Below are 72,089 nucleotides of genomic sequence, written 5' to 3' on the forward strand. Positions count from 1 at the left end.
AAAATTCCACCTGAATTGTACATTAATCCCAACAGCATTCAATTCATAGGAAGGGCTTAATACGCTCTTTCATTCGATACCAAATTCGTTATGGTAGTATTTATATTTCTGGAGATATAGCAAATTTTACGATGTTTGGCTAACGAACAATTTTCACTTAACTGTAAATAAATTCTCCATCTTAAAAATGCAGTTATTAACTATATTGCAAATCTGATGAAATGTTTATGGATTTGGACAAGTAATAGAGGTTCAAACTCATAGTGATCTCATGAGGTCTAAAAATGCCAAATTCTTTTGAATGCCCATTTCTTAAGAACATCCATTTGCGTGAACTTTGAAGCTCTATAGCAAAACATCAAGCACATGGACCTATGTCAATTTTGGCATATTTGGAATATTCAGGTGCTAAAGTATCTACAATATGTGCAAAGTTTGGTGAAAATGGCATGCATTTCACTTTAACTGTAAAACGTCCTTAAAAAATGAAAGACAAAGCCCTAAACTCTGCAATCACCCCATTGTGGAAATAATAGCCCCTAAAGAACAACAAGTGGAACGCCTCTGGCAGTCTCGCCTGCATTACGCGATTTAATATAGCAGCAGTGCTAACTTTGAAAACTACTATAAAATAATCATTCACAAAAACACCATTCATATAATGACATAATACCACGTTCATTGACCATAGATGACATTGAACGGTGACTTAAGACTTGTCAACTACACCCATGTCCACATTTCATTCACTCTATCCATAAACTTTCAAAGTTATGATGGCAATTCAACAATTACCCCAACATGGCCTATGTTCATTGACCCTAAATGACCTTTGACCTTGGTCATGTGACCTGAAACTCAGGAAAGATGTTCACTAATACTTGATTAACCTTATGTCCAAGTTTCATGAACTAGATGCATAAATTTTCAAAGTTATGATAGTAATTCAAAAATACCCCCAACTTGACCAAAGTTCATTGACCCTAAATGACCTTTGACCTTGTTCATGTGACCTAGAACTGGTGCAGGATGTTCACTAATACTCGATTAACCTTATGCCCAAGTTTCATGAACTAGGTCCATATACTTTTATTAAGTTATGATGTCATTTCAAAAACTTAACCTTCGGTTAAGATTTTGAAAATAATTCTCCCAACATGGTCTAAGTTCATTGACCCTAAATGACCTTTGACCTTAGTCATGTGACCTGAAACTCAGGCAGGATGTTCAGTAATACTTGATTAACCTTATGTCCAAGTTTCATGAACTAGGTCCATATACTTTCTAAGTTATGATGTCATTTCAAAAACTTAACCTTAGGTTAAGATTTGATGTTGACGCCGCCGCCGTCGGAAAAGCGGCGCCTATAGTCTCGCTCTGCTATGCAGGCGAGACAAAAATCAATCCCTACCCTGAAGATAACATTTGATTTATTTTTTGCTTTTGACCGGAAATTTGCACAAAATATCTTGGACATACTTCCAGGATAGCCGGCTACGCTTCAAATTATCCTGCTAATTTTGCAAGACACCTTCTCCCAATGGACGTTAGGCCCGATTCAATCATACCTTATGGACCATGCCACACATACAGTCACATGGACATAATGCAGAATCATATTACATGTACTGTACATATGCAACAACTTTGGGCTTGAGCTTGAAAAAAAAACTTAACCTTCGTTTAAGATTTGATGTCGACACCGCCGCTGTCGCCGCAGCCGTCGGAAAAGTGGCGCCTATAGTCTCACTTTACTATGCAGGGGTCCGTTGCAGAAAGAGTTGCGTTTAAACGCAAGTCAAAATATCAATCGCAAGTCCCAAATGCGCGCTGTTGATTGGTTGAAAATCAAGTTGCGCATGATTTTTGAAGTTGCGTTTGATTGCAACTCTTTCTACAACGGGCCCCAGGTAAGACAAAAATAATTCAATTAATGCTTTTTTTGTTGGATCCACATGATCAATAAGCACAGAATACACATTATTGAATTAGAATTTATTTTGACTAATGAATTCCCAATAGGCTTTATTAAGGGACCCCTTACTATCAGTAGGCACACATTATTGGATGAAATAAAGTATTTTATATACTTCCACTAGAAATTAACTTGTAGACTTTAAAATATGTAAATTACCATAGGATTTGTACAGGAATCCCCTGGTTTTACTCAGCAACACTAATGATATGATGGGATTCTTTACATAAAATTATTTAAAGAAAGAAACAAAAGGCAATTAAATTCTACAAATCACAAAACCATCAACAATATCACTATTCGAGCAGGGAAGTGGGAGTTAAAAACTCCCACTTCCCTGATCTGAGGAAGCATTTGCTAACCTTAAGAGAAGAAAATAAGTTTGAAAGATAAAGAAAAAAAAAATCATATCACTATACCTCTCCAACTTTGTCATCTTCTGGTGATTGCTTCTGCGTTGACGATGCATTGAATTTGTTGAGGATAGGTTGCACCGAGGGCATAAGATCCATGCTGCTATATCGGGCAGGCAGGGAGGCATCGTCTCTTAAGAACTGTTCAAGGGTCATCTCTTCACTACCGTCCACTTCCAGGACATCATAGTGTCTCGTACCGCGCAACCTGTCAAATTCAAAGCAATGACCATCCACCCAATACATGATTCACTGTACAGAAATGCATGCAATCCCGCAAATAATAAATGAAACCAATATTTTGTGAAACTTAACAGAGTTTCTCACATTTCTCCCAAAAAAATAAAACAAACAAGAGGGCAATGTGAATATTGCAACTATGCATCATCCCTTTTAAATTCATGAGACATTTTTAGGTACACAGGATAATCAAAGAAAATGCAACAAAATATAACCATGAAAGCGCATCAAATAAGGTTCCAAGAAACAAATTTTGATAACAGAAAGCAAAATCCCCCAAACAATATATGATATGAATTTCACAATAATTAGAAAAGCAAATCATTTTCTCCCAAATACCAAGATGTATACCTATTTTTTAATCAAAAAGGATATTAATATTGTATATATAAGCAACACAAAGGCATAACTGTTTACATTTGCTTTATAAATTTGTCATGCATTAAATGATTTCCATAGATGAATAAAATCCCATTCTAAAATAGCAACAGGTATTAAAAATGAAAACATATAACATTTACTATGTATATTTGCATATAATAGTGAATAAATGTGTCATCATATTAATGTGGGTAAAATCACATGTGTACTTCAATAATATAATTTTAATTCATCACATAAATAAAATGATCAACGCTATCAGGGTGATTTAAAAATCATATAATCCCGCATTGTGCATTTTCAATATTTTGCAAGAAGCAAACTAAAATGCAAGAATTGTTGTTTAGCAACATTAACAAAGAGAGAGAATTCTAAACGGATCTAACACTGAAGTGTTTTAGTGACATGTTTCATTATCACACAAAATGTTATGCTATTCAATAAAGTGATTCAATTTGTTTAATTTTTCCCTTCCATGACAAGATATTCTTTCATTTGAGATATAAAAGTCACTTAAAGGCAACTATATGTAATTAACAACTCGCAATAGGCCTACATGTATGTCCTAATTTCCATTGCACTGGGACTTATATACAGCCGTATATGTCATATGCTTTAGCATAATAAAAAGAAAATGAAAGGGAAAAGGTAAAATACATACTAAGAAGAAGAAATGATTGATATAATCTAATTTTACAAAATGACTACGTAATTTCTTATGACATAATGTCTATAAAGAGTTAACTTATTAAAAAAAAAATCATAATCTAAGCTTAACAGAGATCAAAAATAGATGCCAGTTTTGATAATGATTTCAACATGAGTTCACGTGTCTGTATGTATAAGTGCCAAAGGATTCTGAAAGAAATCGTGTAATTTGCTGAGAAAGTAGCAAAACAAGCATTGTGACCATTTGTCAGCTTAGATTTCATCATTTTACAAAGTTCAGATAATGTAACAGTACCAGATCTCAATGATTGAAGAGCAACAACCTTGGTTTTACAGACATTCTCTTGAAATCTGTGTTTACTGCAACTACTTTCATTTATCTTTAAATTGAGTATTTAGGAGGAATACAAAAGAGAGAGGCGAGTAGAAAACAAAACAAAACACTTGAAACATAAAAGGTACATATATATATCAAAAGGGAAGCAAGAAATTAAAGGCCACAAATAATGAAAAATACTAAAATTAAAGATAAGTAGAAAAACAAAACGGCAAAACAAAGCAAATCAATAAATATTAGAAGGTTAAAAGGGAAAGCAGTAAATACACAAAACATCAACCTGTTAAAAGGACCCCTAATAATAAATGCTTGAATACAACCTTAATACATGTATACCATGGTAAAAAATTTGAGAACCTTTGAGATGTCTCAACGAGTCTGTCAAACGATTTTCCAATCAGTAGGAACAAAAAGTCTTAGAATTCATGAGACCAATGCTAAAATCTGACAAAACAGGGAAATTTCCTCTCCAATAATACTTAAATAAAATAACCCCGTTTCCTCCTGACCAAGAGAGTATGTAGATTTGTTTATGCATATATCTTTATTATATTAATCAATTGGGAATAAGAGAAAAGGTTGAAAATTTCAGAATATAATCCTTATTGTAGCTTTCTGATATGAAATCACTAAACGAACAGAAAAACCTACAGAAAGAGAGAAAATTGATATAAAATTTCCTTAAAGATTCCACAAATGAATAAGATTCAGTGATCACTACCATTTTTTTTAAACAAAAATTAAATGATACTCCAGTATTACTTATATTATTGACCCTTTACCAAAAATAATAAGGCTTTAACTACCATGGCAACTGAACATTGTACCACAGAATGAAAGTTTAAATTGAAGTAGGTACTCTAAATAATATATATCCATGGGGGCTGGGGGCAATTTAGCCCCCAAAATGCTAAAAAGTGCCTGGAAACTAAGGGGCTCTGGAAATCGCCATTCATTGCAATGTTTAAGCTTATCTAATGTTGCAGATTAATAGGCAGTAAGTTGTGAAAAGTAGCTCCCGTAAATAAAAAAGAATAATAACTTTTTGCCTGAAAAATATGGATATGGTCCTAGTCAAGATGACATTATTTGAGCTATTGGTTTCATGAGTCACTAGACTTGAATGACCTGACTGATTTGGAACTGACTACAGGATAGTAAAGACTTAGAAAAGCACTTCATAATTGACTTTGATAGATAGAGCAAACTCACCAAAGGGAACTCACCAAAGGGAATATGGAGTTCTGAGAAAAAAATTAAGCTTTAATGCCAACCTAAATAACTTTTTCAATGCGACAGGAAGAGCTTAAAAAAGCCATGCAACATAACATTGCAAAATCTATGGTTTACTAAAAGAAGAGTTTTATTCTGTTTTTTTTCTGAATATATATATTTATTTGAATTAAAGAATATGCATTCTTTCCAGTGCTTGATTACTTTTTTTTTTAAATCAAATAAGAATAAAAGTAAAAGTCAGAAGTTAAGCTCAGACTTTAGTTCAAATGTTTGATTTTGTAGCTGCTCTTGCTCATCATTATCATATTATACCCCAGAACTTCATCAAGCCAAAACCTTCTAGAAATAAACAATTAGTCAAAGGCAAAGAAATAAATCCTGAAGAATACTTACTTGTCCCCGATTCTGTCCTTAGGCTGTGAAGGAAGCATAAAAGTCCGTGGTCGAGAACTCTGATTAGAATATATGAAATAAAAACTGAACATCCACCAAAGGCGCTTTCACACCTCCTGGGGGTGTTTCATAAAGCTGTTCGTAAGATACAAATGACTTTACACACGACTGGTAAAACCACCATTCCATAGAGATCAAGACCGCTGAAAGACCTTTGAAAGACCATGGATTTTGGTTGATCTTTCAGAGGTCTCTCAATGAACCTACAATGGTCTTTGAGGTCTTACACAAGTCCTGACCAATCTTTCAGCGGTCTTCATGGTCTTCATGGGCTCCAAAAAATTTTGAAACGGTTCAAAACAGTCTTACAACGGTCTTACAGGAAAATGGTCTTTCAGTGGTCTTTCAGCAGTCTTTCAATGAACTTTCAAAGGTCTTAATAGTCTTTCAATGATCTTTTGACAGTCTCTCAAGATTTTTGCGGAGATCACTGTAAGACTCATGAGAGATCATTGAAAGAACATTCAAAGATCACTGAAAGACCAGGCAAAGTCCATGGAAAGAATTCTGAAAGATAACTTGTTGCGTGAAAGATCTCTGAAAGACCATTGAAAGATCTCTATAGGACTAGTCTAAGACCAGTAAGACAAGAAATATCCATCAGTCTTTCAGAGTTCTTTGAGGGGTCTTTCTGAGTCATTCCACAGAGATGACAAATTTCAGTGATCTTGAAGACCGCTGTAAGACTTTACAAATTGTAAGTCTTTCAGTGGTCTTTCAACGGTCTCCGTTCTGTAACCCTTTCTCATGCCAAGTGATATATCCCCATGTAATTGAGTAAGGACCTAAGATTATGTTCCAGTCGTGTGTAAAGTTGTGCGTACCTTTACGAACAGCTTTATGAAACACCCACCTGGGTCCAGTAACACAAAGCTTAGCAATGATCGTAGACCCTTTTTCTATGATCGATTACATTGACTTCAATGTACAATCAATCGTTAAAATCAAGCATAGAATTAATCGCTAACCTTTGTATTACGGGCCCCAGGTCAAGAAAAAAAACCTGGGCCCCACACTAAACTTCGCAATTGATCATGGGGCTTAATTTTACACAAAACTCTATGGCCCGTATTCTGAAGTGAGGTTTAACTTAGACCATGGTCTAACTCTGTGCTAAAATTATGGGAAGCCAAATGCGTCAAAATTTTTATTAAGTTGTATGTTTCTTATGTTTACTGTGCTCGTTCCTGATTCATCGATGGTGAAGACAATCATCTACTTATACTTCCTAGACAATTATGAATGATTTGAGATCCAAATGAGATGAAATATGATATCTCTACTGTAATTTATGTAACAATTGGCTATCCATACTTAAACCACAACTTTAAACCTGAGTTTAAGTTATACCTGACTTCAAAATACGGGCCAATGAAATCAATCCTAGAAATCAATACCATAATCAATCACTAAGTTTCATGTTACATGGCCCTGGTGTGTGTTTCATAAAGCTGTTTGTACCTCACGCAATAATCTACACACAACTTGTGACCCTTTCTTGGGCTAAAAATGATTTTCAATAAAAATTGTAATCACATCAGCTAAAATTGAAATTCAGTTTTGTAGATTCAAACTTTCATTGTTAGCAATCATTTAAATGTTATTTGTCAAGCTTTAATCAGGGTTATGGAAATTGGGGTATCTCATTTTATACTGGAAAGGGTCAACAGTCGTGTCCTGTCTACAGTCATGTGTAAAGGCCACCGCACACCTTATGACTGGTCTACGATCTGATTTAAGAACAAATCGCATTCTACTCATTTTCTGAAAATGTGAATGAAAAGTATCCTTTTACTTGAGGTTCAAATTAACTGAAAGAATACTAATATAACAATTTTGAATGATTGCAAGCCTTTATTTTGGAGTAAAGGACAAATTAGTTTCAAATCAGCCAATTGTACGATTGCTATGACGTCATTACAACTAGATATAGTAATTTCGCTTTTATTGTAACAAGGATGATAGCATCGTCACGGATTTCAACATAGGTAATCGTACATTGATGTACCACAAAGATATTCCATGTTTCAATATTAGCATAAAATTCTACTACGTTTTATTCCAAAATCAAATCACAGACCAATCACAAGGCGTGCGGTGGCTTTTACTTACAAAAAGCTTTATGAAACATCCCCGGTTATTTTCATTGGGCATTTCACCCTTATCAGATAATACCAGGTATTTTGCCAATGCGAAGGTGAAATGCACCAGTCCATTAGTAGATACACTGTACTTTTTTAAATTAAGAGAACTTTCATCAAGAACAAAATAATGTACTCTATCAGCATGAATAACATGAATTTTAATATCCTCACACACAATAGTACATGAACACTGCATATTTTTCCCTTCCATAATAGAATCTAAATTTCAAAACAAAAGCTTGGTGACAATGTATAAAATATTGATTTTGGGGGAATACATTTTGGGGTCTGAAAAAAGTTCTTTAAAAATTCACTGATCAGGGAGGTATGATAGCATTTGCACAGCAGAGAGAGAGATACATTTGTGATGATTATTCACATTTACTGTACCTGTGACAAAGTTGGTGATTTAAAAGTTCAGTGTTAACCTTGTTCAGTTCTTATTTTTATAACAGCACAGCACCAATGCACTAATGAGATAGGTCTTATTTTTGGAGTTAGGTGTAAACTGGATCATAAAAATGGAGGGTTCAGTGCAAATGCTACTATTGTGAATGGGAACTCAACTATGGAAGGACCTCAAACATGGAAGATTTGTTGTGAATGAAATAGTGTGAATGAGACCTCTAAAATATGTAGTGTTAGGTGTGAAATATATTTTGTGAACAAGTTTGTTAACATGAATGCTACTGTGTGAATGAGAACATTGGAGGGTTTTGCTTTAAATGATGGTATGAATAGGACATCAAAATGAAGGTTTAGGTGAGAATGTCACTGTATGAATGTTACCTCAAAGGTTTGGTGCAAAAGCTACTGTGTGAGTGGGACCTAAATGATGAAGCTTAGGTGTGAATGCTACTGTGTGAATGTGTTCAAAAGACAGAAGGCAAGGTGTAAGTGACACTATGTGAATAGGACCTCAAAGATGGAGTATCTTGACCAAATCCTTCTTTGAATGGGACACTGGAGGGTGTAAATGACAGTGTGAGTGGAACCTCTAAGATTGACGGCTTATTTCAACTGTGTGGATGAACTTAAACGATAAAGGATAGGTTTAAATGATAATGAGTGAATGTGTTCAACAGAGACAGAAGGCAAAATGTACATGTAGGTGACCCTTAAAGATAGAGGATTGGTATAAATGCAAATGTGAATGGAACCTTGACACTGAAGGCTGTGAATAGAACTCAAAAGGTGAAAGGTCAAGGTGATAATTTCACTGTGTGAATGGGACCTCAAAGATGGAGTTTGAGTGCAAATCCTGCTGGGGGAGTGGGACCTAAATACTGGAGGGTTAGGTGTGAATGATACTGTCTGAATGTGTCATCAGAGACTGAGGATTAGGTGTGAGTGACACTTTATGAAAAGGATCTCAAAGATGGAAAATTAGGTTGCAAGATTAGGTGTGAATGGGACTTGAAAGATGGATGCATAGGTGTGAATGATACCTGAGCGGATGCTGATGTAGGTTTTCTTCTTGATAGTACAGGACTGGAAGATGGTGATGACGGTGTACTCCTAGTAGCAGTGATAGGACGAGATATTTCAGGTTGATCCCTTCGTACTGTTAAGATATCCTCAGTCTCCTAAGCAATGAAATATGAAATAAAACATCGGTGTGAAGGACACTTTCCTTTCCTGCTGTTAAGATATACATGTGACATATAAAATTTAACTTCAGTGTATAGGACACTTTCCATATCCTCAGTCTCCTAATCCATGAAATATAACAAAAGCATTAAGTGTGAAAGACTCTTCCCCCCCCAAAAAAAAAAAATCAGAGCAAATGGTAATAAAATACACAAGAATGAATTATCAATTAAAAAAATCAATTATTCTGATGAAGATGAGTTGCCCCATATTGCTAATCCAAATTTGATGGTTCAGCATCTTAATTGAATCAAATATGAGTCCCAAGAAAGTTTCAATAATAATATGAATATAAAATTCAAAGGAGACCCAGGTGCAGTATCCTAATATAAGCATCATCATTCACAATAACATATTTATAGCAATAGCTTGAATTAGAAAAGATTTAGCTTGTTTCAATTAACCGATTTCTTGCAATGCGAGATCTAGCTTCAGAATTCCTAATTGTTTCTGATAAACACAAATTATTTACCACCATTATAGTGTGTGAATTGAATATTTTCATTTGTATTCATAAATCAAAACAAGAGGCAGCTGGCCATTCTAATTTTTTTTTAATAATCTTTGTTGATTTCTTGTAGAATTTCATCTTAGCCCCTATGGAAATTTAGATGTAGTATTGATATAGTGCATTCTTTAATAATGATAAATCACTGTAAAACTAGATTTAAGACATTTATGTTCTGTAGTTTCTCATGTTTTTAAATTTCATTTACTTAAATTGTCTTACCTTAAATTTGAGCTTATCTTTCATCGTGTTTATCCTCTTTCCTGCTATACTTTTTGTCTATAAGGCAAATGAATTAAGCATCAGATACACATATAAATAGTCAAGAATATAATTTGAAGTGAACCATTTCCCCCAAATAATCATGCACATGAATTTGTATATTACTGATATAAAAACCATTTCTAAAGTAAAAATAGAACGAATATATATAACAAAATGTAATACGTCTAAAAAATGTAATATGTCAGAAGTCAGAGTACATGTACACACCAAAAATATATACCATGTTCTGAAAACATAAGAATAAATTAGATTAAGATAAACACAACTTTATTAAGGAATGTTTAATGTTTTAATCATAACAACAGATATGATAATGTAACAAATCCACCATAAAATAGAATGCCCAAGGCGCAATGAACGAAAGAAGAAAATACAAAAGCAGACAGAAATAACTCAAGGGCATATTTATTATGAAATATGAAGCATAACCATATCCACATATCATAGCAAAATGTAACAGAATCTGAAGTAATATCTACAAGTGGGATACAGTATTTAAAGGAGAATGAAACCCTTGAAACCAGCTGAATCCATATCAAAGAGAAAAATCAAAGAAACATATTGTTGAAAGTTTGAGGAAGATTGAATGAATAATAAGAAAGTTATGAGCATTTGAATATTGAGATCACTAATGCCATGTAGATCTTCCAATTGGCAATGCGACCAAGATCTGTGATGTCACACACGTACAACTCCCTCATTACTTTATTACTTATTTCACTTATATTCTCACTTTTATAGAGTCTATCACAAGGTGATGTCTTCTCTTTATGAGAGGACAAGTACAGAGGTTTCACAACATTATATCATTGATGAATCGTTTGTCATATGATTAGAATGAGCAAAAAGAGATGTTTTGGGGTATATTTTCAGTGTCCAAAAGGGGAGAGTTGTTCATCTGTTACATCATAGATCTTGGTCGCATTGCCAATGGTAGGATCTCCATAGCATTAGTGATCTCGACATTCAAATGTTCATAACTCTTTTATTGCTAGTCCCATTTTACTCAAACTTTTGTTGATCTTATTCTTTGATTTTTCTGCTTTCACAAAAGCTAACTTGCTCCAAGAGTTTCATTCTCGTTTAAGTTCAAAATAACATTTTTAAATATCAAACTTGCTTTTAAAGCCAATGCAGTCTGACCATGTTAGAGAAAACTTAGTCAAACAAGCCACAAAAATACAATAGACAATTGTAAATCTAAGCAAAAAAATAAATTAAACAAAATAACATACATGTTCAGCATATAATTGCTTTGCTTTACATGCATTGTTGAGTATTACGTACAGCAACCTTCTCTTTTTATGGTATAGTGTATGGCAGCATTTATTAGCGTATGATGGTATGGAAAGCAAGAATTGTCATTATTCTACACAATATGAAGAAAATAAATTTTTCAAAAGGAAAAAAAAATTGAGAGACACAGACAGAGAGACAGACAGATTAAATTAGGGCAGTTGATATATAGAAGAAAATGTGCAAAAATTTATGATCATTGTACACAAATATGGAGTTTTGCTGATGAATAACTGTGTATGCTTTGGAATCATTTAGAACATTTAACATAAGCATACACAACAAATGGACAGTCATGAAAAAATTTCAATGAAAAATCTGATGGTTTGAATATTTACCTGTGATAATGTGTCATCAAGAAAATTTGAACTAGGTTTTCAAGATTAAACTTTTATAGAATTTGTGTGCTTCATCAAGAAATTATTATAAAAAACAGTGTCAAAGTGTTTAAGTCCCAGTAAAGTATTCTTTCCTGTCATTCTTATTTTAAAGTGATATGCACCTGGTACTGTAAGTTCTGTAACCTAATAGGTACCTAGTCAAGAAGTCAGATATGCTTTTCACACTGCATTTCCTTAACCCCATACTATCCTTAACCCCGGACTATCCTTAACCCCATACTATCTTTTTTTCGATTCACACTGTCTTTCTTAACCCCGTACTATTTGCTTAGCCGGGTTAACGCCTTAACCCCGGGCAATCACACAGCTCATAAATATTGATGATTTTACCATGCAGAGCGCGATTAACGTGCAATTTCGACTTCTGTGATTGGCTAATGCTTAGCCCCACTTTTGCTTAGCCCTGTTTCGTTTCACACTGCATCTCTTAGCACCGCAATTGTGGTGCTAGCACCACAATAAGCCGGCTAACCCTGCTTTTTTGCAGGGCCAGATAGTACCGTACTATTTACCGTGCTAGCCTACTTTGCTAAAACGTAGTGTGAAAACGAAGTGGGCTAAGCTTAACCCCGGGAAATTGGTGGGGCTAAGACCCCCCTTAGCACCACCAATTTCCTGGGGTTAAGGGAAAAAAGTGCAGTGTGAAAAGCATAAGAGCTGCACATTTCCTACAAGGGGCCTTTCATTACTAATTCTCGCACATCATCATCTAAACAAAACAATGGGTGAAAGCCACTATGAATAGATGCATAGTGCCTTTAGAGCAAAAAGATGCTGCACAGACTCTTGGAACAAGGGCAGATCCAGGATTTTCCAAAAGGGGGGGGGCACATTTTCCAAGAAAATATTTAACAAGCAAAAAAAAAAAGGTCTTCACTTTCAAAGGGGGGGGGGGCACACTTCTGTTTCAACGACGGCATTTTTACATTAAAAAATTTACAAAATTTTTAAGCACTTGCAGATCCAGGGGGGCACAGCCAGCCTGTGGCCCCCTGGATCTGCCAGTGCTTGGAACCTTTATGTTGTAATAGTACTACACTCTGTATAGCATGTAAGGTTACTGTTTGAAAGTTGAAGAGTCTCCATTAAATAATTTCTTAATAAAGCACTTCCAGGTAAAAATGCAAATATCAGATATTTCATAGAATTGCATTGAATGTTTAAAAAAAAAGAGTCCTCATATATAGATAAACGAATCTCAAGCTATCTTTATAACGATCTGAACTTTCACATGTTTTTGTTTTCATTCAAATGAAGGCATGCACATATTTTTCATTACAGCCACAGGCGATATGCAGCGAGTGAAACATGTCATACACGCATGTACAGTGTACACTTCATATTAACACATAAGTTTACAAAAAACAGATATTACACACACATATCATGAGGTGAAAAATCAGATGTACTACATATAGACAGTGAATATATGGATACATGATAAAATAAAATGATGAAGATATATGTGTAAATTGAATGAAGAAACTTTACATACAGTTCTTCAATAATACACTGGTACAAGAGCCAACCAGGCAATCAATTCCTCGGTGTATCAATTCAGGACAAATCATGTTAAGCCCTATCAAATCAGATTTCAGTCTCAAATTTCAAATTGGCAATATTTTTTTTATTTTGTGTGTGTGTTTTCCTTATTGCTGTATTTTCCATTTTGAAGCTTATAAACAAGATATTAACAAACTGAGATTATCTTCAGAAATTTCTGTATTTAACATTTGCTAATTTGCATAGAAAAAAGGGATTTTGACATTTTTTACTTACTTTGTCAGGTTAATGATTCTACTGAATATTCTCCTTTAAAATTGTGTTGTCAGGTTAATGATTCTATTGAATATTCTCCTTTAAAATGGTTTAATATTGAACAAAATATACTGATAAAATTGAGATATGTAAAGATTGTGGAGAAATTCATGCTTCTTTTCAGGCATTTTCTATGATTTTCAGTGCTATGTGTAAAAAGATATCGGGCAAATCACCAAATGTGGGGAGCGTTTCATGAAAAGTTATGTCAGTAATTTTCACTGACTAATTAGCTCTAAGCCAATGTGCAAGGATTTCAGTAGCTTATTACAATAGCCAGTGAAAAACATTTGTTTAATGAAATGCTCCCCTGATCACACTGTCCTGAATGAGTGTTTTACATGAATAGATGAATATTATCCTGCTATCACCGTTATTATTTTTACCTGTAAGAAAGCATCCTTGACTGCTTGTGGATTGACTGTGACCTGATGATAACACAAAGGTGATTGATCAGGGTGAAACATTGAAACATAGATAGATAGATGAAACAACCACAATGAACATTCTGCTTTTTTTCTATCTTAAACTTCAGTAACAAATGCAATGTGATTTTGACACTTCAGATTTACAGACGAGTTACGATCTACTACTACTACTACTACTACTACTACTACTACTACCACTACCACTACCACTACCACTACTACTACCACTACCACTACTACTACTACTACTACTACTACTACTACTACTACTACTACTACTACTACTACTACTACTACTACTACTACTACTACTACTACTACTACTACTACAACAACCATTACTACTACTAGAAGTATTACTACTACTACTACCACTACTACTTCTACTACTACTACTACCACTACCACTACTACTAGTATTACTACTACTTCTACTACTACTACTACTACTACTACCACTACTACTACCACTACTACTACTTATACTTCTTCTCTTTCATCTTCCTCTTCTTCAAAAACTAATAAAATAATAACTAACTATAAATAAAAGAATAATAATGTTATCAATTATAGTTCCAATAATGAAATTAGTATCTGCAGAGTTCTGAAAATTCTTACATTCTTGAACAAAAGAAAGAGAAATAATGTAAATGATTTGACAAGTTTTTTTTCTAAAATGTGAAAACTTGAAAAGAAACAGTAAACCATTGTTTATTTCATAAAAAGAAGGTAGGGAAAGTAATTTCAAAGGTAAATGGACAATTCGTCTATTGCCAACTCGTCCACTCACCACATGGTCTACCTTCATTTAGTCTAATGCCATTCCGTCCATTAACACTTCGTCTAACAACCATTCGGTCTACTGACCATTTGGTCCAATAATCACTTCGTCTAATCACCAGTTCGTCTATTACCATTCGTCTCAAAACCAGTTGGTCTAATATCCATTTTATTTTCATTTATTTCGCCCAATAAACCTAAAGTCTAATTAGACCAAGTGGTATATGGACTAAATGGCTATTGGATCAACTGGTTATTAGACAAAATGGTGAGTGGACGAAATGGCAATTAGACCATGTGGTTAATTAATGGACGAACTGATGGTAGACCAAATAATAGTAGACGAGTTGGTAATTGGAAAAATTGGCATTAGACCAATTTCCTGGAAATAAACCATTTCAAATCACAATTTCCAGAATTAAATGTAATGCTTATATCTCCTAAGTAAGAGTACCAAGACAATTTTTTGGGGACATTTTGAAATAACAAAATTTAAATCTAGTCTAAAAAGCAAAGTTTACATAAAATCTTGGAGCTAATGACAGAAACATAATGAAGACGAATGCAAAGATATCTGTAAGTATAGAGAGAGGAGTTAAACATACTGATGAGAAAGTGAAACAAATGAATAACAGTATCAAAATATGCTGATAAGGCATAAATTGGACATAAAGGGAAAATGATCAGTTATATATTTTCATGAAATGAATTAAAGGTAAAGAGTCCACCAAACAAAGTCCATGAGTGATTTTTAAGATTGAGTCATTTTCTTTTTTTTTTAGTGAGATTGGAATGGAAGGTGACTGTTTCAAGAGCTTTTCATTGACTTTATGGACAACTGGTAAATGAACTGACAAAATATGAGCCCTAATTTTTTCTGACAATTTACCAAGATATGACAGTTTATCCATTAATCTTATAACTTTGGTAGCATTCTCTTCATTTGAAGATGCAACAATCAAAGATGCAGACAAAAATGATCTGAAGGAAAAGTACTTCCTTGTTTTGAAGCAACAAATTACACATCTTTGAGTCACAATACACTGTATATTTTATTAGATATGGTGAGAGTGCAATTTGACATGCTGTTTTATTTTCTCAAGCAAAATAATTTTAAAGTATCAAAAGACATGTACAATAGTAAATAATTTGATATACTGTATACCAATATACAAACTGATACATATAAAAGGCAGTGTCAGATAACATAATTTTAATGAAGAAATCCAATTCCTATAAAAGTGAGTTAAGTTTTAATGGCTGATAAAACTACATACAGGTCCCCCAAGTACAACAGTATATGAGTACTGATAGGGTTACCATGTATAAAAAATACCAAATAAATAAATAAATAAATAAGTATATTATAGTGACCTACTTTTATATACAAGTACTGGACTGTTTATACACCTGCACAGTGCAGTGATTCAAAGGATCTGTATATTCACACCTTGAAATAGATTATTTTAAGATTTTGAAGTTAAATATGCCCATCAATAATATCATAAATGGACAATGACACAAATAAATATAGACCAAGGTAAAAACATACTCAGTGCAAAACAAAATATTAATCAATAGAAGCTGTGCAGAAGGGTCACAGTAAATGGATTCATGCACCATTTATATCAATACTAGGGTTGTGTTTCATAAAGCTGTTTGCAAGTTATGAATGAAATTATACACAACTTCAAGCAGACTGTACGCACAGCTTTATTATTATTATTATTATTTATTCGACAAATATAAAAAGTACATTCAAATTACATCAGAAAAAACAATTACAGTACATAAACATGTAAAGAAATGCGGGAACGGCATGTGGGTCAGGGGGCACAAAAGCGAAATTCATCACTGTTGCCCAAAGGCATGAACCCCCACACATGCCGCTCCCAAGACATAAATCAAATATATAAATTCTCTCACACAAAATATTGCACGTTGAAAAAGTGAATACTGAAAAGGATGCCAAATTAAATAGATAGGCTTTGAGATGCATAAGAAAATAAAATGTAGAAATATAACATAGTGAAAAATTAACACCTTGGTGCTGAACAGTAATATGAAAGGAGCATTCTAAATAAACTTGCAATAGAAATTGGAAATTCAAATATATTTGACTAAACAGATCTGGTGTAACTGGAGTTCGGAGGGGGGGGGGGGGAAGAAAGAAGGGAGGGGGGGGGGGTAGTTGGAAGTCCAAAGTAGAATGGAATTAATATCGAAAACATTAAAAACATTTTCAGGATATAACCACTTAATATATCATAACGGTACATGTACAGTGAAAAAGCATGATAACATGATAAAACTAATCAGGAAAGGAAATTGGGATAAGAAAGCAAAGGATTAACGAATTGAGGAGGTAGAGAGAAAGGATAAGAGTATCACTGTACTAGCCTTAAAATAATTAAGGTAATTTACAAGATTAAATCTTAAAGCTTTATGCACGACATTACGCCAAACTGATGACACTTTTTAGCTGCTAAATCAGATTCATAATGAAAAAATTGTTTCCCATTTTATAGGTAAGCATTTTTACGATTTTTACCATGCATCGGAATGGAAAATCAATTCTTTTTAATTTGATTAGGAAATTCACAAGCATTATGTTATTATGTAAAACAAGGAAAAGTTTGGGTGTCTCTGTGTGAACAAGAAACAGTCACCAGACATGCATAAAGTTGTTTATAAAGTAGTGCAAAAAGTAGTCAATATTTTACAAACAGCTATAATGGCCAACAGGTTACCATACATTAATAAATAGAGCTATACAAGCAAATTATATCATTGAATTTGAATGCCCAGTGGTAAGGTCATAGAATATTGATGCATGGTAATAAGATCCCTTGTCACACACCCATGTGCAGTAAAAAAACAATTCCTTACAATTTCTCTAGTTAATAAATACCCAGCATACGTACGGTTGAAATCATTCTGAGAACATTATCCATATATTCAGCTTATAAATAGGTACGCAGTTTGTTTATATCATATTTTACAAGAAAAGAAACAACTAAAAATAAATATATATGCTATAATGCAAATTATCTTTTAAATACAGATTGTTCCAAATAATCTAAGCGCTTGCTCATGGCTTTCCAAATATAATACCAGTTTTCATGTAAATTGTTCCCAAGTATCATAGTCCATTTATCAATTAAATAATTGATGTAATAACTAATGTTGGTTCTCATATTAATGGAATGCAAGACTCATAATTAGATCCAAGGGGAAACTGTGCGCCAACCAGTTTATGCTAATCAATACAACAAAATAATGTAGTAGAGTTTGCATAAAGTCAAAATTCCTTATAAATTACATATTCAAGTTGAACTATTTTTGCAGACCAGAATATGTAAAGTGAGTATTATTTACAAATTATAACTCAAACTTTGCCTACTAAAAACAGACATTTATTGTCAAAAAGGATTTGACTAATAATAATATGCAGATTCTACCGGAGTGTAAAATAATAACAAAACCAAACTACATGTAAAACAAAACTGGTTTAACTAGTGACTTTACTCTCTATTACTATGACAGAAAGGATATACCACTACCAAAATAGAAATACTAAATATGTATGATGAGCATATAAAGGAAAGAATGTGAGAGATAGACTTACAGGAACTTTGAAATTTCCCTGAGCCTGTACAACCTTCATAGTAGCATTAAAAGAAGAATATTTGGAGGAAAAAAACTGAAGTATGATGGTCACCTTAAAAGTCAAAATTTTGTACAGTGCTAATATTACGAGTAGTGAGAGACCTCAAAATAGGCGCTACTGAAACTGAAAAACCCCCTACACTGTCTGTTCATGTTTCTAACAAGTGAAGACAACATAATAACTAGTTGCTACGGCAATTCCATAAAACAATTAACTTTTTGCACGTCTGACCACCATTTTTCTTCATCCTTAATTCAGTGCATGAAAAGCCAAAGCCATAATACATTACAACCTTTCATATGAATGAATAAAAACAGAAAACAGAGACAAATCATTTACAGCCACACAAAGAGGGGATCAGACCAAAATACTTTGTGGAATGACCTTTTAGTAAATACTATTTTACATAGGCATCCTCATTAAGGTGGGTATCTACATGTACTTATAAATGAGTAGGAGTTGCGTAATGAATGAATCAAGATACTATGAAGAAAATATTGAAAGATTAACCCTCAACTCTCAAATTAAATTTGTTCTTGATAACCATTAAAACATCATTAACTTGCACATTCATAAAAGTCTCTGAAAAATTTCCATATCTATCATTCATTCCGCCCCCCCCAAAAAAAAAAATATATATATATATACATTCATCTTCCATCATTATCAATCATATTTTTGTAATAGTTTCTATGACATTGATCAAGATCACTTTTATTCATTGTTGGCCTTAAAGGAGAATGAAACCCTTGAAACCAGCTGAATCCATATCAAAGAGAAAAATCAAAGAAACATATTGTTGAAAATTTGAGGAAGATTGAATGAATAATAAGAAAGTTATGAGCATTTGAATATTGAGATCACTAATGCCATGTAGATCCTCCCATTGGCAATGCAACCAAGATCTGTGATGTCACACACGTACAACTCCCTCATTACTTTAGTACTTATTTCACTTATATTCTCACTTTTATATAGTCTATCACAAGGTGAGGTGTTCTCTTTATGAGAGGACAAGTACAGAGGTTTCACAACATTATATCATTGATGAATCATTTTGTCATATGATTAGAATGAGCAAAAAGAGATGTTTTGGGGTATATTTTCAGTGTCCAAAAGGGGAGAGTTGTTCATCTGTGGCATCATAGATCTTGGTCGCATTGCCAATGGGAGGATCTCCATAGCATTAGTGATCTCGACATTCAAATGCTCATAACTCTTCTATTGCTAGTCCTATTTTACTCAAACTTTTGTTGATCTTATTCTTTGATTTTTCTGCTTTCACAAAAGCTAACTTGCTCCAAGAGTTTCATTCTCCTTTAATGATTTATCATCATCTCTCTTCTTCTTCTTCCTCCTCTGCTTTCTATTTTTCCTCCTCAATCCTCTTTCTCCTCCACCTCTTCCACTTCTCCACTTGCTTCTTCTTTGTGGTCAGCCACTTGAACACATTGACATAAAAAAGCTGGATAGGGCTACAAATCACTCTTTTGAGGCTATTAAAAGTACAGTCCGACCTCTCTTATCCGGCCTCCCCTTATCCGGATCTCTCTATTATCCGGACGCACTCTTGCCGAGATTTTTTTTTTTTTTCAATTCAATCTAGTACGTGAGGAAATGAGAATGCAATCTAAACTCAATCCTATACGCAAACTCACTTTGATTACATATATTTCCTAATATAGTCTACCTAAAACAACATTATTTTTCATGAAAATATCTCATCCAAATCACCAAAAGAACTTAGGCAGGATAATAATTGGGGCGCAGTTCAAACATTTCATCACGTTCTTTTTTTGTTTCCCGGGAATAACAACACGTCTCACTAGCTAACGCTAGGCCTCAATACGGACAGCGCCATCTATCATATTTGAGCCTACAGTCAGTATAACAATGGCTGACATTGCGAAGCTGCGATAGCCGCCGCGATGATCTAATTGTAAAACTTAGTTTCATCAAGTCATTCAATCTCTTTCTTTCGAGGTATGCTCGATTTATTCCTCAATCATTTTAGCAGGTAAATTACCCAACAGTTTAGGCCACTGTTCGATTTCATTTCCGTAAATATACCGCCTATAATTTGCACTGACACTGCAGTGAATACTGTCTGTACGCCCACTACCATAGATAACGTATAGCTACCGCCGTATCGGGGATCGAGGCAGCAGCTGCGTGTATTTAATATTGGGTCTCCCAGATCCGGATTAATCCCTTATCCGGATTGGTGCTGGTCCCAACGTGTCCGGATAAGAGAGGTTGGACTGTACTCCAAAGAGTCAAGCGCGCACAAAGTTCCACACATTTCCACAAAGTCCCACACATGTGTGTGCTATATCTTACTAGGCCCGTTTCGGGTACACGTGTACACGCACGGTCAAGTCAGTGCACGTGTACTAAATTCCATCACCGTGTACACGGTAGCATCTGCATAAAGCTTGCATGGGACTGTAAAGTCAGTGAACAAGCTCACAGCCTCAAATTAAATCTTAGTTCTCAGACACTGTACATGTTTTAATCACTAATATGTCAATATATTTCAATTAACCTAGAGTGAGTTTACCTCCAAAATCGCCGATTTAATCCACATTTATTCCGGAGACTAAATTTTTTGTACCAAGAAATGGGTCTGCTCCGGTCTCGAAAGCGTTGCTCAATCACACTCAGAGCCAATTTGAGAATCAACAATTGCGACAGCGATCATTGCTACAACTTACGTGTTATACGCTCGTACACATGTGCTACAAGCCTACGAACAAACGCTCCTCAAATTGGCAATAAAATAATGAAAATCAATCGATAACTTCAGTTCACTTAATTCTGCAGCGATCTGTGCATGCACATATGGTAAAGTATACAAAATGTGCATCCAACGAACGTCGGCGCTAGCTAGGGCCCTGCACTGATTTTCTTTTGCATTCTTTATTAATTTAATGCGCTGCTAAGCTGAGTAAAATTTTTAATTGCACCAATTTTTGTGGATTGATACTTCTAACTTCTCAGGTAAGCTTTAAAATTGTGACTTAGGCTATATAGACCCCTTTTTATGTTACATTAACATGTTGATGCGGGTCCGTGTCGACATGAAAACATAACTCGCTCTCAGTGTTTACAACGTGTACACGACCGAAAAACACGCCGTGTACACGTGCATCAAAAATGGACTTTCAAAATGGGCCTATATCTTACATGTTGGTATGTTCCCATATACTGCTAATTGTGTCTTGGAGTACTTTTACTTTGCCTCAAGGTTGTGTGTGCAGCAGCGTACAAGAAGCTCCATCCAGCTATTTTTAATATATCCATGCTCGACAAGCCTAGAACAGTATAACTAGGCTGGACGACATTTGGTAATTGTTGTTCTTGTTTTTGTTTCAAATTGCATATTTCAATAGTAAACAAGTTATGAAAGCTGAAGTAACTTGAAAATAACATTCTAAATATGGATTAAGGCATTGAACTGTACAGAAGTATGTCCGATATATCAATATTACAAAGTCATTTATTTCTAGAATACAGGGAATGAGACCTTTATTTGGAAGCACATTAATTGGGAATAGCATTGAAAATAGCGATAACATGCAAAAGCACCCAAAAGCTATCTTATATTTTTGATTTTTTATAATTTTCCTTGAAGCCATACAAATGTTTACAGACAGACAGATTAAAACTTCTTGTGCAAAAATATCATTCACCTATTAAGGAAGCCATTAAAAGCTATTGAAAGCTTTCACTAGCTTTTGAAAGCATTTTCAGGAAGTGAATTAAATATTATATCATAAAAAGCCTTTAGAAGCAAAGCCCAAAGCAACGGTCATTTAATCTACAATGGTATAATCAGCTCTTAATAATAATAATGAAATTTTTTATATAGTGCATTTCATTGTGTAAGTACTCCCAATACAATACAGACACTGTAGTCACAGTGCAAGCAGAAATAATGCTTCTCATTATTCCAGTATATTGCAAATTAAACCAAAATTGATACTAGGAAATTCACTTCTGAAGAAAAAAGAATTTCACAGGCTTTTTTTTTAGGGGAGGGGGGGTACTTTAAAAATTTGCTGTAAAAACACTTAAGTGTGTCGGTACACGACTTTCCTTGCAATAAACGTTGGGTAGCAATACGTTGCACATGAACTCACAACAGAAATAAAACAGGAACATTTTTTATGTACATGAGATGAGCCCAAATTCAGAGCATTGTGGCTGCCATAACTGGGAGTTTCCAGAGAAGAACAATCAATTTTAATGAGTTACATAATGAGCTAGGTGGGTTTCTGCACGAATGTCAATGCATAGATTATCTTTTGATCTCAGGCATACTTGAAACTCTCAGGTAAAAATTACCATAAAAAACAGGACTTAAACCAAACTTGCCTTGTTGGTAGCCAAGCAAAATATTGATCAACACAACAGGATTTGAGATATGAGCTGAATCACAGAAATGATTACATGTACATTACAAATAAAGCTGTATAACTTTTCAATGCAGGGCGTTGACCGTATGAAAAAGAATTAATCGTACAACACATGTAATGCCCCATTTACCTGTCAAGCGCAGGAAGCATGGTAACAAAGCAACACTGCACGTTTATGCATTGGTTTTACATATACAGGTATACCACCGCTGAAGCAATAATATGGGATTCAGAATTGTTGTTGCATTTAAATATTTACTGCTGAAGCTGATCTTAGCATTGTTCCCCTCTTCCCCATTTCAACAAGCCAGAAGTTAATTTTGTTAAATAATTTTAAAACAATTTGTTAAAATAAATTATTGAATTCTTGCCTTCTTGTTGGAGTCCTTATCCCCAAGAACCTGGAATATTCAGTTAGAAATATTACAAGCTGATGCACAACGATGTACACATTGGATTAGTCTGCAGGCACAGACTTTAATTGAAACTTTTATAGTCAATGAGTAGGTCTTCACACAAGACTAGCACATATAATACTTGCGGTTTCAAGTCAGGCCTTCAATACACATGTCATTGAAGGCTTTGCACTCAAACTCTTTAATTTGAGTGAATGGTTTGCACAGCAGACTCATAATGGATAAAGTATGATACTCAGAATAACACTACGATTACATCAACTGAAGAAAAAGAAAACACACGGCAAGTAGGAATACTGCCCTCAGCTTTCTGAAACACAGATGCAATTTCATCAACACTTAATACAGATATCGAGAAATAGATATATGAATAATCTTTATTGACTGAAATTAGTGTTATAGACAGATGGATAGGTAAATAGAAAGATGAAATAAAGAATAAAAAGATGGAGAAATAGATAGATAGATGGATGGATGGATCAATAGTAGGCCTGAGTCCTTAAAAAATACCCAAACTGGAGTATCATAGAACGATTGAAGGGTATATAGACAAATAGATAGATGGATGGGTGGGTGGACAGATGGATGGATGGATAGACAGATAGATAAATAGATAGATGTATGCATAGATTGATAGATATATGTATAAAAAGATATATCTATTCCTTACCCTATCTTTGGCATCTCTTGACTTGTCTTTAATCTTTCCATATAGCACAGTGCTCTTAGCTTTAGCTTGTAGAAGACGCCTTCTGATATTCTCTTGGATCTTAGAACCTAAACACAAAAGAAAATAGGAATCTTCTTTAAAACAACTTGAATATGGCAAACAAAATCAGTTTTCCAATCCTTTTCAACAATAGTTGAAAGTTCAAATGCCGATTGCCTTCATCATATTAAATCAACACACGTATTTCAAACAAAGTATGATATATGCCACATTTTAAATTAGATTATAAGAACTACAGCTATACTTTATTTGAACATCTGCATTTTCTTTTTATTTATTTATTCATTTATTCATTCATGTCAGGTTTATCTCACCAAGTTAAAATTGGTAAAATTCTACTTTACAAATAGCTTTATAAATGTCATTGAAATTGCCCTGGGGGTATATAGTGACACGACATTTGCTCCGTTCAGAGGGCATATAGAGTTAGGATTTTTGGTTCTTGGTTCAGAATGATGTTAAGTTAAGGATTAGTGTTTATATAGTGTTGGAGGATAGATTTTATGTTTGGCTTAACGTGCAGATTTTTCATCAGATCAATTGCCGCTGGAGAAAATGTCATGGAACCATATTGAACAGGGAGCAAGTAAGGCAAATCATGCTGCATTTTGCAAAGCTGTCAACCTTTACAGGTACAAATCATTATCAAAATACAGTAGCTTAACATTTATACATTTGCGATAAAATAAGTAATTTCTTACATGGTCCTACACATTTCATGGAAAAATAACAGGCACTGTGCAAAGATTAAGATGTGTAGGGGTGTACTTGGACATCAGTTCTCTTTTTTTTCACATAATAAAAAAAAATAATAATAATAACTGCATAATGTATCACTGTATATATTCAAAATATTAATGAGTGCATCTTTCTTCTTGTTCATATTAATAATTAATAATAATATTCAACATTAATATAGCATAGTATTACCCAGCTATAGCATAGTTAACCTGATCGTACAGTCAAGCATTCAAGGAATTCTTTCCTACCAGGTACCCATTTTCTACATCTGGGTGGAGAGAGGCAAATGTCAACAAATACATTGCCAAATGGCACGAGTGCTGTGGTGGAATTCAAACTCCAGACCTTAAAATTCTAAGTCTGGAGACTTATCCACTGAGTCACAATACCTCTATTTAGCATTTATTTGAAATATTGTAAAGTTGTTGGAAAATTGTCAAGTATAGAATTTTTGTGCAGGTTGGAAGCTCTGAGTCTCTCAGCAGTAATTCAAGATCAATACGTTATCCTCACCTGATGCTATTCTGCTGTCAAGTTCTTCCTCAAAGAGATCATCTATGGCTTCATTCCTATTCAGGGCACCTACTCGAAACTCAACAAACTGAAATTAGAAAATGTAATATTAACAATAGAATATATAAATCATCTTTATTTCATAATCAAATAGAGAAGGTACAATTTCCTTAAAGCTAAATTACAGTAGTTGCAGTAAAACACTAATTTCGTGAGAAAGTCTGTAAAACCAAGGTTAAGTATGACTTTATCATCGTGGATCTAGATCTGGTACAGTTACATAAACTGAACTTTGTGAAATCATAAAATCTAAGCTGAAATACGATCACACTGAAGATCGCCAACACAGATAGGCACACGTGGGACAGTGTATTATTATTGCTGGAATAAAGACCCGACGGAAGTGACCGAATCCGCGCTTATTTTGCTTATTTCTCAGCAATTACACAATTTCTTCCAGAATCCTTTGGCACATATTTTTTATTCATACAAACAGACACTTGGGTGGTCATTATATTAGATTCTGTAAAAAGTCATTTTGAGATCGTTACCAGAACTGGAATTTACCTTTAAAGGAGTTGATCTGTTGTCTCAAAATAAAACAAACTGTAGTTGCCACATTTCAACTGCACCTGCCACTCTTCATGTGAAATGTGAATGATATATATTGACATTTTGCCGAGCAAACACAATATGGTGTTCTGTTTTGCTGAGCTTTCATGTTTTGATTTGAAGAGTCGTAATGAAAGTCATCAGTATCTGGAGTATGCACACTGTGCACTACCTTTCATAAAAGTGTGTTGAACTCTGTACTATCTTAAGATAAAAACCCCTTTACACTGTGCACTATCCTATCCTTAAATCATTTAAGTGAACATAACCAAGCATATTTCACCAACTCACACAATCCTACTTTTCAGCCTTGCCCAAATTTGACAATACCAGTTCAGGTGGGTGTTTCATAAAGCTGTTCGTAAAGTTATGAACAACTTTACACACAACTGGAACATGATATTAGCTGCTAAGTGAGCTACATAGGGATAATGTGGCACAAGAAATGTCACCAGTCGTGCGTTAAGTCTTGCGTAACTTTACGAAAAGCTTTATGAAACACCCATCAGGTATAAATACTAAGATAAATAAGCTATATTTCCTTTCTATAAATGAATTTTTAGCAATTAGCAAATAGTCACATTTTGGTTTCAGTGGCGGACACAACTATGACTTATTTGATGATAGAATACATATCCTATCTTCCCTCAGCTACCTTCAATTACAAAGTTACATCCAAACTGCTTCAGAGTTATAGCTTGTCCCATAACATTCACAAAGCTAATTATTTACTTATCATCATCATCACCAACTCTTAAATGATTGCATTCATTTGGCTCTCCATCAATTTTTGCAATTGGTTTGGCCTTAGCTTCAAAAGTGAGCAGGACTTTGAATCAATACTGTCATCATCCTCATCATTACAATCATAATCCCCATCACTATCATCATGAATTTCATATAAATAAGTAGATTTTGAGATTATCTTGAATACTGTTATGATAATTATATCATATTGGATAGCTCAGAATGGAATACCAGAAATATTCCAAGAATTCTGTAAAATATTCCATGAATCGCCGATGAGTGGAACATTGGCCCTAATGAGTGGAATATTTCTGGTATTTCATAAAATAAAGCCATCTAATATAATCATTATCATCTATCCCACCCCCCCCCCAAAAAAAAGCAATTTGATTTAACAAGTCATATCATTTATCTCATTATGCCATTATCACTTCATAGGATCAAATTTGGTTGTTGACGTGCGACTTGCATGTAGTTCATTATGACGTCATTGAGCGTAGTTGTGCTTTATGCTGCGCATCGCATTGCTTTCATTGTTGTACAGGTTGTATATTTCACGCATTCGCAAACGCGCCCTGAACTGTTGAATATGCTCTCATATTCAATAGCAAATTTTGTATAGGATCCTATGGGATATTTGTCGGATTTCTGTCCTTTTTAGGGATACGCTCTGGTACTGCACGGGCTATTGATGCAGACCAAAATGTTTTCTGCATCGCTAAAACACTCTGTATAGATGATAATAGATGATACTCACCTGTGCAAAGTGTTGGAGCTGAAGTACTGTATTCCTGAATGCTAATTCATGTCTGGAACCATTGGTTACAAATGCATCTCTGTCAAATACAATTTCTCCATTCTAAACACAAAGAAACAAACAAAATTATATGAGACATGAATATAGCATCAAATATTGTTAAAGTGCATAAAGAAGAATATAATTAGTAAACACCCCCTAAAAATTACTTGAACTAAAGTTACATCATTATTCATGTATCACCTGTCACGATCAGTAGTAGATCATATCTAACGTTTCTCAAGGAAAATAAAAATCATGAAACATTCTCTGAATATGAGAGGTCAAATAAATAATTAACTAGAAAAATAAGAGACATGTGAAAAATTTAGGGACAGTGATTTTCCGCGATCGCGGAAAACGGACGGAATTCACGGAAAGGGCCTTTTGAAACGGAAAGTGGCATTTCAAACGGAAAATCATGGTAAACATATTTTTCCTCAAAATACACAGAACAGCAACAGAAATTACTCCAAAATCTCAACAAAATATGAATATAAAATGGCCACAAAACCCCAGAAAACTCGATCTCACTTCGCTACAATCATGACAATTCACACATCGTGACTGCACTCGATATCATCACACTCGATCGTGCCCACGCCCGTACCCGGCCGGCCGGGCGCTGGGTTAAAGGACAAGTCCACCCCAGAAAAATGTTGATTTGAATAAATAGAGAAAAATCAAACTAGCATAACACTGAAAATTTCATCGAAATCGGATGTAAAATGAGAAAGTTATGATATTTTAAAGTTTCGCTATTTTTCACAAAACAGTGATATGCACAACTCAGTGATGATGTCCATCACTCACTATTTCTTTTGTTTTTTATTGTTTGAATTATACAATATTTCATTTTTTACAGATTTGACAATGAGGACAAACTTGACTAAACCATATAGTATTAGACAATGCTAATTCCACATGTTCAGGGAGGAATTAATCATTGTTTCACTTGACAATGAGGAGAAAATTAGAATATTTCATATATCACATAATAAAATACAAAAGGAATAGTGAGTGGATGACGTCATCAGTCTCCTCATTTGCATACCGACCACGATGTGCATATAACTGTTTTGTGAAATTAAGTGAAACTTTAAAATTATTTTATTATTTTAAATCCGATTTTGATGAAATTTTCAGTGTTATGCTTGTTGGATTTTTCTCTTTTTATTCGAACCAACTTTTTGTTGGGGTGGACTTGTCCTTTAATTGGGCTTTACATGCACACATCGTTCGAACAACACGGTCGTGTGTTGCTGCCCTTTACGTTCGAAGATGTAACAGCACGATATCAAGGTTTTAAAATCCAAAATGGCGGATAGGCGAAAGTCGTTGACTGCTGATAACGATGTCCAAAAAAACCCAAACTTATCGATGAAATTTCATTTGACCGTAAAATAATGCTAATAATGTGAAAGGTGAGGATGTATTCATGTTACATGTGTATGTCAAAATATTTTGTGCACCCACATAGATCCGATTAGAACAGATTCTATTGCGTTGTTGGTACAGTGGCAGATACAAAGTTTGCATTCTAGGAATTAATCCTGCCAGGTACCCATTCACCTCACCTGGGTCGAGTGCAGCACTGTGTGGATAAATTTCTTGGTGAAGGAAAACACGCCATGGCTAGGATTCGAACCCACAACCCTCTATTTGAAAGGCAAGAGCCAGAACCACTAGACCACAGTGCACCCATATATCTATATACCTATGGACGATTAGTAGAAATAAGTGATGAATTTAGCTCTTTGTGAGAAGGAACTTTGAACATGACAATATATTTAAAGGTATAAGAACATGTGTCGCTTTATTTATTTTAATCATCATCCATCATTGCCCTTTGCCCCATTTACCTCAAACAAATAATAAGATCAAGAATAATGGAATACCTCTAAAAAAAAGTGGTTCCCTATAGCTACCAATGATGTCAACCAGTGTCATCTCTTTCCCCTATACCCCCTCCCCTCCCCTCTCCTCAAACAGTAAGGTTAAGAATATTGGAATACCTCTAGAGTAAGTGCTTCCCTATAGCTATCAAGGATGTCAACCAGTGTCATCTCTTTCCCCTATACCCCCTCCCCTCCCCTCTCCTCAAACAGTAAGGTTAAGAATATTGGAATACCTCTAGAGTAAGTGCTTCCCTATAGCTATCAAGGATGTCAACCAGTGTCATCTCTTTCCCCTATACCCCCTCCCCTCCCCTCTCCTCAAACAGTAAGGTTAAGAATATTGGAATACCTCTAGAGTAAGTGCTTCCCTATAGCTATCAAGGATGTCAACCAGTGTCATCTCTTTCCCCTATACCCCCTCCCCTCCCCTCTCCTCAAACAGTAAGGTTAAGAATATTGGAATACCTCTAGAGTAAGTGCTTCCCTATAGCTATCAAGGATGTCAACCAGTGTCATCTCTTTCCCCTATACCCCCTCCCCTCCCCTCTCCTCAAACAGTAAGGTTAAGAATATTGGAATACCTCTAGAGTAAGTGCTTCCCTATAGCTATCAAGGATGTCAACCAGTGTCATCTCTTTCCCCTATACCCCCTCCCCTCCCCTCTCCTCAAACAGTAAGGTTAAGAATATTGGAATACCTCTAGAGTAAGTGCTTCTCTATAGCTACCAAGGATGTACACTAAACCAACGGCATCTCTTTCCCCTATATCCCCTCTCCTCAAACAATAAGGTAAAGAACATTGGATTACCTCTAAAGTAAGTGCTTCCCTATAGCTACCAAGAAGGTAGACTAACGTCTTGAGAAAGGACCTAGCAACACCATCGCCGCTCACTTGACTTGAATTCTTCAGGTTGTGTTTCAGCTGCGTCACCTAATAATAAAATCATCAAGTTAACATCTTAATCATTTTTAAAATAACAATAGTTACTTACATTTAAACAGCGCTTCATACATTGGTTTCTAAGCGCTTTACATTGTAATTATTATTACCCCGGTCATAGGATCCATCACTGTTCCACACATAAAGTGCACCATCTCCACTCCCCGGGGAGTATCCTGGCCAGGCAATTGTTTATCGGTGCACACGTGCCAATCTATTCACATTGACGTTCACATCCCACTGGGTGCCCATTTAACACCTGGGTGAAGAGTGACAAACGTGGATAAGTGCCTTGCCAAAGGACATTAGCGCCAGGTGGGATTTGAACCTTCGACCCTTGTTTTAAGAGTCAAGTAATTGGACCACTACACCACGACACCTCCACAAATAATGGATGCGAGTTGTAGTAACAATCTCAAGATAGGTTGAAAGAGTATCAAATAAAATGGCCACCTAAGTGTTTGGATGAGCCATCTAATTCTGGTAGCAAATGTGTTATTGCTGAGAAATGGGGAATACATGTAAGCAAGGAATTTAAGCCCAGGGGAGTGTTTCATCAAGATTTTCATCCGACAAGTTGTCAGATCTGACATCTTTCTCTGATGTTGATTGGCTGAGAGGTACTGTTACTATGGTAACTGTCGGATAAAATGGGACTTGTCGGATAAAACGTCCGACAAGTCCTTTCATGAAACGCTCCCCTGGTGTAGGATCTTTTTCCAATCAATAATAGTTTTATTAAGAGAAGATAAACAAGAGAAATAAAACGGTTTGGACATTCTTTTAAAGATTCTAAATTAATTAAAGTTATTAAATGCCTAATGTTTCAAATTGTGAAGATACATACAACAGAGATGCCACATAAAAGTGAGGAAAATCATCTAGATTGACCTCTTTCCTACATGAAAAAGGTGTTTTCTAAAGCTGGAAATATGTTGAAAAAGTCTGGATTCAGGGTATAAAAAGCAGCAGCCCTGATGCAAGGTGCTCCCCCATATATTAGGGAAAAAATAGTAAAAAAAACATAAAAAAAACACGTGATAAAGCTTTGTGAATATTCCATGAAACTTTATGGAATTCATACTTTATGACATATGTTGAAGCTGCTCATATGTGATTTCACAAATTAAAAGTTCAAATACCCATACAATTGTTATTCTTCAGTGGATTTTCACCAAATCCTTCCTCAATGTGTTTTTGCTCTCTTTTTTGCATTCATTATAACCCACTTGAAATAATTGTTGACTTCCCCCTTTAATTGTGTTTTACTTACTGCTTCAGATGGAAGTACTTGTAAATCATTGAAAGGTGTGTCTATTGAATTATTATCAGCATCGAGTATCACCACTTCATTTAATGCCATGTGCTTCACTTTCTGAAAAGTGTCAGGAAAAAACAACACTATATCATCATTACATAAACATATAAAGGATGTTGAAGGAGTCACAACAAATTGGTCAAGCATTACAGAAAGTTTCTAAAAGCATAAACAAATAAATTAATCAATCATCTGGATTATGTAACATTTTTGTTACAATTCTTTTATTCAGAATTTTTACTGGTTTTAAAATCTATACATCATTACTATTGCTTTTCCTGTCATCCAGTATAAAATCGTGGATTTCCATCAATAAATATGATTTGATATCATCTATTATCTGAATACTTTGGAGTGCTGAATGAAGACCTCTCAGAAATGACATCAATTCTGACTTCCTGCATGTTAAATACATTGATGTCAAGTCATTAGTATACAGACTTTGTCTTCATGATTTTAGTAGCTGTATGTTAATTTTGATTAAGATTTGTTATGTGGATATTATATGACACCTAGATAGATCCTTGTCATTTGATTGGTTGTTTGATATCCATCATTTAGCCCCTTTAACAATCACATCATCTGTGCAATTGTGGATCCATTCATCGTTTTTGATCCATACGATTTTGACCATTGTACGTGCACTGAGACCACCGGCGCTACACACCCGTGGTTAAAAACACCTGTGTTTGAAGTGCGCATTTTGTCAAAGTTATAAATGTCAGATGACAAGGATCTATTTTTAGGTGTCATATAAAACAAATAATGAATGTCCTTTTCATTCGTGCAATGGGCAGAATACTTCATTTGCTGAAAGATGAAATAATGATCCATTCAACTCGGCTACGCCTCGTTGAATGGATCATTTCATCTTTCACCTCATGAAGTATTCTGTCCACTGCACTCATAAACATTCATTATTTGTATATTCATGATCCCTAATATTTTGTAGGTTTGACTAATTCATCCATATCGTAATGCTCTCAACCTCGGTGAAGTAAGCGGTTACTGGCAGGGAGGAATTTCTAAAACAAAGAAGAAGCTGTCAGCACCAATATCGGTAGCCTTGCTTGGCTTAGCCGAGATAAGTATAGGAAGAGTGCTATGAGAACCTCGCAAGGTGGATATATGTGCGCAATATAATTATTTTCTATCACTATGATTATTATTAATCTGAAATGATTTCATATTTCATAAATTATATTTGATTTGATTTCCATACCTCCATGAATGATGAATGTACACCTATGATGAATGGCATTGGAGCTGAGCAGTAGTCTATTAGATGTGATGGAGTCACGGGAATGTATATATGCTGCCAGTGGAGGGGGTATAACAATGAGACTGCACCATAGACACACGCTGTTAACTGTAATATAACAATGAAAAAAAAAATATTTTTACACCACCATATATCAGGTATAAATGTTGTGATTTCAGTGTGGATAAACGGGATCAAAGAACATAAATGAAAACATGAAATGTAGTCTCTCTTTAATTAATATTGATTCTTTTTTTTCCAGAAGTAAATTCATATCAAACATCATCTACCAATCACAGAGCAGATGTTGGTTCCGGATGGAACTAAAGCCTTAAATAGAACATCACATTACAAAGAATTGTCAGTGTTATTTACAGGTACCTTTCATCTGGCCGATTCTAAACAGAGCCAAAATCGCGGGTTTGACCTGTAGTAGATTCTTTAATTTTTGCCAATATAAGAACTGCCCAATCCCAATTTTATAGATGTTATAAAGTTGTCTATAATAAAGAAATCATACTATTTACATACATTGAATACTGAATACTTTGACACTTTTAACTGTAAACACAAATAGTATAATGAAGATTCTTTATTATTCATTTAGACAAAAAGATATCCTTTAATATATCAAAGAAACATTTATGCCTTACCCTGTGTAATTTCTCTGATGTAATTAGAACTCTCCTTTCATGTAATAAACTGCAGAAAATGAAAACAAAAGGTGATTTCAAAATAAGCAACAGTGTTACTTTTATCACAGCTAATATTTTCGAAATTACAATTACATTATTCCAAAAGTTTCACAAAGAAACAAAAGCTTTTGTTTGAAACAAAAGCTGCTGAAAAATTAAATAGCTCTCATTTTAAAATCAGTACAAATTAAACATATACAGACTAGAAAAAAATTTCCAACCAAAATTTTAAAACTCAATTTCCCTTTTTTTTCTTGCATGTGAGTATGGATATACAGTACATTTACCCACGATGCATCTACAAAATAATGACTTGGCATTATTGTTTCCATAATAATGGATTTTATAAGAGGGTTATAGAAAGTGATATAAGTCCACCTGCATAAAAGTGGCAATAATGGTAATTTTGTAATCCGATGGTAACTCCCATGGAATCCTTGATTTTGACTGGCTACTGAGCAATACTACCATGGAAGTTAATATTGGATGCCAAAGTTAGAATAATCACAACTTTTATGTGAAAAGGCCATGAAGAATCAAACATGGACATTCATACTATAAATCTAAATTTATGATTGTTGTATCAGGGGTGTGTAACAGCAAGATTGAAATGAAGAAAGGTGTTATCCAACACACATGGCTCCAAGACAACCAGAAAGTGTACTAAAGCCACATCATTGGCTGGTCACCTGACCTATAAACTTGGTTTAAGTCCTGGTATTCGGTCCAAGCTGGGAGATCAAAGACAGAGTCACAGGGTCGGTTTATAAAAAAAAAACTTAGCATAGATTTGCACATTAGACCCGGGCTAAGGGCAAGCCAATAAACAGCAGAATAGGAACTCTGGACCTGCCTTTACTCCATCTGTGCTTATTTCATTTAGCACATAAAGTCACTTGTTAGCACAGCACAGTGATTGCATAATCCATAACTATGTCAGTCAGTATAGCGCACCCAGAACCAAGTAAAGGTCAAGTCCATCTCAGGAAAATGTTGATTTGAATCAATAGAGAAAAATTAGGCAAGCATAATGCTGATAATTTAATCAAAATTGGATGTAAAATAACAAAGTTTTGACATTGTAGACTTTTGCTCATTTTTCAAACATTAGTTATATGCACAATTTAGTCACATGCAAAGGAGAGAGCCAATGATGTCCCTCACTCACTATTTCTTTTGTTTTTTATTGTTTGAATTAAACAATATTTCAATTTTTACAGATTCGACAATAAGAGCCAACTTGACTGAATCATAAAATGTTAAAGAATGGTAATTCCACATGTTCAGGGAGAAATATAACTTTGTTTCACAGGACAATGAGAGGAAAAAATTCAAATATTTCTTATTTCACATAATAAAATACAAAAAAATAGTGATGTCCTCAGTTCCCTCATTTGCATACCAACCAGGATGTGCATATAACTATTTTGTAAAATTAAGCGAAACTTAAAAATATCATAACTTTCTTATTTTACATCCAATTTTGATGAAATTTTCAGTGTTATGCTTGTCGGATTTTTCTCATTTTATTCCAATAAACTTTTTGATGGGGTGGACTTGTCCTTTAAAGTAAGGGCCTGAATTCACTTGCTAGTGTGAGTGTGTCACTCAGATGGTGGAATATGAAGGGTACATACCTAACAAATAGGATGATCATATTTTCTGGAGTTACTGCACTGAAATACTCTGTCATATTTATCTGTAAATGGAGAAATAAAAAATCAGAAACATTTTGTTAAAATCACTCTTGATATTTCCTTTCCCCCTCCCAATTTTACAGATTGAAAAAGTCTGTTGAATTATAGCAGATATACATGTAGGATAAAGATAAAGCGATGACATAAAAAAAACCATAGAGAAAGAGAGAGCAAGACAGAGAGTATGTCTTCTTGATCTTGTGTTAGAATTTGAGAACAATATTTAAACCAGAAAATAATAAAGATGAGTCAACAAGTGTCAATGTGGTCTGAATGTCTGTTATAATACAAATAGGTACCTGGTGTCATGGGCTATGCAAGACGATCAACGTTCATAGACAAATCTCAGAGAACTAATATTACACTATTGCCTAAGATGTTAATGCTTAGTCTACATGCAACCTAGTCGTTGCAAACTCCAGGGGCCTGTTGCAGAAAAAGTTTAAATGCAGGTCAAAATATCAAGCGCAAGTCCCGAATGCAGGTGCTTCATTGGCTGAAAATCAAGTTGCGCAAGATTTCTTTAGTTGCGTTTGATCGCAACTCTTTCTGCAACGGGCCCCAGGTCAGACAAACCCAATGGGCAACAACCTACATACTGCTCTATCTTGAGCAAGCATGCACATCTATCAATAAAGATATGATTTCTTTGTCATAACTTCTTCTAACTATACTTTACTTTAAACGTAACTTACATTTTCAGGAATACTAGGCAAGATTCGTGTGTCGTCTGGGCAAGTGTGAAGCATTTCCTGTATTAAAGCCAAATACAGAAAATAAATTTAACAATTAAATGGAGTCGCAAAATGATAACATGCACAATTCTTCCAAAGGTCACAAACGCTGAACACAGATAAAGCATTAAAAAAATATAACATACATGTAATACATGATTGTAACTGCTGGTCCAACAGTTTAAAATATTAATTTTGAATGCGACAACATTTGAAGAGCAATAATATACAGCACTTAACATCTCTTTACAAGAAGTCTCCAAGCACACTACATTAAGTGCAGCAAAATTACCGTGGCTTTTAGCTGAATTACTTTTACATGCTCAGTACTTCAAGGGATAGATTCTTGCTAGGTATCAATTTACCTCCACTTGAGAGCAGCACAATGTGGATCGATTTCTTGCAGAAGGAAATTATGCCATGGCTGAGATTCAAACACACGGCCCTCTGTTTCAAAGTCACAAGACAAATCCATTGGACCACAATACTCAAAAAAAATTTGCAGTAAATGTTTTTTTTTTTCATAATCTTCCCAAATATCATGGAAAGGCTGACGGCTCACAATGATGCTTTCCATCATTAACAAAACTTTTCTTTGTCTTTCCACAAATACAAAAATGCTGAAAGCATAGAAGTATGAACTTACCGATGTGTTACTACCTTCGCTAACTGTGATTCTGAGTTGTTTACCGGGGCCGGGTACACTGACTTTATGAAGTTGGTCCAAGAGGGCGGTAGCAGCAGGTTCACAGCTACTCTTCAGACTAGCAAGCTTATTGAGTATTTTATAGAAGATGTCAAACCATGGCAAGTAACTACAGGTGTGGTGATGACAAAAAACGATAAAAGATAATGTGAAATAATAATAAATGGTTATTGATTAAGATATTTTCAAAATCTATGGGAAGTCTTCAGAGCAGATAATGTATCATTTGCACTTTTATTGGAAATGAGAGTAATTACCAATGAATAAAAATAGAGTTCATCATTTTAGGACCAGAGTTCACTCATTTCCGTCAACTCAAAAAAATATATACCCCAATGCAAGAATATACAACTGTACAAATTGTTTTTAAAATCGTTTCATGCATGCATGACAAAGATGTTGTATCCACTTGGTCTAGAAGCAGACATTCTAGTTCTCAGATTGTCTAATATCATCATGGCTTAACCCACTTGGTCTACCATCAATTTAGTCCAAAACTCCATTGGTCTAATACTCAATTGGTCTGTATGTCATTCAGTCTCCACTTCGTCTACTTTATACTTTGTCAAATGAGAACAGTTCATCCATAAATTAAACATAGGTAATTAGACAAACTGGTCATGTGGTCCAGTGGTTAGAGCATTGGACTCATAATAGCAAAGTTGTGAGTTCTGCCATTGTCTCCACTTTGATAAAAAGACCTGAGAGTAACATCTGTTGTCTATAAGGTCAGCCACTATGACTGATTAACCTAGACGTTAATTGTTTCCTAGGTAATTGGTTATATACCAGCTTAGTGTTTACCAGCAAAATGCTGTCCTGTCGAGTTCCTACGGGAGTTACCAGAAACAGAAACAAAAGTGGGCTAAATGGCAATTAGAAAAATATTACCAGACAAACTTGGTGTAAATATAGACCGAGTGGCAATTAACGGATGGAGAGCATACACACCTGAGGATGCATATTGCTGTCTTAGCTCCCGGAGGATGTCTACAGAAACCAAACCTTTGTAAATTATCTATCCCAGTCAGAACAAATGTGAAGAGTTGACCCGCAGGATTGTACCTAATAAAGAAATAAAATTTGATGGAAGTATTATATTTGAATACGGAATTAATTCACAATAACTAAAATTGGGGGGGGGGGATGGGGGGTGCAATGTATGCTTAGTCCCATGTGTTGCTAGGTTAGTGTATGAGGCCGTTCTCATTACGCTTTCTAAAACTAGTTTACTGGAAACCAATTCAGGAAACCAGTTTGATAGATTGCTTTGCTAGCGTTCCCACTTGATCACACAAAAGTGGTTTTCAAAATCACTTAACGTAAAGCGCTCTTGTTGCTATGGAAACGCTCTCAGTGGGGTGACACGTTGCGCGTGAAATTTGAAACCGCAGCATAAGCATTCTACACCTGTCATGTGGAGTAGCGCGCTCAAAATGTGCGAAGATCACTTCCCGAACAATGGTTGTGTCCTCACTTACGCTAAAACCAGTTTAATGAGGCAAAGTGATCTTGAAAACCACATCGCGAGGTGGTTTTCCAAACTGGTTTGGAAGATCGCTTCGACCGTTCTCACTACCCGTTAAACTAGTTTCCAGTAAACTAGTTTTAGGAACGTAGCGAGAACAGCCTCTATGAATCCGCTATTTCACATGAATTCTTGAAGCCCCCACTTCAAGGCTAATAGTGTGTAAACTCCAAACAACTACCGTGGACGGCTTCATGTTGATTGGCTGTTGAGCACTGTTTCTATGGTAGTTGTCATATTCAATGGGACCAAAGAAAGTCAAAATACAATTATACTGTCAAGGTATTGTTTATAATTTTATAATACATGACAATTTCATTACATATATGTACTTCTATCAGGCACTACGAAATTTCACAGTTAATGAGGAATGTGAAATATTACAAGATGGATTAAATTTTTTTTTTACCTGATGGGAATGGTAAAAATAGATATCAGATATCCAAATGTTTACAATCCACAATGAATAATACATTCCAAATGGACTAACTGTAGGCCTACATACATTTTTCTACAACAAAAAACAATGCTATGAAAAATGCCCTCTTTGCAATGCATTTTTCCCAAAGTCATCAATTTGTGGATATATTTCCTGCATGAGCTCAGAGACTAGCTGAATAGGATTTACAGGATCATAATACAAGGCTACAATATTGCATAGTCTGTTAAAACAGACTCAATTGAACAGAATTCTCCCCCGTTTCGAACTCAGTCACAATGCATTTTCAATCAACCAAAGAATGCAGAATCAAATTAGACATGTCAGTTGTGTGACTTGGGTTCTGACTATCGTTCTGTACCTTGACACAACCAAACCTTCTTCAAACAGACATTTATTTTTATGACCTGCAAAAGAGTGCTTGAACACAACTATATTTTAATCTAATCCCCTTCAAAACCACAATTCTAGGATCAACGTAGGAAATACATGTAACCAAGGGAGATGGATGACTTTGCCTGGCCATTTCAGGTCAAATCGCCCCTAAATATCCTCAATTACCTTATCCTTTGGGTGGGATTTTTTTTTTCAGAATTGCCCCAAATCTGCAACATTGTTTTTTTTTTCAAGAATCTTTTATTATACATCATTAACAGCCAATGTGCACTGCAGAACTATTGACAAAGTCCAACACAAACATGCAAAATTTGTGATTGTAATTATTGTGTGATTTTTTTTCTCCACAAGTAGCCCCCCCCCCCCCCACCATGAAAATAACAGCTAAAATTAGTTCAATAATAGCCCCAATTCTGAAATGAAAATAGCCCTTTAAACTGAATAATTAATTCCTACCACCCTGTCAGGATGATATATGTTCACTTGAATGTAACCGATAGTTTACATAGACATGCCAGCTATTTCATGATCAGCAATTGTTCTGATGAAGTTCCTGGATAAGTTATATGTTGCATGAGCGATGATCAGATAATAAATCAATATTTGCTGATTTATGGCCAGGGAGAGAGCTGAAGATTATTTATTATTTCCGTATTTGCTATATTTAACATAAACTATCATGTAGATCCATTGCAGCATGGTACATTAGGCCTACAGTTTGAAAAGGGATTTTATTCTGCAATCTTAATTTCCAAATCAAATACAAATCTTTTCTCTTTTTTTTTTTAGATTTGAGAATAAAATAAATCTACATTGAGTCATGCATTATTATAACGATGACCCCATATTTTTAAGAAACAAAATCATGCCTGACAAATGACAATATTGGAGGAAATATTGAAAACTATATCTTATAAAATAAAATACAAAAGAAATTAAAGTGTGAGGTCATGATTCATTGGATCCTTCATTGGGATACGACATGTTTTGCTTATCATCTGTGTTTTGTGAAATTAAGGAAAAAAAAATCATAAGCCATTTGGATTTAAACATCCAATATTACAGTGCAGTGTTTTGTTTTCTATCATATTCAAATCAATTATTTGATGGGGTACATGTAGATTTTCTACATACTCAAAGGCTTTATGTTCTCTATCTCAATAAATCACATTATAAAGGTAATACATTAAACCACTTTGCTTCTACATTGGGAGGGATATTTTCTGATATTAGATGGATGTAGCAGGTGGATATTTGTTAAACATGTATACTGGTACATGTAAAGCTAATTCCAAGAATTCCATAAGAGTAGTGTGTTGAATATCATTGAATTAATATTTATATAATATTGACTGGTCTTGAGGGGAACATCAAATATATTGCCAGCAAAAGAATCATATTGGCCCGAGTCTTTAGACGAGGGCAATATGGGTCTTTTAAGGCCATAAGGGCAATATATTTGATGTTCCCCGAAAGAAGGGCAGTCAATATTTTTATTATCATCCAAATCAGATATCTAGAGCAACAAGTGGAATGCCTCTGGCCGTCTCACCTGCATCACGCGATTCAATATAGCAGCAGTGCTGATTTTGAAAACTACTATAACTCGCACAAGATGTTCAGTGATACTTGGTTACTCTTATTTCCACGTTTTATGAACTAGACCAATACACTTATAGAGATATGATGGCAATTCAACAAATACCCCCAACGTGGCCAAAGTTCTTTGACCTTACATGACCTTTGACCTTGATCATGTGACCTGAAACTCGCACAGGATGTTCAGTGATACTTGATTACTATTATGTCCAAGTTTTATGAACTAGACCAACACACTTTCAAATTTATGGCTGTAATTCAACAAATACCCCAATTTGACCAAAGTTCATTGACCCTAAATGACCTTTGACCTTGATCATGTGACCTGAAACTTGCACAGGATGTTCAGTAATACTTGATTACTATTATGTCCAAGTTTCATGAATCAGATCCATAAACTTTCAAAGTTATGATGGTAATTCAACAAATACCCCAATTCGGCCAAAGTTCATTGACCCTAAATGACCTTTGACCTTGGTCATGTGACGTGAAACTCATGCAGGATGTTCAGTGATACTTGATTAACCTTATGTATAAGTTTCATGAACTAGGTCCATATATTTTCTAAGTTATGATGACATTTCAAAAACTTAACCTTAGGTTAAGATTTTGATGTTGATTCCCCCAACATGGTCTAAGTTCATTGACCCTAAATGACCTTTGACCTTGGTCATGTGACATGAAACTCAGGCAGGATGTTCAGTAATACTTGATTACTATTATGTCCAAGTTTCATGAATCAGATCCATAAACTTTCAAAGTTATGATGGTAATTCAACAAATACCCCAATTCGGCCAAAGTTCATTGACCCTAAATGACCTTTGACCTTGGTCATGTGACGTGAAACTCATGCAGGATGTTCAGTGATACTTGATTAACCTTATGTATAAGTTTCATGAACTAGGTCCATATATTTTCTAAGTTATGATGACATTTCAAAAACTTAACCTTAGGTTAAGATTTTGATGTTGATTCCCCCAACATGGTCTAAGTTCATTGACCCTAAATGACCTTTGACCTTGGTCATGTGACATGAAACTCAGGCAGGATGTTCAGTAATACTTGATTAACCTTATGGCCAAGTTTCATGAACTAGGTCCATATACTTTCTAAGTTATGCTGTCATTTCAAAAACTTAACCTCAGGTTAAGATTTGGTGTTGACGCCGCCGCCGCCGTCGCCGCCGCCGTCGCCGTCGCCGCCGCCGTCGCCGTCGCCGTCGCCGCCGCCGTCGGAAAAGCGGCGCCTATAGTCTCACTCTGCTATGCAGGTGAGACAAAAATCATGATAACAGTGATATCTTTTAAGAATAGAGTTCTGTTGTGTCATGATAATATCAGTGTCTAGGCTCTGCACTTTACCATTATGACGTACTTGCAAGCGCCCAGATCCAGCGTTGTTTTTATTATGACGTAGAGTTGGTGCGCGGAACATTATGAAGCGTATCACTTCATTCGCATCCTCAAAGGCCCGGATGTGAGACCAGGGAAAATACAAAGGTATATTTTGCGTCGTCTGTGCATGCAAAGTCAATACAAACAATATACCTATCCCTTCCTGATAATAATAAAATACATGGAAATACGGTTTTGTAAATGACCAACTCAGATGTCTGATACGGGTGATAATACATACTAAATTACTTTAATGTTATACCACTGCTCACATTCTCATGGCATGATTATATTTCATGGACCAGTATGAGAAAAAAAAGGTCCATAGTCTTTGTTATCATAAATGCATGAATATGAAAAGGAAGTGTCTACCGGGGTAATAATATGTATGTAAAGCGCTTAGAGACACAATGTTATTATGTTACTACTAATATTATTATTATACATGTACAGGGTACTACATAACTGTTTAGAAGCACTTGCCCAGTCGGGCAAGTAAATTTTTAAATAGTTGGAATATACTTGCCCAAAAATCTATTTCACTTGCCCGAAAAAATCCTTGGAAAAAAACAACTTTACCTCTTCAAAGGAAAATTGTGCAGTTATTTTATAAACCATTGAACTTTTTCTCTCTTTTGACATGAACTGATCTACCTTGTTATTGCATTTCTTTTTCCAAAGTGATTTTATCCTGCCTGCCATGACCAAAATTAGGGTCAATATCATATCATATCGACCCTAATTATGGTCATTCTTCTGTGAGAATTTTGCTTGCCCAATTCGGGCAAGTAGTTTTGGTCTTTACTTCAAAACACTTGCCCGACTCTAACTTTTACTTGCCCCGGGCAATCGGGCAAGTGCTTATGTAGCACCCTGATGTACATGTATGGGGAAAACTGTGTACAAATGTCATTTTCTTTCCCGTGCATAGTTGGGACAGCCAATGTAGCTGGAGGTGATGACTAATATTGCTTTCTCTGTGGTAATTGATAAAATTAAAACACTAGATATCATCATTCATACATCGTTCGTACATTTCACGTTAAAATGTATTCCTATGAAAAATGATAAGATGTGCAATTCATTTTCAAAATAAAATTATAACACCCAATTATATTATAGTAAGACCACAAAACTATTTCATGAAAATTGTTCAGTGCTAACAAGTTCTCATCATTAGACAGTTTTAGTTACCACAGTAACAATCAGACACCTATGAATCTCAACCAATTAAAACCAAAGAAAGTTGCCAGATATCAGAACTTGTCAGACAATAACAACCTACATGTAGCTCCCTGTAGTACCAATGTACAATTTTTTTTAGAAGGACCTGCCTAGAACCTCTACTTTAATTTAAAAAAAAACACGAAAACAAATATAAAAGCCATACAAAGAGAGAGTGTCCTCATTTAGATTCCAAAGTACAATGTTCATGCTTTGCAAATAAAAGCAAGCAGAAAATATGTTGAGGACGTTGTATTACAGAATTAGCCCATAGACCCTTAGTAGCGTTCACTGAGCACTACAAAACTGTTTGTTTACATTTTATGTACCATATTGGCACATGCTTTCATATGGCAAAATGTCAAATGAACTTGTTTTTCAGAATAATTGTTGTGCCTAATAATTTGATACCCACTTCCTAGTAGGCCTAATATTTCATAAAGAGTTTGTTCCATCGTGGAGGTAGATGGTTCCATGTACTGTTTACATAAACAAACTCCTACGTGTACTCATATCAACCACAGATGTGTATTACATGCACCATCAATTGATTTGTTTTTTTTAATCATGATTAAAAATAACCAAATATAAATTGATTTTGGAATGAAGTCAAATCTACATGTACAAGTAAATAATAACCTATTTCAATACATTCATGTCATGCAACAATGCGATCAACTTCTGATCAAACTGAAAACTAAAAATTACATTCTTGAGAATAAATGTTGCATATTATTTTCAAATTCGGTGACACATCTTGATGTACATGGGGTGGGAAACCTGCTCTTAGGCTTAGCCAATCATATTGCAGGATTTCAGTAGTTTATAACATTAGATTCTATCTTAGCAAGGTTAATGAAACAGGGTCCCTGGTTCTAAATGGTTGAAAAATAGATCCTCTACAGTCTGTATAGAACAATACATGTCCATGGTCTGTCTGGTTATTATGTGAATCACCCTGAACAAATACATTCTAGCCTTTATTTCCTGCTCATTGTTGGGGGGTATTCAAAGCAAAGCATCTGCGGTATAGCATATTATTCATAAATAAAAAACGACTGAGAGCAGTGATTCCTAATGTATGCATGTGTTAGTTACAAGTCTGCCTTCTCTTGCATTCAATAGATGTGACGAGTATTAAATAGTCAAGAACTCCTTGGAGTTGGATGTACCCCCCCCCCCCTCTCCTCCATGGGTTTATATCATGCACCATTTATTTTCAAATTTCTGTTCCTACCAAGACAAGTTATAATCTCCCTCCACCTACTCTCCTTTTTTCTCTCTCAATGATTACTCCCCCCCCCCTTCTCACCTCTCAGGATCTTTATCATGCACCATTTATTTCTGTCCCATCCAACACAACTTACATCTCCCTTCACCCCCTCCCTTTTTCTTCCTCTCAATGACTAAAGATTCAAACATTCGATCCCTTCATCAATTAAATGTAATCTACCCTGTGGATTTCAAGAAACTTTCAGACACCTGGTGATATGTGTAGGGTTGATCTTTTCCTTTTTCTTTCTCTTTCTGGGAAATTCCAGCATCATGGATCTGCCATTCATGTCCATGACATTTCATGTCTGTTATGCACAAGAAAGGAATTTTCTCTATTTCATTGTTTAATAAAATATCATATTTCTCTTGTCTATAAAATGCAATATTTTTGTCTGATAAACTCAGCAAGAACTGTTTGAATACTGTTAAATTTTAACTACATATATGATGCTACGACACCATATATTACATGTTGGAATTTCCCTTCTTCCTCTGTCTCTCTATCTTTCTCTTTCTCTGTACTTGTCTCTCTATCTCTCTCTCTGACTCTCTCCCTCTCTTCCCCTCTCTCTGCCCTCCCCCTATAGAAACATGAGTCAGAGTATTTCCTTCAGCCTTCAACTTGTGCTCTTTGCCAAATTCAAGCTGTGAAGTCTCGAAACGATGTCAAGGCCCTATATCTATTTCAACATACACTACGTATGATGTACATATAAAAGGGCACTGCACACAGTGACGACAGGAATAGTTCATTCATGATGCATGTAGGCTTTAATACCAAACCACAGAAAAACTCCATTGTGGACCAAAAAATATAGACAAGGTGATTTAGACTCTAATCCCCCTAATGGAAGGACATTTGTGTTTGATAGCCCCACCTCTCCCTGCAGCTCCCCACCCCCCCCCCCCAAACGGATATTGAAAGTTATTCATTCTTTATTTCATGGGTATTCACACCAGAATCATCATTATTTACATGTACTGTACATGATTCATTTTACAATATTATTTACGTTGCATAGTTTAAAACTAAAGCAATTAAACAAATCATGAATTATAAAAAATCTAATAAAAATAAAAAATCATTTTTTCATAATTATAATACAGAATCTTCATCTTGGTGCATGAATAGCTGAGCAGGTGAAACTCAACTTTCTAATGCCATTGTTATTTTGTAACCATGGCAACAGGCAAACGGGACTACTGATGCAGGATATTGTTCCTTGGAATCAGGGTAACGCCAAAAAGCATCGCCTCTTATCACTCTGTACATCAATGATTAATTGCACAAACATGAATGACCTACATACTATGCCCAGATACACAAAATTAAAAGCACTGTTTACAGGTTCGGTCTACATGTTTTTCGTCATATAAAATTGTAATACTCAGAAATCAATTGTATGCTTGCAAATAAGCAAACTAGAAGACTGATGGCTCATACTCCTCTCCAAAGGACCTTGAGATGGGAATCAATGCCTAACTAAAGCGCAAAAGCACATCAACTTAGGTTATCTAGAGAGCCTGAAGCAGCTTGAGGCTGCTCTATACTGTAAAAAAAATAATTGGGAAGGTCTTATTCATATAGACCCTTACATGTACAATGCAAATTAATAGCTGTAAGTGTGAACAATGAATTGTCACACGTACCATGAGGATTAATTAAGTGTTAACGAGTGTCCTTGATCATCTCTGTAAACATCATCAACACGGTCATTGGATTGTCCATCTGGTTTGTTTACCATTATAAATGAATTATTGACAATGATTAGTCTTTTGACTTCTGGAGTAAATGAGAATGCCAGTCATTACATACTTCTACAATATCTCTTATCAGTATTAATGCTGAATGCTAGCACATAAACAAGGGAATATGATCACTTAAATATGATCAGAAAGAGAGAGAAAAAATCATTATTACTGAAAACCTTGATATCACTTCAAATACGGTTCATACACTATACAGTAGATCTACACATAATAATAATAATAATATAGAGTATTTCTAAAGCGCCAAATCCACATTGATTATGTGCTCAAGGCGCTGAAATATACTTGCTATATTACTATTACCCTAGCTGTAGCTGAGCGGCCATATAGGCGCTAAAGCAAAGATACATAAAGTCGCATATATTTTTACAGAAAATCGCTTTAAAAAAAGGCAATGATTAAATTTTTTGCAATGGTAATTTGTTTTGACTTGTGTTTTATATCCACACAGGGTGCGATTTTAAAAAACTACATGTACTAGCCATAAGGTAAAAAAAAATCATAAGCGATGCCAATTGTTGCCAATTAAGGGAGTGAAATATTATTATTTTATCCCTGAAGTTGTTAACCTGTAATTGGTAGAGTGAGGTAAGACTGTACATACCTGCTAAGATCACAAGGAAAACAGAACCTCGGTAATTCCTTGGCAGCCACCTCATCATGAAAGGTGGGTGGAAATGTAGCTACAATATGGGGTGCTGAAAGTGAAAGGTTTTACATAAAAAATTATATTAGTGTTTATTGTTGTTTGTTACAAGCAAGCATGCGCAGAACAATGGTTTAAGGTAGACGTAACCAGCTGAGCAAGTAGAGGCTGCATACTCATTATCATTATAAGTCACCATCATAATCATCATTTGTATCATTATTTCAAAGGTAAAAGAAGAATTTAATTTTCACATGCTGAAATATACTAATGATCTCCAATCCCAATAAAAGACCATAAATAGTAAATAATTTCATGAAGAAACAGAATAATAAATGAACAATTAATTTATCAAATAAATGACTAAATGGCTGAACAAAGGGCTGAATGAATGAATGAATGAATGAATAAATGAATGAACAAATGAATGAATGAATTAATTAATCAATCAAAGAATAAATAGATAAAAACCTAAACATTTCTAAATAGATACATGAATTGATTCACAAGTAAATTTAATCAAATTACTGTAAAGCAAATAAAACCTCTATACTCACCAGGGTTATCATCACTTGGAGCAGCTACTTCAAAGAAAGCCTCATACAGATGATCTGGGTTAGTCCTAGAATAAAAAAAAAAGAATAAAGAATTTAAAAAAAATATAAAATGAACTCATGAACTTATACAGGATCAAAAAGAAAATAGAACGTCTGGTTTCCTTTTTAACGACCTTCGAAATCAAGCATATTCAGGACATCCTGGGCTCAAATATTTATTGTAAACTTTTTTTCCTTCTCCTTTTTTGGGGTGGAATATTCATTTGAAAATTTTACAGATCACATGCTCTAAAGAATACGTTGAAATATATTCTATTGTTGGTAACAATAATAGCCATGCTGGAATTTAAAAGTGATTATGGCCTGGGTGATTTGAAGTCATGGGACAATTGAAATATTTGTAGACATGACTCAGTCTTAGTCCATGGTTAGGGACAAACTACAGTACATGTAGAAGGTCACTGGATAATATTTGGAGATACATGTATTTTCATATTTTTTAACCAAATAAATCTGTTTCTGTAGATAATGGAGCAATGAAATGGGAGAAAACATTTAGAGAAAAGTGTTTTAATTAGAATGTAGGGTGATTGTATGACACATAATTCTTATTCATTATCTACTTGTATTTCAAAATGATACCCTATTTTCTTATGTACATGTACTGCATTCCATAAAGAGTAGATTGGTATAAAAGTTGCAAATTATTATCTTTCAAAAAAAAGAAGGAAATATTAAAATATTTTTTCTTCTTTCTAATCAATCCTGAATCATATACATTGGATTTATAGGATACGATGCCAAGTGTGTCACCACTCACTCCCCAGCATCCCGGATGATCCCCCCCCCAAAAAAAAAAAAAAAAAAACTTAAATTGTTTGTCCACATTTTGCATTGATTTCACATACATGTGCACTAAATTCGAGACAACAGAGGGTATGTACCGGTATGTAAATTGTAATTCTAAAATAATTCTATTAACTTTCATGTACATTTCAACTTACATATTCATTCTAATTAAATGTATTTGTGTATTTATTAATTCAATCGCATTAAATTTTACAACCCATCATTCATTTTTAATTAATTTTACAATTACTAAAGGATCTGATTAGGCTGATTGATTAATTAATTTACTTACTTTAATTTGTTTATCCACTTAATAAATAAAGCATTGTTTATAATGTAGGTCTAACTGGTTGGTGCTCTAGATAAAGGAAAATCTTCATGTACATGTACTGTATGTGCAAACTGGATTGCCTCACCCTCTATGAACAGTTAATATGAAGACATACATGTACATGTAAAGGCACATGTTCAATATAAAGTTCATCTATTATACTCTATTCATTCATAACCATATTTAGTAAATATTTCTACATTAAACGATTTTCACCCCCAAACTTCCTCATTTAATGACAAAAATCAAAAATTTTAAAAAAGAAACCACATTAACCGGTGATCCACAGCAGTGAGTGAAATATAAAACAGCAATCCACAGGAAACATGCAAATAAAGTCTTCAAGCTTGAAAGAATATCATATAGGCTACAGTAGACTTTAAACTGAAGTTAAAAGACGAAGAAAACGTAAAAGAACACAAGTTTGTACATAATCATGGACCTACTACTCTGTCAGCGTAGTAGGTCCATGATATAATGAAGATCATACTAACAATGCAGATTAGATGTAAGGGAAATCCCCATGAAAACACACATGGCACAGTGCATTATGTTCAACAGTACAAACAATACCTCCAGTCCTCCACAATTAATTAGATTTATAGTACAAGGACCAATTCAATCAAACTAGAAATTATGCTCAATATATTGTATTGATGCAGGAGACAGAATTGCTGTCACAATGACACTCTAGTGCCATAGTTTTGAGTTGTTTTATTCCAGGGCTTCCATTAAATTGTCACAAAATCAAATTAAATCATGCAAGTTTTTATTGAAGTTCACATCAATGCAGAACAGGGGGAGATGGTTCCATAATACATACATGTAGGCCTACCAATTATGTGTACTTTTAAAAAGGTTGTCATATTTCTCTCTTACACTTGTATAAACTGCCCGGGGGGGGGGGGGCACTTCCATTGACGGGTGGATACCATGCACGACCATGGGGATACCCTTTTTTCATTATTTTAGTGTTTTTGACACCCTTATTACGTTACGTATGTAACATGCCCTATCTTGAAAAAGACATCCTTTTCACATGTTTTTTTCGTCGCGCATGGTATCCACTTGTCAATGTAAATGCCCCCCCCCCCCCCCCCGGGATAAACTGACACTCAAGTTGATATTAGCACACCATTAGTAGAGAGATCATGTTAGTGAAAGATGAGAGAAAAAAGCTATTAAAACAGGTGTGATGATTAACAAGTGCATCTAATGGTCATCACCAATCTAACTGGTTTATATTACAGAGTGGCTGGGATGTTTATTGTCAGGCCGCACAGAAACGTTCTTAATAGCGCTAACAATACGCTAAAACAGAGGCCATGTTACAACCAGTAATGTGACAGCGATGCCTAATGTTACAACAATGCATTACTCACACATTGAAATACATGTTCTGACTTCACAATCTGAAAGATGTGAATGGGCTCACTGACTGTTAGCACTGTTTAATAGGCTTACACAGAGCTGCCAACATTGGGATGATAGAATCCAGAAGATTTCGCGGAGGTATGATTTTGTGAGGGAGCGCACGGCGAAATGTCACACGGACGGGAGTTTTGGGTAGCAAAACTCATTAAGAAACAACATTTGATAGTATCCGACAGCTGTCTAAACCATAAAAACTTTTGGCACATAGATTAAATGCACATTAGAGAGATTTCATGAATTGTCTGTCATTGACTAAAAAAATAAGTTCAAGCTTCAGGCAATACAGTAGAACATAAAATGATTCATTAAAAGAATGCATTCAACATGAAAAAACCTTTATTGTCCAGAGGGGGAAAGGGCTGCAGTAGTGGAAGATGAGCTTGCCTGGCCCTGTAAAGACTTAGTTATATGTGGCCTGTTTAAAGTCTCTGAGGGCCGAGGGATTCCTGTGAAAATTGCCTTTTTGAAGCAAGCACGCACAGCCAGCCAGCGCCTAGCCTCTTGTCGAGGCCCTGTCGGCTGCTTTCCGAGCGAACATGGCAAAGCAAGGGAGAGAGCGAAGCAGAGCGCCGCGAGACAGGGCCTCTTGACATCTGACCCAAATTTCACCGACTTTCTTTTGTTTTTTATTGTTTTTACCAATTCACCGACCAAAAACTGGTCGGTGAAAATCATCCAATGAGAGCGCGAGCTGCTATGACGTCATATTAAATATTCATGAGCTCATCTTGAATGGCGACCCTTGGATTCTTGGCGAAGAGTGACGACGAAATATCAAAGAGCGCTGAATATGACTCTAAAATGCTGAATATTGACCGATTTAAGGATTTGCAAGTCGATGAAATTAACTCTGCACTGAAAGGACGAGATGTCTTTGTAAATCTACCCACAGGATATAGTACACAGCTCCTCGTCATAATATTTAAGGTTACCAAAAATTTTCTGTAGAATCTGATTTTTTGTGCTATTTCCCCTATTTTGAGGGTGCTGAATATGAATCTGCTTGTTGCCAAATTTATAAATGCCGTCTTCGACTGTTGCCATGGCAACGGATTAATTTCTCAAAAATAGCATGTATTCCCCTGTAAATGGTAGATAAACATGATATAAATTAGCCATTTGATTGAATTCAAGGTTCCAATTAAATGCAAATGAAATTCAAAATATTTAAGATCATCAAAATGGTTCCAATTGGCCCATTGCCATGGTAACGGCTCATTTTTCCTCCAGAAAAGTTAAAATTTTGATTTAAAGTTGTAGAATCTGTGTTTTGTTTCATTTTCCCTGCATTTAGGGTGTTAAACATAGGAGTGGTTTTTGCTAAATGTATAAATACACTCTCATTCCATTGCCATGGCAACCAAATAATACCTAATTTGGTAAAAAAAATAAATAACATGGTAAAAAAGACAATGGCGAGAAATACAATAAAAGCGACCTACATGTAATCTACATGCGTTGGGTTTTTCCCACTCATTTACTACAAAAACTACATAAGTGTTATGCATGAGTTTATTGGAATGATAGGAATTGATGTTGCCTTGACAATGCTTGAATTTAAAGATAAATATCAATATTGCAAATTGGCCGTTGCCATGGTAACAGCTTATTTTTTCTCAGAAAAGTATACATTTGATAACAAATATTGTAGAATCTGAATTTTCTTTCATTTCCCCTAATTATATGATGCTAGATCTATATGTGCTTGTTGCTAAATGTATAAATACCATATTAGGCCATTGCCATGGCAACCAAACAACATGGGGGAGATAATGGTGGGAAATACCATGAAAATCACAATCTACATGCGTAAGGTTTGAACCATTAAATATTGAACAAAGAATACAGTAAGTGGTCTGCATGAGTTCATCAAGAAAAAAAATTGATGTTGCCTTGGTAACACTTGCATTTAATATAAATATAAATATGAATGTTGGAAACCTCCCATTGCCATGGTAACATCTTATTTTTCTCAGAAACTTACAAAGTTGAAGAAAACTTCAAATTTCTCTTTCATTTCCCCTAGTTTTAGGGTGCTCAACATACATATGCTTGTTAATGTAAAAATACTCTCTTGGGCCATTTTTAATTTAGAATTAAATCCAATCCACATAACATGTACTCAAATAAATTATCCAATTACACTCATTATAATGCTGGACAATTTTTGAAGAAAAATTGTACTTATTCTGCATGAAATCCAGTATTGTAACTCCAAAATGACCGCAGATAGTCATTTTGAGTATAGTGATTTTGGGTGATTTGTGCTTTTTTAAAAGTGTTAAATATAATAGGGGGGCATACACTTGATGAATGAAAATTTTAAATCTGTCAGGAGGTGACGTGGTCTTGACCTCCTAATCTGAGATTATTGCCATAACAAAATTGGCAAGTGGCGTCCATTTTGAAAAAGTAAACTTATAAATATTATAATAATTTTGGAAATATATATGGATCTATATTATGATATTTCAACAAAACATTGGGTAATCATTAAATATAATTAATCATATTGCACAAGTTTCAGGTCATATGATCAAGGTCTGAGGTATTTTACGATCACCAAAAGTTTGACCATGTTGTATTATCATCATTGAATCTCATCAAGTTTCTGAAAAGGAAAACCTTTGAGAGTGCGTATATAAATCTATTTCAAGTTGGACATAAAGGTATTCAACTATCACATCATTGTGCATGAGTTTCAGGTTAAATTTATGGTCAATGAACTTTGACTGTACTGTGGTATCAACATCAAAAAATTTACTTAGGTTTATTAATTTTCAAGATAATTAGATGTCATGTCACTAGGTGAAGGTCAAGGGTCTTCTGAGGTTAAAAAAAAGCCTTAGGATTCTATTATTAAATGAATGGGATTTTCATGAAAGTCCCATATTGAGTCTACATTAAAAAATGGAAGAATTTAACCTTTGTTTCCTCAAAAGGTCAGTTATATCTAATAGGAGGCCAGGATTATGCCAATTTGCCAAATAAACTTTGGAGTTAAATTATCTTGAACAGCTTTCTATTAAAATGAATACATACATTTCAACATTTATAGCACTTCTTCATGTAAACATGCTCAAAGCACTTTCCAATATAATTGTGGGGGGGGGGCGTCGTGGTCTAGTGGTTAAGACTTTCTACTGAGGGATATGGGTTCGATTCCGAGCCAGGGTGTGTTTTCCTTCAGTAAGAAATTTATCCATATTGTGCTGCACTCAAGCCAGGTGAGGTAAATGGGTACCTGCAGGAAGTAAGTCCTTAAAAAGCTGTGAGCACCGGATGCGATAGTCTAGCTTAGCCGGGGTAATATAGGAGCACTATACAAATACTATATTTTATTTATTATCATACAAATGAATAATTCTACTTTCCAAGTGCTTTCAATACATAAAGTGGGTGTTACAAATAAAATTCATAGGTTTGTAAGCTTTAAAAAAACAATTGTACAGAAGGACATGAACGGATTTTGAATATTGGGACTAGTGAAACTTATGCACTGTTGACCTAAGTTGGGGGATAGAAAAGGGTCTGTAAACCAAAACCCAGCATGAAATGTATTGTGGTGTCAGGTTATTAATGGACAAGTAAACAAAGCAATTTTTTCTATAATTCTGTTTTTGACCAGTAGCAAGTGAATCTCTTTGAACAAAGGAAACACATGATCATACTTTCTGGCCGTTGAAATGGTACCGACTGCTCGATTCTAAATGGACTGTAGTGACTAATATCTAGGCAGCTGAACACCAGTTCAAAGTGTCCCCAAGTGGTTATAAATACGAAGTAAAAAGTAAAGGTCCCAGTACAAAACCCTGAGGAACGCCATATTGCAACCCATGACCCTTTTTTCTTAATGGCTACCGACCGCGATTCGTTTTAAAGGCAAGGTCAGTATGTCAAAGGTAGTTCACATTTTGATTTCTTGACTCTAAAACCCCAAATAAATATTTTGAACAACTCTCTATCAAAATGGAATCACCCCCTAAAGTTGCCATTTTTCAAAATGACAGGCAGCTGTCAGTTTGAATTTTTCATGGCGGTAATCTCTGATTAGGCGGTCAAGTTTAGGTCAGTTAAACTGTGTAGACTTCAGATTTTAATTTCCTAACCTCAAAAATCCCCATGTTGCTATTTTAAAAAGCTGATTTATAGCACTAACCAACCCAAATTCATTTTTTTTTCAAACTGGCCACCAGCAGCCACTCTGGATATTTTAATTATACTAAAGTCTATCACTGTTCAGGAGGTCAAGATCACTTCAACTCATCAAATAGACTTAAGATTTTGATTTTCCTTTTCCCCTATAAAACTCATTCTTTATAATATTTTTATCAGCTTTATAACAAAATCCACCCAAAATTTCTTTTTAAAATGGTTTCCAGCAGCCATTTCAAAGTTTTTATACGAATTTCATGGTCAGTTTTTCTTCATACAATTAATTGTCCAGAAACACATTATACATGAATGTGATTGGCAAATTTATTTTATCCCATTAACCAATAGCTTTAAAATATAGACATTTGTGACCCTTAAATTGGCAGCCACCTTGGAGTTTGAAGTTGGGGGTAATTAAATTCAGCAAATAGATGTCACATGTCAATCTCTTGAAAACTTTGGCCTAAATCAATATTTCTGTCAGATTACTAGGCCAAATGGCCCAAAATATTCTCAAAATGGTCTCTAGCTGAATTCTCCCTAATTTCACAAACTCTTAAAAAATTGGCATACTTGCTATTTTTTAATAAAATTTATTAGAGCACAAATGGTCAAAAACAGATCTTTACACTCCACATTCTCACTTGAACCTAGGAAGTGATTCGCTATGTCCATAGGAGAGCTTGTGCGTCACAGACTGTAGATGGTTGGACCATAGGATGACCCTTTGATTGTTAGCAGAGCCATCAAGGGAATCAGTCTAGTGAAGGAAGCTACATCATGTTTTGAATCTCTTTTTGGCAGGTTCATAGTTAAAGAGTGGATGAAGAGGGTGATCTTCTTGCTTGTTTTTTTCCACCTTTGCTGACACCTATCTTCTGATGTGTGGATGGGCAAAACCACACAGTAGGTAGAGATCATCTGCTCTTGTTTTGTCGCAGCCAGTAATTGCTCTGCAAGCAGCATTCAGGTCTACATCAATCTTTGCAGCATGTGATGACCTAAAGCGGATGGGGACTGCATACTCCGCTGTCTAGTAGCATAGAGCAAGAGCTGTCGCAAGGATGGTTTTGGCATCTGTTCCCATTTTATGTTGGCAAGCTTCTTCAGGATGCTGTTCCTTGCTCCAACTTTAGCCTTTGTCTTGGAAACATGGTCTTTGTAGGTAAGGGAACTGTCTAGGGTGGCGTCAAGGTAGATTGGCTTACTGGTGTGTTCCAACCATTTTCTATACCATCTGAACCTTAGTTACTAGTCTGTTTTTTTAGGTGAAAAGCACTGAGTTGGGTTTTTCTGGATTTGCCCAGAGATGATTTGCAGCGTAGTAAGGAGTCAGGCCTACCAGAGCATTGCTGAGTGCTTTTTCATCTCTTTAAAGGACTGTTTCTGTGAAGCAATGCAAATGTCATCAGCGTACAGGTAGCTCTCATTATTTGGTGGATTGGTTGGTCATTTGTGTAGATGCTAAAGAGTGGGACGATAATGCTTCCTTGTGGGAGACCTTTTGAGTGTCAGCCATCTGCTACTGGAACCACTGAGATTCACAAAAACTGTTGATATGAGATGATGGTGTCATAAGCTGCAATAAGGTCAACAAAGGCTGCTCCAGTTATCAACCCTTCCTCGAAGCCACCATCTTCAATGTACTGTACCAGATTCAGCAGTTGACTAGTACAGGACTTTCCTGGCCTAAATCCTGCCTGTTCTGGAATGAGGAGCTCAGCCACCAAGGGAGCAATGTGGTTGAGTAGGAGCCTTTCAAAGATCTTGTATGTGTGACAAAGCAGAGATATGGGCCGGTAGCTTTTTGCGTTGGCTGGTTTTTTGCCTGGCTTGAGTAAGGCAACTACCCTTGATTTCCTCCATAAGTTTGGCATTGTGCTTTCACTCAGACAGTAGTTTAGCATGTCAAGCAGCTGTTGGAGTGCAACAGGTCCAAGATGTTTCATCTGCTCACAGATCGAGGACATCATCCAATCCAACTGCCTTGCTGATCTTCATTGCTTTGATAGCATTGCACAAGTCGTTCATGCTGAAAGGTCTTGTGAACTCAGATGACTCTTGGCAGGCTGTCCGCACACTTTTAGGTTGGATCTTCGCGGGTGATTATGAGGGTTACCTTGGCTACATGTTCACTAGAAGCTGGTTGGCCACTTGGCCGGCAGTAACTTGGGACCTAAATTGGGACTTTGTAGAGTCATTCCCAAGGATCCGAATCTGGTGTTTCTGCCGGCCCTGAGTATAGCTTGTACGGCATTCTTGTGGAATATTCTTCCTTGATGATTTCTTCAGCAGCTCTAAAAATGTGTCGTAATGAGTAGGGAGTGCAGGGAGGTTCTGAAGATATGTATCCAGATCTATGGCAAACTGCTCACAGTTTACTTTCTTCAGGTTGAAAGTCTGCAGAAGGGAACTTTGCGAGGAGTGATGTTTACCACGGCATCAGGCCATTTGCAACATTGATATTTACCATATAAAATCAAATTAATTAACCACTACCAAAGCAGCAGCAACAAGACTATCAATGTTTAGCAACCTACGTGTATACTTTGGCGGAAATGAAAGAAAAATCGTACTCTACATATTTTTATTAAAACTTTTCTGGTGTAACAGGAGCCGTTACCATGACAACAGGCCATTTGCAACATTGATATTTATTGATAAAATCAAGCGTTGCCAAGGGAACATCAATTTTTATCATTCTAATGAATTCATGCAGAATAATTACGTAATTTTGGTTTTGTTTTTGGTTTTGGTCATGTAGATCAGTTCGTTTTTACTGTACATCCCACCATTACCTTTTTCAACATGTTATTTTTTACCAAATAAGTTGGTATTTGGTTGCCATGGCAATGGTCTGAGATGGTACTTACATATATACCAACAAGCATATTTATTTTTAGCAACCTAAACTTAGCGGAAATGAACGAAAAAAATGTGACTCAATATGTTTTTATCAAAATTTGTTCTTTTCTGAGAAAAATAAGATGTTACCATGGCAACGGGCCATTTGCAATATTGATATTTATCTTGAAATTCAAGCTTTCTCAAGGCAAAATCAATTCCTATCATTCCAATAAACTCATGCAGAACTTAAAGTAGTTTTTGTTCTAAATGAGTGGTAAAAACCCAACGCATGTAGATTACATGTAGGTCGCTTTTATTGTATTTCTCGCCATTGTCTTTTTTTACCATGTTATTTCTTTTTTTACCATGTTATTTCTTTTTTTTACCAAATTAGGTATTATTTGGTTGCCATGGCAATGGAATGAGAGTGTATTTATACATTTAGCAAAAACCACTCCTATGTTTAACACACTAAACGCTGGGAAATTAAACAAAACACATATTCTACAACTTTAAATCAAAATTTTTACTTTTCTGGAGGAAAAATGAGCCGTTACCATGGCAACGGGCCAATTGGAACCATTTTGATGATCTTAAATATTTTTGAATTTCATTTGTATTTAATTGGAACCTTGAAATCAATCTATTGGCTAATTTATATCACGTTTATCTACCATTTACAGGGGAATACACGCTATTTTTGAGAAATTAATCCGTTGCCATGGCAACGGTCGAAGACGGCATTTATAAATTTGGCAACAGGCAGATTCGTATTCAGCACCCTAAAAATAGGGGGATAAGCACAAAAAATCAGATTCTACAGAAAATTTTTGGAATTCTTACTACTTGCCGCCTACTAATATGGAAAAAATGTAATATTTCATGCGATTCCACCGGTCGAACCGGGGCGTCGATTATCGATCTCCGCTGTGCAGTGCAGTGAGGGAAGCTGGGGTGGAGTTGCTGGGAGTTGACTCGAGTCTGCCCAGCGGCTGAGCAGTATCTCCCGGGAAGTTTTGGGGCGGTGATGAGTCTGTTAAGGCCAGTAGTAGTAGTAGTAGTAGTACCACTACTTGTAGCATTTTGCTGGTTATATCCCCTTTAGTGTCCCGCAATTAAATGAATCCCCTGCAGAATAATGGACTACTATACTTAAGCCTGAGTCGAATCGATTTTAAAATCGATGTTCGATCGATGTCATCGAACGCCGGTGCAGATTTTGCAAAATCGGTGCATCGAAAAAAAAAAAAATACGTCGGCCGGCCGATTTATTTGGTTCACACAATCAGACATCAAAATAAACAGTAATATCCAACTTGACTACTACTTACTTCATTTATATTGCCCCCAAAATGAAACCGATTGTGTAATTATGATGCCTATTCACCATTAATTTGAAGTTTATTTCGATCATAGTTCGAGTCTTACACGTCTGCCCGGCTCGTCTGCTCGTGCCAAGATAATTTATGCACGATGAATTTATGAATGGAAGTCGCCATTCATCGTGCATGCGCAGTACCGTACTGTCAATCATATCAGAAAATGGCCGGAAAATTGATGCGATCAACGTAAAGTATATCTTGCTTTTCATGAAAAATATTAATATCATGACCATAGAACATGATTTAATCGTAATATTTAACAATAATTTGCATATGATAATCATTAATATGAACTTAGAGCTTGATGTGAAACGTTTGTATTTCGTTTAAATTTTCAATGGCGGACATCACATGACGATCGACTTGAGTGAGTGCACTTGTCTAAAAAAATAATTATCACGTTAGGATTGATTATCGAACATTGTCAACATGTAGAAACTCTTTTGAAGATCGTAATATCACCATATAATAATATTTTACATGACAAAACAGAGAAAAATTACGTTTGATTTTTTTCCCATCAATATGAAGCTTGTTTGTGCCCAACTTTGGGCTCTGATTTCATGAATGGAAAATATGTCAGACGTCATCGGACGCGCATGCGCATTGTGCTTCTTTTCTCGGAGCCGGAGCTCGGAGACGTCCAGAGATGGAATAAAAAATAAAAATAATGCCAGTATAATACTATTAATTCTTCCATATGAACATAACATACTTTGCTGACATCGTCAATTCTTTTAGTATGGCCATAAAATCTTATTAAATCGTAGTTATTTAACATCCAATAATAATTTATATGAATTTAGAGCTCGATCCAAGAATTCGTATTTATTTCGATCACAAAGCTCTTGTGTCTAAAAAAAATGGATTATCATTATCAGGATTAAATCTCGAACATCGCCAGAACTCATATTCCACAATCTTTCCTCACAATCGTTATATCAGCATTGAATACCAATTCAAATGACCATCCAGAGAAAATTACGTATTTATTCCCATCAAGTTATTTGGAGCTAATTTTGGATCTAACTACCCCGCCAACTACACAATCTCAGGCAAGTTACAACGCTCTCCCCGCTGTTTGCACTTGTTAGATGGCGCTGGCAAGCACGCCTGTCATTTCGGGAGAGTGAGTGTACGGGGCTGGTGTGTGCGAGTCTGGACTGCGAATGCTAGTTGACCGAAAATCATTCGGATCGACTCTGCGTGATTCATGTCTTTAATATTGTTTCATTTTAAACTTATATCTTATCATCTGCAAATATCATTGTTGAAGATATTTTGGGAAGAATTCTGCATTGCTCCCCGGCCTTTTGTGTGTTTTGTGATCATGGAAAATACAAACGAACTTTGCTCTGTCATTTGCTTTTGCAACGCTCACCCGGCCAGCGCAGACCTTCAGTGCATGTAGTGCATGCATAGCGCATGCGCTTGCATCGACGGCCGGCCGGAGCCAAAAAAAGACTTGATTTTCCCCACCTTCAAATTTCGATGCATCGATGTTCGATCGAATTAAAGCTGTCGAACACCGGTTTTCAAAATAATCGATATGACTCAGGCTTAACTATACTATATAGTATTCCGAACCCAAAACGAAACAGCTCTGACATTTCATTGGTTTACTCGGTGACTGGTAATATCATGACTCATGTATATTCATTAGGAAGACGTTCCTCATGAATATATAATTCAGTTCAGATGTCAAGAGGCCCTTGCTTCGCTCGGGAAGCAGCAGCCAGGGCCTCGACAAGAGGCTAGCCAGCGCCAGGCTAGCTCACTCACGAAAGAGAAAATGTTTGAATCCGATCAACCCAAGTAAAAGTAGGCAAAAAAATCTCCACTTTGCTTCTGTTCTTCAGGATTGTCAATAAAATTATTCCTAACAGTCAGGGTGTAATTATAATAGTAACCCATCGTTGATCCACAGTTTCAGCTCGAATAAAGCGCACACAAGCTTCCGAAAAATGCATCGGACTTCCCCTCGCATAGCCTCCTGCCGCGGCGCGTCGGGGGGCATGTGCATGGAGTGCCGCTAAAGTGTTTCCATCACGCACATTGCAGAACCAGAAAAAAAAATTGCTTGTTAGACTAATTCACCAGTCGTTCGGTAAAATTATGTTCATTTACATTGGAAATCAATGTACGATTATACAAAAACTTGTAAAAGTAACTGGGTAAAATGAAAATGTGATAAGGAGTTTCCACGTGGGTGTAAAGGGAGTTGAACATGCTAGACTCGTAAAACAGTCGTTTGTATGAATTTTACAATTTAACAGCTAAAAATCACAATTATCCGGGAGATTTTGGCATGGGGTCTGGAGAACGGGAGATTGGATCGAAATCCCGTATTCTCCCGCAGGATCCGGGAGACTTGGAAGCTCTGCTTACAACGTTTCTGTGCAGTCAGCACTGTCAAATACAGTGGCAGCCTGTAGGCCTCACGCTTTTACACAAACCCAATATAAAGGAAACACATATTTTGTATTTTCTAATGCACATACATGTATTATGTAAAACTGGCACTCAAATTCTGTATTACTGATACATGTACTCAAAATATATATTGGGTGAACACCTTTAGGACTAGGAGACAAGTCATATACCTGTATACATGTAGACCAGTTGGTCAAGTGACCTTTCATTTCTTTCATTATGATAGCCAGATTTCAAAGCAAGATACTATTCAAGAATGCCTTACATAGCAGGATACAGAAATTGCATAGACCGGGGGAGCGTTTCATGAAAGGACTTGTCGGACGTTTTATCCGACAAGTCCCATTTTATCCGACAGTTACCATAGTAACAGTACCTCTCAGCCAATCAACATCAGAGAAAGATGTCAGATCTGACAACTTGTCGGATGAAAATGTTGATGAAACACTCCCCAGGTGACTAGAATAGCACAACAATGGACACACTATGCAGGTTTTGTTGCATTTCTACTTTGAATGCATTAGCATACACGTTCTTCAACATACTTGGCCGACTGTGAAATACCAGTCACTGTAGACACATTGTTGTGTTTTGTGGATCTAATGAATAACCCAATTCAAAAGAATATATGTATAATCAAGACATCACAGTTGGTGCTTTTAATGATATACTAGTAGTAAGCACCAACTGTGATGTCTTGATTATTCATATATTCTTTTGAATTGGGTTTTTCATTAGATCCACTGTTTTGTGAAAAATAAGCGAAACTTAAAAATTTCATACATGTTGTAACTTTCTTATTTTACATCTGATTTTGATGTAATTTTCAGCATCATGCTAGTTTGACTTTTCTCTATTTTTTCAAATTAAAATTTTTCTGAGGTGGACTTGACCTTTAAGAATTTAAACCGCAATGTCATTTTAGTACAAATGACCTTCTTCTGATTATGCCAGAATCGAACTCAGAACTGGCTTATTATGAGGGTGATTTCACACAGGCCTTATCAGGAAACTATAGAGGCCTAGCCCTACTTGGTATGTACAAACAGACACTCAAATGCATTGAAGCACTCCATTAGTAGAGATATAAGTGGTGAAAGATGAGAGAAATTAGCTCTCAAGACAGGTGTGATGATCATTAACAAGTGCGTAGATCTGAGTATCACCAATCTAACTGGTTTACATGGTGGCCGGGATGTTTATTGCACAGTAGTAGTCTATACATGTAGGTGATTCTACACCACTCAACTCAGTAAACCTATCTATTCTTGTGATTATCATCATAAAATCCTTCCTTCCCAATCCGCGATCAGAGAATACCAGGTAATTTTTCTGTGTGAAAGCAAAGCACTTATGCCCCAATATCCCAGAAAATAAAAAAAATGAAAATTGATAAATAGATAAAAAATTAAAGATAAATGAATGAATGATACATGTATATAAACAATAAATGATAAAACAAGAACACAAACATTGATAAAAGAAATATTGAATAATAATGAATTTGACATACATTGTAACTGCACGTTATGGTAACCTTTCAAAATTGGTTTTTGCAAGGATATAGATCTCCAAGAACCCATGAATATTTCTGATGTGAAAGGAAATTGTTAGTACTTTTGATGTGGATAATATTCTTCTCCTACTGTACATGTACACTGTAGTAATGACAAATCTAGAAAAAAAATCCTTGCAGAAATGTGATTTTGAAGGCTGAACAATATCTTACAATTAAAGACATTTTCCTGTTCAAAAATGTGTGAACATGCCTATTAAAATTGATATTTTTCCCCAAGACAGACTATGTGTCAGAGATATTTATTGGAATTGGAAACGACCATTTTTGGAGAAGACGAACGTACAAGTCTGACTACATTGAGAATGTATCTGTAAGCCTAAACTGTATCCATGACATGTACATGTATTTCTACATCTCGTATTAATACTGAAATGTATGTTTGCAAATTTGCCAAAATCTACAAACCATTTCCTTCCTTCCTCTTAAAGCCAGTCATGCACATGTAGAATCAAAGTGATGGTTTAACCAGATGCATGCCAATATTAGAAAATGAAAGAGATTTCACCAGACAAGAGAAGAGGGGGGGAGGGTGTCTGTAGTGGTGGGGGAAGGGGGGGGGGGGGGGCTCTCTCCTACCCGTTCATTCAGAGACCACGTAAAATAATAAAATTGACAGATGAAGAAAATATCAAATGAGTACAGGAAAATAGAGAACTTATACAGATACATGTATATGTGCCGGAACAGAATTACAGAAAGAAATAGTCAGAGACACTGTCAAAGAATGATTTTCAAGGAAGCCTGTACTAGACTTCATGTATCTATACCTATACTGTTTGAACAGGCAAACATAGTGATAATTGATATGGCTGATATTCCTGACATGCTAGAATGCATGAACATCTAAAAATACTCTATAACATTCTGTGCATTTAGACAAGCGTTTAATGTAGTTATTCATGCTTCGCCAACATGTTTCAGAGAGATAAGTGGATAAAGAAATAGGTGTGTACTCCCCTTCAATAGATCATGCAATCGACTACCACTACTACTTCATACACTGTCTACATGATTCATACCAACAGTACATTCATTCAACATGCTTTCATAATCAGCCCTGTTCAATCAAGAAGCCTTGCTGTGTGTTTTTACAATTACATTACAAATTAAAGAATGGTTCTACTGCAAGATACGTATCAGTCCCGGGGGGGGGGGGCACTTCCATTGTATTTTAGTCTTTTTATAACCTCGCAAATTGGACCGTAAACATGTACATGTAGTTTTCCTAGCAAAATATATACCTTTTTTCATTATTCTAGTGTTTTTGACACCTTATTATGTTACATTGTACGTACATGTATGTAACGTGCCCTTTCTTGAAAAAGAGATCCTTTTTACATGTTTTTGGTTACGCATGGTATCCACTCTTCAATGGAAGTGCCCCCCCCCCCCGTATCAGTTTACATACTGTACACTTAAAGGGGAAATTCACCCTGAAGAAATTTGTTGTAGAGATAGCAGGAAAAAAATTGATTTAAAATATTGGTGAACGTTTGAGGAAAATCCAATAAAGATTAATGAAGCTACATGTATTCGAATTTTAAATTTTGGATTTGTGATGTCACAAGCGAGCAGCAGCTCCATATGTTATGTAATATGAAATGCATAAATTTCGATTTTTTATTGGTTTGTGACTACTTACTTTTGTTTTCTTTTTAGGAATGGGCGTGAAATAATTGTATACATTGATATACTGAAGGTACAATAAAAACCATTTCTAATTTTCTGAGAAAATGACATTTCATTGATTTTTTACCATGCGATATGTAGGAAAGCTGCTGGCATATGACATCATAAATCAAATAATTAAAATTCTAGTAACTTTTTTTTCTTTGATCAATTCTTCTCAAAACTTTGGAAATATGTTTTATTATTTTTTCTGCTTTTTTAACAATAAACATTTTGTCAGGGTGAACTTCCCCTTTAAAGCTAAATTACAGTAGTTGCAGTAAAACACTAATTTTGTGAGAAAGTCTGTAAAACCAAGGTTAAGTATGACTACAGGGTGCTACATAACTTTTTTGAAGCACTTGCCCAGTCGGGCAAGTAAATTTTCAAATAGTTGGAAAATACTTGCCCTAATATAGATTTCACTTGCCCGAAAAATTCCTTCAAAACAAAGTTTTATTGCTTCAAAACAAGTTATAGCCTTATAGTTTTATATACCATACCATTGACGGCTTTAAAAATACATTTTTCAACATGACTACTGATGTACTTTGAAGTTGTATTTCTTTTTTTTAATGATTTTTATCTTGAACATCCTGCAAAATATATGGTTAATATGCTCTTTAATTAATTTCCTAATCTAATATATTTTCTATACATTTTGGAGGGGACTAGGACACGCAATAAAAAAAGGGGAAATCACTGAAAATAACCAGAGAAAAAAAATAAGAGAGGGGGAGAGAATGAAAGAAAAAAAGTAAGAAGAAAGACAGAAAGGACAAAGAAATAAGGGAAGGAAGAAAGAAAAAAAAAGAAATAAAGAAAGAAAGAGAGAGAGAATGGCTGCGGGGAAGAGAAAGATGGAAAGAAAGAAAGAAAGGAAAAAAGAAGGGAAAGGAGGATGGAAAGAAAAAAGAAAGAAAAAATATAAAAAAATGAGAGGAAGATAAAGGAAGGAAAGAAAGGAATGAATAAAAGGAAAAAAAGAAAGAAAAAAGGTAAACAGAAAGGAAGGAAACGAGAGAAAGGAAAGAAGGAAGAAAGAAAAGGTATAAAGATAGATGGAAGGAAGGAAAACAAGAAAAGATAGATACAACGAAAGACAGAAAGAAATGAAGGAAGGAATGAAGGAATGAAGGAAAGAGATGAAGGAAGGCAGAAAGAAAAATAAGGAAGAAAAGAAAGGATGGATGGAAAAAAAAAGAGAAAGATCAAAAGAACAAAAGACAACAAAAAATCAGAAAGAAAGAAAGAAAGGAAGGAAGAAAGAAAGAAGGAGGGAAGGAAAGAAAAAAATAGAAAAAAAAACTGAGGGGAAGAGAAAGGAAGGAAAGAAAGAAAGGAACGAATAAAAAAGAAAAAGAAAGAAAAAAGGTAAAAAGAAAGAAAGAAAAGAGAAAAAGAAAAGGTAAAGGATTGATGGAAGGAAGGAAAAGAGAAAGAAAGAAAACGAGAGAAAGGAAAGAAGGAAGAAAGAAAAGGTATAAGGATAGATGGAAGGAAGGAAAAGAGAAATAAAGAAAACGAGAGAAAGGAAAGGAAAGAAGGAAGAAAGAAAAGGTATAAGGATAGATGGAAGGAAGGGAAAAAAGATAGAATGAAAGACAGAAAGAAATGAAGGAAGGAATGAAGGAAAGAGATGAAGGAAGGCAAAAAGAAAAAATAAGGAAGAAAAAGATGGATGAAAAAAAAGGAAGATCAAAAGAACGAAAGACAGAAATAAAGAAAAACAGAAAGAAAGAAAGAAGGAAAGAAAGGAAGGAAGGAGAAAGAATGAAAGACAAAAAGAAAGGAAGGAATGAAGGAAAGAAATAAAAAAAGAAATAAAGAATGAAAGGGATGAAGAAAGTAAGGAAGAAAAAAAGACAGGAAGAAAAGGTAAATGGATGGACGGAAGAAAGACAGTAAGAAAGAACGAAAGGAAGGGGAAAAAGAAGGAAGCATTAAAGAAATAGGTAAACAAAGGTTGGATGGAAGGAAGAAAGAAAAAAAGATAGAAAGAAAAGAAAGACAGCTGTAGTAACATAAAAAATGAACAATAGAAGGAAGGAAATTTTAAGAAATAAAGAGAGATTCAAAAGAAGGAAAGATAGGCAGAAAGAAAGAAAATAGAGAGGAAGAAAGCTCAAACTATCCAGTCATAAATAAAGAAGAAAATTTATAAATTTCCTTGGCTAAAAAAAATAGTTACGAAAGAAACCACGTTTATCAACATACACACAAATGCATATGTGGGAGTGTCAAACAATGTATTTCAGTGTGTGCGATACAGACGATCATTCGAAACCCGATCTTTTTTAAGCATAACAGAAGTGAAAATTTCTTCTTTTATTGCTTACAAATGACTACCCCCAATTTTTAGGAAATATGGACACTACAAGAATTTTCATTGGTAAGAAATGTGAATTTTGACAGTTCTGTGGGAGATTTCTTCCAGAGCAAACTTCGTTCGTGCAGCACCGCACTCCGTAGAAACTTAACTACATGCATCGGCTGCGTGGACTAGGCGCTAGCTAGCTAGGTATGCTAGACTGCCATTGATTCTCTGTGTGTGTGTACGTCTCTGAGCTGTGTGTTTATTGCAGAAAATGGCGCAAATTTTGCAATTCGAAAGAAGAAATTAATGATATTGCTTTTTTTTCTCTTTTTCTTTTCTATATTTTGATGGTGAAATATGGGGAATCTTTCTAAAATATAATTTCCATAGGAGAATTTTGCTTGCCCGATTCGGGCAAGCAGTTTTTGTCTTTGCTTCAAAACACTTGTCCGACTCTAACTTTTACTTGCCCCGGGCAATCGGGCAAGCGCTTATGTCGCACCCTGTGACTATATCATCGTGGATCTAGATCTGGTACAGTTACATAAACTGAACTTTGTGAAATCATAAAATCTAAGCTGAAATACGATCACACTGAAGATCGCCAACACAGATAGGCACACGTGGGACAGTGTATTATTATTGCTGGAATAAAGACCCGACGGAAGTGACCGAATCCGCGCTTATTTTGCTTATTTCTCAGCAATTACACAATTTCTTCCAGAATCCTTTGGCACATATTTTTTATTCATACAAATTACAAACAGACACTTGGGTGGTCATTATATTAGATTCTGTAAAAAGTCATTTTGAGATCGTTACCAGAACTGGAATTTACCTTTAACAAGTGGATATAATGGATATTTTATCGACAACATTCCCTTTCTGAAATTTTAATAACAATAAAGTGTGGAATGTACTTTAGTTATAGTCCTGTGTATCCTTACAAGTAGAACACAAAATTAACATCAATTGACAGTTTCTCCTTTTCCTGTTTCCAAATTAATGTACATACATGTATACCCCCCCCCCAAAAAAAAGGGATTAAAGTTTAGTCCAATATGTCACTGTGCTTCAATGTACATAGCAATAAGGGGAGTGTGGAGTATTTGAATACTTAAATGGTAACTCATCTTTATCAGCATGGCTTTAGTTTGTGTAATCAACAAGCATGGTCAATATTTACTTCATAAACAAGAATACCATCCATTGTTGTATCAGCTACACTGACACACCAATACAAAAATGTCAGAATATTAATCAAGTCAAAGAAACAAATTAAAAAAAACATAATTTACAGTAATAATAATAGCTGGATTTAGCGCTTTTTGCCTGAGGATACAAAGCGCTTGCTATTATTACCCCCGGCTTTATCTCGAGCTACCATCATCGCTGCTCAGTGCATTTAAGGAATAATTTTTTATATGAATAGCATCCTATGCATACAAATTTGGAATTTTTCCAATAAAGAGCTTGCCCAAGGACTGCTCAAGTTAAATACTGTAGCATCAATTTACATTCAGATTGACTTCCAAGTATTGTATGATCCAAGCCAGTATTTTACAAACGTATTCATTATTTTTTACTCATTCATGAATTGTTATTCTTTTATGATTCTGGTGGTGTTTTCATTATGCAGTGATAAGACCGCCATTAATTAAACAACTTGATGATCATGGAGCAGGGACATTAGCTCAATCCCTTTTTTCTGCATGTCATATTTCTTTAGAGGTCTGTTGCTTCTATGGTGGTTTTATATATCCTTTTTCTTTCCTTGTTTGCTTGGCAGAAAATGGGTCCTGCATCCCCCATTGGTCAATCCTTGATCCATTTCTGAGTAGGTCGACTCTATATTGACCACCTTACCCACAATACAATATTTTCATTGTAAATTGTGAAATATAGACATACAGGTTTGCCATATTTAGAATACAATGTTGTAATAGACTAAAAAAATTCCCATTACAAAGCAGATTACACATGGGGATCAACTTAAAAACTAGATTTAACATTAGAGAAATAAAGACCTCACTGCAGAAGTATTGAGACAAAAACCAATGTGATGAAATCATCTGTCTCGGTGGATGTTTCATAAAGCCGTTTGCAAGTTACTAGTGACTTAACTAATGACTGATGACCCTTTCTTAGGAGCTAAATCCACACCAATGAAATCTGGTGTGGATTTAGCTCAAAGAGGATCACCAGTCGTTCGTAAAGTCGCTTGTAACTTATGAACAGCTTTTAATATGAAACACCCCCCCCCCCAGGAATCAGAATATTTAGCGAGCGAGTGCGACAAGAATATGCTCTGATGTGAACTTGATTACTCCAGGCTGAAAATTATTATACTTGTATCTGAATATAGAGTGTAAATTTCAGAGCAAATTTCACCAAATCAATTAAAATTTCACAAAACCTGATTACAAATAGAGTTATTGAATTTTAAAGTTTAGTAATAGTTTGTAAAAGAGTTACATGCATCAAGACGGGATGTTAGGAGTAACTTTTTTACTCAACATGTTGTATGAGATTGGAACAATCTACCTCAAGAAATTGTAGAGGCATAGTCATTGGAAAGTTTTAAAAATCGGATTGGTGGAATGAGAGATTTAAATACCACTATTTCTAGACGCACATTCAAGTTGAAATTAGCCATGGAAGGATAGTAGTATCTACAGGAGAAATCTTATTCATCCGTATCCTGATGTGATGTAATGCCGTCATGAACATTCATTAGGTGGGCTGATTTAATGTTCCCATTTTCCTTTTCCATATATTATTACATGAAATAATGAGAAATTTGAAGTGTCCAAAGGACACAGATGCCCGGATTGCCCCCGCTTAACACGATCAAGAATTCATTCAATTATGATTGAACAAACTCGCATAGTTACATGTATGAGCTGTGAATTTTGACCTTTGACCTGCAGACTTTGAATTTGAACTTAGCCTGTATTTTGGCGTCATCTACCTACACAACCAAATTTTCTAAAATCTGTTGAATATTTCATAAGTTATCATGCGGAAACCAACTCCCATATTTAATGAGCTGTGACCTTTGACCTGCGGACTCCGAATTCGAACTTAGCCTGTATGTTGGTGTAATCTACCTACGCACCAAAAATCTTTAAATCCATTAAATATTTTTCGAGTTGCGCGGAAACCAAGTGGGGGGACGGGCGGACGGACAGGGGCAACGCTTATTGCCCCCTCCGGACTTCGTCTGCCGGGGCATAAAAACTATCTAATTTTTTACACATGTGTGTACGATACTGTATGTCTCCCTTGTAACAAAATAAGTTGCAGCAATACATGTGATTCCAAGCAAAAGCGGCCATTTTCCAAAAACTCATATTGGCTCTATTTCAAATCTGAATAAAAATGTTCTATCAAAACTCATATGGAAGTTCATAAATACAAAGGGGGAACATTAGCCTCAACAATTTTTTTTTCTGCATCTCCTTAGAGGAGAATCCAAACCATACAAAAAATTATATACATGGGACTTCATATTCTTTTTTACTTAATTTCAATTTAAACAGAAAACTATTATTTGTTTTGTAAAATTTTCTTTTGGATAGTCTGAAGGACATCATTTTACATCATATTAAAAGAAAATTTCAAATATAAGTTGAGGGAAGAATTATAAAATGTCAAATTTGTGGAGCCAAACAAAGAGTATTAAAGGGGAATCCAACCCAAATAAAAACTTGTTTTTATAAGGAAAAGAAAAATCAGACAAGTTGATAGGTGAAAGTTTAAACAATATTGGACAAACAATAAGAAAGTTATGAATTTTAAAAAGTTGTAAATATTGGTAATCACTATACCCATGGAGACTTCAAATTGGCTGCATATGGGATGTGATAGTGATGTAAGGCATGGACTACTCTTCCATGTACTCCAATACATATTATGGCTAAAATGTCATTTTTCTCAAAAGTTTTATTTCAAATTATATTTTTCTTTCATGAGGACATAAAATACACTACCTGGGTTATATTTAGATTACTGCCAAAGGGGAATGGGTACTTAGAAGAAAACCACAAATCCCTGATAATAAAGTACATTTATGGCCTATGGGAAAGTTGTCCTTGCCTCTTGTCATAATTTACTTACTCAGTTGCCAATTTGAAATCTACATAGTATTAGTGATCTCAATTTTTAAAGCAGCTATAACTTCCTTATTGCTTGTCCTATTTTTTTTCAAACTTTAACCATTCTGTTTAATTTATTTTTCTCCTTTCCCAACACAACTTTTATGGCCTAGGCTGGATTCCCCTTTAAATGCGACTGACAAGAGTTTTTAAAAATCTAAAAATAAATTTGAAGTTTCGAAGCCACTCATCGCGAATGCATTTTTTAATGGCAAATGCCCACTGTGTGTGGAACTAACTGTGAATGCAGAATGACAAACGACTCCTATTCAAATTTTTCTACAGAGGCTGCAGTACTCTCTAAATAAGGAGAAAATCCACAACTGTTTGGAATTTTGCAGTTATGTTCGCTTTAATTTCATATCATCCTATGATATGTTTTAGAAATTGAGGCACAGAAAATACTATTTATTTGCATGATAAATCGAGTCCGTACATGTAGCTTTAGGACCCCTTCTACATCGGGTCGCCAAATCAAGAGGTGTTCGGAAAACACCGGCGAGATTTTCATATAGTGAGTTTTGTGATATTTTCTTCTTGGTTATAAAGGATCTTTAGAATATTTACCACAAATTAGTGAAAGATAATTTGTTCAAATATTTACATTGGCATAATTTTTATCATTTGTAAACAAAGTGCGTAGCTTTAGGTCCCCCCATCAATGGATGACATAATCAATATTATTTTTCTGAACCCAGCTCACCAGTGTCCCAGCACCTCAAAATTGGACCCTAAATGGCATAATCCCCACACAATTTATGGTGTCGAATTCTACCCCTAAACTGCATAAATTAAAAAAGATAAACTACATGTACGGTAGTATGGTACTAGTAACATCAGAAAAATAAAATCACATACATGTAATTATACGATGATAACACAGAATTATGGTGGTGTGACCTTGAGTTGCGCGTTACCTAATTTTGCGCAGGGTCGAATATCTCAATATCTAATATTGAAAAACTGATATCAACAACAGAAAAAACGACCCAAAATTACTAAGTATGGTAATTTTCTTGAAGGTAAGGTCTCAATTTGTGAAAATATTGGCAAAACATTGGCAAATTTTGTTACCTTTTGCGTCCACTCCAAGAAAATCCTAACTTCTCCACAAACATCAAGAAATCACCAGTTTGCAAGCAGAGTATCCAAATAAGTATACCAACTTAATTTATGGCATTTTAACCTCCATCTGATACAAT

At 35.2% G+C, this 72,089-nt stretch overlaps 1 protein-coding gene across 1 annotated transcript; it reads right to left on the reverse strand.

Annotated features, from left to right (window-relative positions):
* Positions 1–2,388: 2,388 nt before the first annotated feature.
* Positions 2,389–56,474, reverse strand: LOC129277530 (DENN domain-containing protein 1A-like). The gene is made up of 20 exons (XM_064110058.1): positions 56,050–56,474; positions 47,736–47,800; positions 47,137–47,230; positions 37,858–37,971; positions 36,847–37,015; positions 36,162–36,218; positions 35,407–35,468; positions 33,728–33,776; positions 33,036–33,182; positions 31,769–31,870; positions 30,364–30,486; positions 27,619–27,720; positions 25,503–25,590; positions 24,189–24,295; positions 23,474–23,503; positions 14,193–14,234; positions 10,229–10,285; positions 9,297–9,434; positions 5,645–5,667; positions 2,389–2,596 (listed from the first exon to the last, which is right to left on the reverse strand). Exons 1-20 carry the CDS (start codon positions 56,472–56,474, stop codon positions 2,389–2,391), a joined length of 2,202 nt encoding a protein of 733 aa, XP_063966128.1.
* Between the last annotated feature and the right edge of the window lie 15,615 nt (positions 56,475–72,089).

This window comes from Lytechinus pictus, chromosome 15, assembly GCF_037042905.1.
Source record: "Lytechinus pictus isolate F3 Inbred chromosome 15, Lp3.0, whole genome shotgun sequence".
Lineage (NCBI taxonomy): Eukaryota > Metazoa > Echinodermata > Echinoidea > Temnopleuroida > Toxopneustidae > Lytechinus > Lytechinus pictus.

Excerpts from the sequence above, each read along its gene's own strand:
- LOC129277530 (XM_064110058.1), bottom strand. The coding sequence starts at position 56,474 with ATGTCCTCGATCTGTGAGCAGATGAAACATCTTGGACCTGTTGCACTC. Across the intron at positions 30,487-31,768 it reads AAGTACTTCCATCTGAAGCA|GTGACGCAGCTGAAACACAA; the intron begins GTAAGTAAAACA and ends TTTTATTATTAG. Across the intron at positions 24,296-25,502 it reads TGACAGCAGAATAGCATCAG|GTTCTAAGATCCAAGAGAAT; the intron begins GTGAGGATAACG and ends TTTTGTGTTTAG.